At 45.9% G+C, this 71,500-nt stretch overlaps 2 protein-coding genes across 2 annotated transcripts in view; one reads left to right on the top strand and one right to left on the bottom strand.

Moving 5' to 3' along the window:
- Positions 1-11,966: 11,966 nt before the first annotated feature.
- On the top strand, positions 11,967-30,006 carry ATP6V1B2 (ATPase H+ transporting V1 subunit B2). The gene is made up of 14 exons (XM_065397649.1): positions 11,967-12,102; positions 18,440-18,495; positions 19,428-19,526; positions 20,269-20,362; positions 20,490-20,567; positions 21,556-21,695; positions 22,120-22,221; positions 23,227-23,324; positions 23,830-23,953; positions 24,711-24,861; positions 26,257-26,339; positions 27,102-27,206; positions 27,887-28,016; positions 28,139-30,006. The coding sequence occupies exons 1-14, from the start codon at positions 11,967-11,969 to the stop codon at positions 28,279-28,281; spliced, it is 1,539 nt and encodes a 512-aa protein (XP_065253721.1). The 3' UTR covers positions 28,282-30,006.
- A 39,693-nt stretch (positions 30,007-69,699) lies between these two features.
- The window catches only part of LZTS1 (leucine zipper tumor suppressor 1), a 6,626-nt gene continuing 4,825 nt past the window's right edge, over positions 69,700-71,500 (bottom strand). Inside the window, exon 3 of the mRNA XM_065399862.1 lies at positions 69,700-70,377. Coding sequence (XP_065255934.1) covers positions 69,700-70,377 — 678 coding nt within the window. The remainder of the gene's footprint in view (positions 70,378-71,500) is intronic.

Consider the following 71,500-nt stretch of genomic DNA (forward strand, 5'->3'; position numbering starts at 1 on the left):
TAATATACTAAATGGCTGATATGAAGAGCTGTCACCTCATAGACTAGAGTGGTAAGAAGAAAGGGTCTGGAGATTGGATCAGAACTACCGCATCCACCTGTTGATTTGTGAAATCATGGACAATGCCATCTACCTTTACACTTAATTCTTTATGAAAAACATTGTTTTTCTTTAACCTAATGCCTGAGTCCCACCCATCAGTTGTTGACTCAGAACCTTGGGTTATTTCGTTTGGTTATTTCCTCAAGGTAAATGAGAACAAGCAAACAAATGTAAAGTACGCAATCTAACAAATGCAAAAGCACAAATCTACATGGGAAAGAAAGAAAGAAAGAAAGAAAGAAAGAAAGAAAGAAAGAAAGAAAATAGTTTAGAGACTCAAAAGAAAGGAAGGAAGGAAGAATATAGAAAATTTAAAATAAACATAATTAAACTCATCCTTTAAATCTAGATCTTAAAATCTGCTCCCAGAACAACAGATTGCAAATCTGTTGCACTGAACAGAGAAGAAAGGACTCTTACCAGAGAACACATCTTGGTCTCTGCAGCTGGCTGCTAGACGTAGCAGTGGCGGCACTGTGGTCTGAAACTGCTGTTCCCAGTGAATTTATCCTTTTATCTGGGAAGGATATGAATGCCCCGCTTCCCTGAAGATTTAATTGGAACCTCAAACAGGTTCCATTCAACCCTGCAGCTCCCTCTGCGTCAGAGGCAGGAAAGAAGGATATAGGGGAGAGAGGATGGAGAGATTATCTGCAGCAATGAAGCACCAGCACTCCACAGCTTTTCATCAATGCTTATCTTTCATCACACACCTTAACTGTTGCCTGGGTCTCAGCACAGTGAGTGGAGGCTGTTCTGGGGCTTTACAGCTCTCCTCCTCCATGGTGTGAAAGGCACCTGTATGCCACAAATGGCCTTCTACACCCTACAGGCTGTAATAATAATAATAACAATAAATATAATAATAAAAAATTTGGAGGACTGGCTAGCTCAGGCAACTGGTCATGGGAAATGGACCTCTAGGTCCCAAGCACCAGTTACTGATTCCAGATACTGGTGGTCACTCACATCTGAGGATTGTTCCATGATCCTTGAATGAAATGAGTTTGAAGGTTTGTAGTCCAGTGTCCACATCAGAAAATTCCTACCTACACAACTGCCGTGAATTAGTTGGCAGTTTCAGCAGACAGGCCAAGGAAAGAATGGGCCATGGAATCTAAACTCCACTCTGACCCATATAGGTGGGACCTTTTAAGTTAGGAGTGATGTAAATTGGTGCTGGGACAGGATGTTCTGATGCAGCCTGCTTCGTATCTGTTCCGTGGATAAACAGAAGGCATTCATCTCCACGGCTGTCAATCTGGTATCTTTCGTCAGCCTTAAATTCACTTAAAATTAAATTTAAAAATAATAAAATCCTTCTGTTGTTTCTCCACAATTGTCCTGAGGCTCTAAGAACAAACCGGCCCCACTCTGCCTCTGATCCTTCCAGGGATCCCAAATGCCTGCACAGGTGGGTAGAATGCCCCTGCAGAATTGAGGTGAACCTGCTGGGAGCAGGAGTAGAGTCTGAGAAATTAATGATTATTTTCTGGTTTCCCAAATACCGACTGCAGGGACAAACAAGACTTCTCAGATAAATGAAATAGGTAACAAACAGCCAAGTTCAAAATCTCCTGTGCAACTTCCACCAGGTTAAAACGACAAAAACAAAATCTCCTGGACTCAAAGAAATCATTTGTACAGCCTGAAATGGGAGCCGTAGCTGTAGTTTTTGTCTCCTACTTCATTGTTCAAATATTGAATCAAAGTTACAGCGCTCCTATGTATAAACAGGCAGATTTCACTGGCAAGGCCTCTGGTGGAGCAGGAATTTGAGGGTTAAATCTTATCCATCATTCTGGGACCAAACTGAAAAAAAAAGAGGGATGTTGAGGACTCTGTGTGTGTGTGTGTGTGTGTGTGTATCAGGAATTGAGACACTATGTAGGGATGTGTGTCAGTGTATATATGATTGTATTGGAGCTTGTGCCAACATGTGGGCTAAGTCTGTTTGTGTGTAGATGCTACGTCATTGTGTATGTGGTGAGCCCTGTGTCAGTGTAGGGAGGGCAGCTGCATCAGTGCACATGTGGAGAGCTGTGTCACTGTGTGTACCTGCATATGGGGTTGCATCAGTGTGTCCTGTCTGGGAGGAGGCTATTCCAATGTGTGGGAGAGAGGTCTGCATCGAGGCATATATGCAGGGGGCAGCATCTATGTAGGTGTGTGAAGGGGGCAGAGTACATGTGTGTAAATGGGCGCATTGCATTAGCTTATGGGCTACAAATGGAGGAGGGGGAAAGTTTAAGTTAAATCCTCGCTGCAAGCAGAAAGTAAAGACATAACGATGCTCCTTCTCTCCTGGGATGGACTGCAAGGGGCTCCCTCAAAAGGATACTTCCCCAGCCAGGCCTTTCTCTTTCCATGTTTAACATGGAAAAAGTTCCTATTCTCTTCCCTGCGCAGACATACAATTGGGTCTGACTTGTAATCTCACAGCCCTCCAACCTGGTATAACATTTTTCCAGTGGACAGTTTGGTTTATCTCACTGCTTTGTTGGAGGGAGTCATTAAAAACAACAACAAACCTCCCCATGAAAAAGAAACTGAGCAGCCTATTGCCCCAATCCAAGGGAAAAGAAAGCAGCTCAGAATAAGACCCTCTTTGCCATGTGAAACTTAAGAATCGCACCATAGACCAGTAGCTTGCCTCCAGCAGTGACTGATACTGGGTGTTTCAGAGGAGGTGAAGGCCACACCACCAGACTATGCAATGCTGCACATGGATCTGGGTAAGGCTGCAATAAAACATTCCACCTCATGACCACTGTCTTGCTCCTTTCCCCCTTCCACACCTGGACATATTTGTGCCATTGCAGCATTCCCAGAGACTGGCAGCGGCATAGTTGCTACCTCTGTTTGAAAAGTGGGATTTTCCAAACAAACCCTTGCCTCTTGTTTTTCTGTTCTCTGCTGCTTTGTCCTTAGGGATGAGCAGCCATTTGCCATGTCATTAGGGAAGCGAGAAGTCCAGTGTTTCAACTGAGAAGCTCCTCGGGCTGCTGGCTGGAAAATAACAGCAGTGTGTGGGTGATACATTGTACACATCACTTGAAATATGATTTATTTTATACTTTATTCCATTATTTATTTTGCTCTTTCAACATAATGCTCTGCGGTCTCTAATTTTTAGATCCAAAATGTTACCTCCATCCTTTCATGATAGAAGTTACCACTGTGAAAGAAAACAAATCTTGATAATTTTCACCTTCCTTCTCTTGACAGTTATACTTGACATTGAGACCATTTACCTGGCTTTTGTATAGTCAACAACTATTGTCAATAACTCCGGATGAGTGCAACCTACCAAAGAATTTCCTAGTTGTGTAGGAGAGCAGAGGTGGAAGCCTTTACATGTGTTTGGGTTGTGAGTTTAGAGCAGAATAGATAGATCTGGAAACTGTCTTCCAAATATCTACAATACAGATACAGCATGAGCAGTGTACCACTACCATCTACTGGATAGAATCATGACTGCTCTGTTATGTCATGGTAACCACCTAATAGCGATTCTTCTTTAGCTTGAGTGTTAGGGATCTCCCGAAGCTGGAGGATTTTAGTTCTATTTATGCTGTCACCATGAAGTTCTGAGCAGCCATAGGCTAAGGTGGCCACACATTTGTTACTTTATTGTGTATCTTCTTTCACAGAGATGATGGCAAAACTTATTCAAATCTTCTCCTTGGAAACATTTCCATGTATGCATTAGACATTTTCCAGTCTCTTCCCCTGGACTTTAAAAAAAATTGTTATTACTACTAATGGTATTTGCAATGAAGACACGATCTTGGCTTCTCAGTACTCCCACTAACTCCTGTGGCTTGTATTCCACCTAAGTCATCATCCAGAAAGCAGCTGATTGTAATGAAGACCCAGTGAGTGTGATGGCTCCATTCCCACTTGCGTTCTTACGTCTCTATTTTATAGACAGACAGGGGCATGGGACAGGCAGAGGCTCTAGCCAGGCACTGGCAAGCAAGAAGTTAACCTCCTGTTAAAGATGTTTGTGTTGCATACTCAAACAGGTGTAAAGGGTGGGGTTATGTGGCTGAGGACCCAATCAGAGACACAGGGTTAGACCAGGGAGAGCTCTGAGATGGTGGGTTTTTATTTTTTATTTTTTGTCTGCTGTTTTCCCTGCTTCTAAATCCTGACAATAAAGACTTGTGAGAAAGGCTGGCTTGGAAAGGTTTTTTCTCGCATATTTTTCTCAGTGTGCCTGGTTGGCTGACTTTTCAGGCTTTCTAGCCAGTATTGTTGCATCCAGTATATGGGACCCTGGGTCCTAAATTCTATTTCTAGTTCTGGAAGTGGCTTGCTGTGTGGATTTTGGTAGGTAGCTTAACGGCTTTGTGCCTGTGTTTCTCTGTCTATAAAATGAATATAATATCTACTCTACTCAAATGGGTATCTGTAATTTAAAGTTTCCAGATGCTGTATAAATGCAATACACTTATGACAATGGAATACTTTCAAGGAGATTTCTTTATACATTACATGCAAAGAAGTGACTAAACTTTTACTCTTGACTGGACTCACCTCTGTCCCTGGAAAAATCATGGAGCAGGTCCTCAAGGAAACCATTTTGAAGCACTTGGAGGAGAGGAAGGTGATCAGGAATGGTCAACATGGATTCAACAAGGGCAGGTCATGCCTGACCAACCTGATTGCCTTCTATGGTGAGATAACTGGCTCTGTGGATATGGGGAAAGCAGTGGATGTGATATATCTTGACTTTAGCAAAGCTTTTGATACGGTCTCCCACAGTATTCTTGCCAGCAAGTTAAAAAAGTATGGGTTGGATTAATGGACTATAAGGTGGATAGAAAGTTGGCTAGATTGTCGGGCTCAACAGGTAGTGATCAATGGCTCCATGTCTAGTTGGCAGCCAGTATCAAGCGGAGTGCCCCCGGGGTCGGTCCTGGAGCCGGTTTTGTTCAACATCTTCATTAATAATCTGGATGATGGGATGGATTGCACTCTCAGCAAGTTCGCAAATGACAAATAAGCTTGGGGGAGAGGTAGATACGCTGGAGGGTAGGGATAGGGTCCAGAGTGATTTATACAAATTGGAGGATTGGGCCAAAAGAAAGCTGATGAGGTTCAACAAGGACAAGTGCAGAGTCCTGCACTTATGACGAAAGAATCCCATGCCCTACTACAGGCTGGGGACCGACTGGCTAAGCAGCAGTTCTGCAGAAAAGAATCTGGGGATTACACTGGATGAGAAGCTGGATATGAGTCAGCAGTGTGCCCTTGTTGCCAAGAAGGCTAACAGCATATTGGGCTGCATTAGTAGGAGCATTGCCAACAGATCGAGGGAAGTGATTATTCCCCTCTATTCGGCAGTGGTGAGACACATCTGGAATATTGTGTCCAGTTTTGGGCCCCCTCACTACAAAAAGGATGTGGACAAATTGGAGAGAGTCAAGCGGAGGGCAAAGAAAATTATTAGGGGACTGGGGCACATGACTTACGAGGAGAGGCTGAGGGAACTGGGTTTGTTTAGTCTGCAGAAGAGAAGAGTAAGGGGGGATTTGATAGCGACCTTCAACTACCTGAAGGGGGGTTCCAAAGAGGATGGAGCTCGACTGTTCTCAGTGATGGCAGATGACAGAACAAGGAACAATGGTCTCAAGTTGCAGTGGGGGAGGTTTAGGTTGGATATTAGGAAACACTATTTCACTAGGAGAGTTGTGAAGCACTGAAATGGGTTACCTAGGGAGGTGGTGGAATCTCCATCCTTAGAGGTTTTTAAGGCCCGGCTTGACAAGCCTTTGCTGGGATGATTTAGTTGGGGTTGATCCTGCTTTGAGCACATTTAATGCACATTCCTAATATGTTACTTAAATTATTATAGACTTGCTAGTGTGTCTCAAAGCCATGCCATATGGGACCGAGCAACTCATTGTAAGCAGCACCCGATGCATAACCTACAGGATAGTTGCAATCATTGTGAATTCACTTTGTCAACAGATTCTGACTGGGTTGCCCTCTGCTGTTGACTCCTCATTCTAAAACTGCAGTAAAATATATTAGCTACGGAGCATCCTCTAAGTGACCCATAAGAGGGCTGGAACACTCCAGTATACCAGTGTGTCAAAGAAGCATGTAATAAAATTATGTTTGACAAAAGGCTCACAGATATAATGTTGCCAGCTCTGTGTCAGATGAAAACTGCTGTCTAAACAGAGATCAGCACAGACAACTCCCAAAAGTGCTCCATTCACAGTGAAACTTGAAATTAATTTCTGATTGTATCTATTTTGTTGTGTAATAGAGGAAGCTTTATGTTACTTGACACATAAATTAATAGCTTTGTGTTTTTTTGCTGTAAGTTAATTGCTGCTCCATTATCAAAGTAGCTGAATTTCTGTGGTGCTGAATGTATACAGTCTGTAAAGCTTTTTGGGATGTCAAATGTTGTGTTATTGTAGGATGTTGAAACTCATATTCTCAGCCACTGTATCAACAATACATTAAATTATTTAGAATATGAAAGAATCCTTTTGTCTAGACTAATTGGACTATGTCTCCTGTGACGCTGCACTCCATAATGTTATATGGAAATATGTTTATAAGTGTAAATATGATGTAACTGGGATATGCTTCATGCAAAAGGCCTCTTGTAAGGTATCATTACAATGCTTATGATCTACTGAGTGTGTTCATCCTATTTGTTTGCATGTATTATTTCTATGTCTGGAATTAGGAGAATAACATATAAACTTGTATTACTAATGTAAACATGTTAAGTGGAAGCCATTAAGGGTGCTTCAGAATCAATGAACTGTGAATGGGTTTGTTTACCTGCAAGCCTTCCTATGTACGTGTCTTCCAGCTAGTTGGTAATGAAGAAGGAGGTCTTACAGTGACATGTAATCACATCATCTGAACTGGAATCCATCTTTAACCTGGTGCTTTTCCATTTAGAAGGAGGGGTGGGAACCCAGAGAGAGACAAAGGATTCCCGCCTTGTGCCAAAGCTATAAAAGGGGGTGGAACAGAACAAAGGGGGCTGCCTGTCATGAGAAATCCCCTAGTTACCATCTGAGCTGGAACTAACAAGAACTGTACTGGGGAAAGGATTGGGCTCAGACTAGGAAGAAGTCTAGTCTGTGAAAGAAGCTTATTGGAACATCTCTAAGGGTGAGATTTACCTTTATTCTGTTTCTTAATGTATTAAGCTTAGACTTGCATGTTTTGTTTTATTTTGCTTGGTAACTTACTTTGTTCTGTCTGTTATTACTTGGAACCACTTAAATCCTACTTTTTATACTTAATAAAATCACTTTTGTTTATTAATTAACCCAGAGTAAATGATTAATACCTGGGAGGAGCGAACAGCTGTGCATATCTCTCTATCAGTGTTATAGAGGCGGACAATTTATGTGTTTACCCTGTACAAGCTTTATACAGAGTAAAACGGATTTATTTGGGGTTTGGATCCCATTGGGAGCTGGATGTCTGGGTGCTGGAGACAGGAGTACTTGCTGAGCAGTTTTTGGTTAAAGGCTGCAGCTTTGGGGCCGTGGACCAGACCTGGGTCTGTGTTTGCAGCTGGCTAGCATGTCTGGCTCAACAAGGCAGGGTTCTGGAGTCCCAAACTGGCAGGGAAAATGGGCTCAGAGGCAAATTCAGTGCATCAGGTGACAGTCCCAAGGGGGTCTCTGTGACCGAACCCATCATATCTCCCTGAAACACTTTTTAGAAAGGCTTTGCAGATGACTGAAAACAGTTACTGGAAGAAAGAAAAGTAGAACCTCATCCTCAAAGTGATTGCTATGCATGATCTCCTGATTTCTTTCTATTTAATATCAATAGTCTGTCCAGTGTTTCACAGATACTAATGAACTAAACAGAGCAGGTAAGTGATTTGCTAAAGGTCACACAGTACATCAATAGTGGAGCTAGGACCAGAACCCATTTTACTGGGATTCTAAACCTATGTTTAATCTACTAGACTACACTGCTTCTCAGTCACTGCTTTACCTCTTGATGATTGTATCCTCACTTGTCATTACTTAGCTAGACTATGCATAGTTAGATTATTAAATCTTTCCCTCACATCAGTCCCTCCAGCCCCTGATAGTTTGTTAGTCTTCAAAACCTGCTAAAATTTGCCAATATCTTTCTGGAAATGTGGTGCCCAAAGGAAGAAGTAGTCAATAAATATTTCTCTTCTATATATGGAAAGAAGTGAGATGATGTATTCATATCTTAAAGTGGTAATGCCTTCTATCACATCAGTAATTGAGGAGGATGTTAAACAGCAAATATTAAAGTTAAACAGGTGGGAACTGATAACGTGCACTGAAGTATATTCAAAGAACTGGATGAAGAGCTCTCTAAATCATTGATGTTGATTTTTAGCAAGTCTTGGAATTCTGAGGAAGCTCTGAGGACTGAGCGGGGAGAGCTAATATTGTGTGACTATTAAAAAAGGCTAACAGCCTGCCTAAGTTACCTACAGGCTCATTAGCCTGACATTGATCCTGGATAAAATCAGTAAAAATTTAAAGGATGCTGGAATAATTAATGCCAATCAACATAGTTTAATGCGTGGGGGGGGAGGGGGGAGGAGAGTCTTGTCAAACAAACTTGATATCATTTTTTATTAGATGAAAAGTTTGGTTGAGAAAGGCAACTCTGACCCTGCCCTTAAAACTATGAATCTATGAAACTGCACTTGATGTTCCAGATATGGCTGAATTAGTGTATGGAGCATCTTTGCATATGAAGCCATGTTTCATTTCATGTTTGCTATCTACCCTAGGACACTCTTGTTGCACTCTTAGACCTGGCTGTTGTTTTCATAGATTCATAGATTCTAGGACTGGAAGGGACCTCGAGAGGTCATCGAGTCCAGTCCCCTGCCTGCATGGCAGGACCAAATACTGTCTAGACCATCCCTGATAGACATTTATCTAACCTACTCTTAAATATCTCCAGAGATGGAGATTCCACAACCTCCCTAGGCAATTTATTCCAGTGTTTAACCACCCTGACAGTTAGGAACGTTTTCTTAATGTCCAACCTAGACCTCCCTTGCTGCAGTTTAAGCCCATTGCTTCTTGTTCTATCCTTAGAGGCTAAGGTGAACAAATTTTCTCCCTCCTCCTTATGACACCCTTTTAGATACCTGAAAACTGCTATCATGTCCCCTCTCAGTCTTCTCTTTTCCAAACTAAACAAACCCAATTCTTTCAGCCTTCCTTCATAGGTCATGTTCTCAAGACCTTTAATCATTCTTGTTGCTCTTCTCTGGACCCTTTCCAATTTCTCTACATCTTTCTTGAAATGCGGTGCCCAGAACTGGACACAATACTCCAGCTGAGGCCTAACCAGAGCAGAGTAGAGCGGAAGAATGACTTCTCATGTCTTGCTCACAACACACCTGTTAATACATCCCAGAATCATGTTTGCTTTTTTTGCAACAGCATCACACTGTTGACTCATATTTAGCTTGTGGTCCACTATAACCCCTAGATCCCTTTCTGCCGTACTCCTTCCTAGACAGTCTCTTCCCATTCTGTATGTGTGAAACTGATTTTTTCTTCCTAAGTGGAGCACTTTGCATTTGTCTTTGTTAAACTTCATCCTGTTTAACTCAGACCATTTCTCCAATTTGTCCAGATCATTTTGAATTATGACCCTGTCCTCCAAAGCAGTTGCAATCCCTCCCAGTTTGGTATCATCCGCAAACTTAATAAGCGTACTTTCTATGCCAATATCTAAGTCGTTAATGAAGATATTGAACAGAGCCGGTCCCAAAACAGACCCCTGCGGAATCCCACTCGTTATGCCTTTCCAGCAGGATTGGGAACCATTAATAACAACTCTCTGAGTACGGTTATCCAGCCAGTTATGCACCCACCTTATAGTAGCCCCATCTAAATTGTATTTGCCTAGTTTATCGATAAGAATATCATGCAAGACCGTATCAAATGCCTGACTAAAGTCTAGGTATACCACATCCACAGCTTCTCCCTTATCCACAAGACTCGTTATCCTATCGAAGAAAGCTATCAGATTGGTTTGACATGATTTGTTCTTTACAAATCCATGCTGGCTGTTCCCTATCACCTTACCACCTTCCAAGTGTTTGCAGATGATTTCCTTAATTACTTGCTCCATTATCTTCCCTGGCACAGAAGTTAAACTAACTGGTCTGTAGTTTCCTGGGTTGTTTTTATTTCCCTTTTTATAGATGGGCACTATATTTGCCCTTTTCCAGTCTTCTGGAATCTCTCCCGTCTCCCATGATTTTCCAAAGATAATAGCTAGAGGCTCAGATACCTCCTCTATTAGCTCCTTGAGTATTCTAGAATGCATTTCATCAGGCCCTGGTGACTTGCAGGCATCTAACTTTTCTAAGTGATTTTTAACTTGTTCTTTTTTTATTTTATCTGCTAAACCTACCCCCTTCCCATTAGCATTCACTAGGTTAGGCAATCCTTCAGACTTCTCGGTGAAGACCGAAACAAAGAAGTCATTAAGCATCTCTGCCATTTCCAAGTTTCCTGTTACTGTTTCTCCCTCTTCACTAAGCAGTGGGCCTACCCTGTCTTTGGTCTTCCTCTTGCTTCTAATGTATTGATAAAAAGTCTTCTTGTTTCCCTTTATTCCTGTAGCTAGTTTGAGCTCATTTTGTGCCTTTGCCTTTCTAATCTTGCCCCTGCATTCCTGTGTTGTTTGCCTATATTCATCCTTTGTAATCTGTCCTAGTTTCCATTTTTTATATGACTCCTTTTTATTTTTTAGATCATGCAAGATCTCGTGGTTAAGCCAAGGTGGTCTTTTGCCACATTTTCTATCTTTCCTAACCAGCGGAATAGCTTGCTTTTGGGCCCTTAATAGTGTTTTAAGCTGGAGCATGTTATTAAAACTTTTGTCAGAATGCAAACACACACACATACACACACACACACACACACACACACACACACACAGAGCTTGTTGGAATATCTTCCAGGAACACCATATTCTGCTAAATCCGTCCCCTGATGACCAAAGCAGAGTCCCTGTGTCCTCTCCAGCAGAGTTCCAACAGGGACAGGATGCTGGAAAATATAACCCTGGCATTCTATTCAGCTCTGACATAAAAAAAAAGCTACATTCACACAAATGTACACATAACTTCTGAATGCTACACTCTCAGCTATGACTGTTCTCTTGGCATAGCTGTGCTGTGAAGTGCCACAATCAGAGTCATACAGCATTTTGAAAGGCTTGAAGAGGAGTCACGGCAATCTGCTGTACACCATAGTCTATTTTCTACAGGTGTTTCCAGAAAATACTGAGCGGACGCAAGAGTTGCTCAAGGCTGGGTCAAGGGGTGTGTGACTAGGAGCAATGGTGGAACTAAGCAAGGTGCAGTATAGCCTTCCCTCTCGGGGAACATTCCCTAAAGGTGCTGGGAGGCTACGGGGGAGCCTCTGCCAGGCAGTGGTGTCAGCCGCACCTCTGAGGATGCTTACAACAGGAGATGGGCAGAGTTCAAAACAGACACATTTTTGAAGTTTAGGAAAAAGAAGGGGGGAAAAAACATCATTCTGGAGATTTAAAAGAAAAAATGCAATACATTTGTTCCCTTTCTCCCCAACCAGCTCCACTGAAAACTAACTTTCTTTCTTTCTTTCTTCCTTCCTTCCTTCCTTCCTTTCTCCCCGTTTCCCGTCCTCTCCACTCTCCCCACGCTTCCAGCACCCTGGCTAGCTCCCCAGCCCCTGGCGGTCGCGCGCCTCCCTCCCCCCCTCCGTCCGCCAGTTCCGGGTCTCGGCGGCGCGCACGGCGGCGGGAGGGGGAGAGGGTATATCAGCGCCTGCGCAGTGGCGCAGCGGGGCTCAGACGGAGACAAGATGGCGGCGCTGCGGGCGATTCGGGGGATGGTGAACGGGGCCGTGTCCGAGCTGTCCGGGGGCAACAGCGGCGCGGCCGCCGCACGGGAACAGGCGGCGGCGGCCAACCGGGACTACATCTCCCAGCCCCGACTGAGTGAGTCCCAGGCCGCGGCAGAGACCCTACCCAGGCCCCGGCTCCCCGTACAGAGGCACCTGGGGGGCAGAGCCTGGGCCGGGGGGGGGGGGGGGGTGAGGCTGGGCCGGGCCGGGGTGGAGGGAGCCCTATCGTACTCCAGGGCCGGGGGGGAGGGGCCCCATCGTACCCCGGGTGGGGGGGAGAAGAGGCTGGATCGGGGTGTGTGTGGCGGGGGGGGGGGGAGAGGCTGGTCTGGGGGGGACCCTGCTGCACCCCAGGTGTGTGTGGGGGATTATAAGAGGCTGGGCCTGGTTCCTCGTGACCTCTGCATCCCTAAACCCAGGCTCTGATTGCTAACGCCCCTTCTATCCCAGGCAGGTGGGTTAGGCCCGAGCCCCTGTTCCTGCATTTCAGAGCAGAGAGCTCCCCCTTTTTCTTGTCCATTAGACACACACACACCCATGCCTGTTGGTGCTGTCCTGTTCCCCTTGTCTGGGGTGCCCTTATCTGCTCCTCTGTCCCTGTACCCAGACCATTCTCACTGCCGTAGCCCCTCTCTGTGCCCACTGGCCCCAGTGCTTCCAAGCCATCTCTTGTCCTGTCATCTGACCCATCTCTTCTCCCCAGACCAGTGTCTTGGGCTTGAGTGTCCACTGGGTGGAAATACTCCAGCTTGGCTCCAGTGTAGGTCTGTATCGCAGAGTACACTTGCTCTGTTAGTTCCAGGGTCTGGGTCTGCATGGTGTAGGAATAAGAGTCAGAAGTTGGGTGTGCCTTGTGGATGGGACTGGATTTGGGGAGCAGCCCCCTGAGATTACCACCTTTTGGGTGTTTATCAGCATAGTAGAGTTGACTTCCCCTGTCTGTGATAAAGCTGTACAGATTCTTATTGGGGACAGAGCACTTACTCCACATAAGCAATTAGGAAAGTCGGATGGCTTTATCTGGCTTCTTTGCACAGGTAATGGCTTTTCCTTGTAATATTACCACATGGGACTCTTGGCATGGATGAGCCACAAATGAAAATTATAAGATATAGAGGCTATTGGAAAAGATTGTGTTGTTGGCTACATTTACTGGGCACAACCCCTTGAAGTAGCATCAGTAGGGGTTATGCAGTGTTACCCACACCAGGAGCATTCTGTGTGCAGAATATGGCTGCTGACAAATTCCAGTTTCCATTTCAACAGGAATGGTTCTATAACAGGCAGATGGTGGATATTGCTGTTAGTTAGTATCCTTAAAGTGGTGTGATGGTAGGTATTCTTATGGAGTATTAATTGTCCTGATTTTTACTTGAGTAAAGGACAATAAGGGATTGTGAAACATTGCTCTTCCTATGGGTTGACTAATCTGTTCCTGATCTGTTTCAAGGTCATGTGATTACGCTGCAGCTTAATAGGAGTGTGAAACTGACTACATAGATATGCAAGATGTATCATACAATAAAGGACTTTTAACACATATGGACAAGTATTAAATGTGGTTTGGAGCAGGTGTTATATAACTTAATAGCTAATCATGACTGCAGTTTTCTTTATATTTTGAAGTGACTTATTTATCCAAGCTCTACAGTATATTTACGATGTAAATACCCTGATACACCGACATAACTCCACCTCTGTGAGAGGCGTAGGGCTTATCTTGGTGAAGTTAGGGGGACACAATGTCCCTGTACACACTGCATTACTTACATTGGCTGTTGGCTGTATTTCTTGTCAATTTCACAACTCCATGCTGGAGCCATGAAATTGACAAGAAAGCCTAGGCTGGTGGTGGGCTCCAGCTAGAGCCTGTCTGCTCCCATCTTGGCCCCTCTGCTCAAGGAGGTGAGAAGCCTGGACAGCTGCCACTGCCTCAGAGAAACAAGAAGCCTGGGAGGCAGCTGGGCTCCCAATGGGGAGCTGAACAGAGATGAGAACCCTGGCTCTCAGCCCCCAATGCTGCCCCTTTTCAGTTGGAGGAAGTGCTCCTAGTGAGGAGACACACCACTGACAGAAGGAGGGTAGTATGGACCTCAGCCATGTAGTAATTACTGCGTTGGCTGCAAGTCGATCTAACATAGGTTCACTTAAATTTGTAGTGCAGACATGCCCTAAGTTAGAGACTCATTCTTAATTCAAAATCAGTAAGAACACTTGAATATTTTTCTTTGGTTCTGACAAGCTCTTCATAAATAGAACTGACTCAACTGCTATGAGCTTATATGTTTTACTGGATACAGAAGCTGGAGTTTCTTCAATGTAATTGGTATGACTACTGACTTAATTTTGTGCTAATAGTAGTCAAATTTTGGATACATCTAGTTGCTAGTTATCCACTATTTTGTATTTCCCTGCATGACACAGATCAGTTTTCTGGCAGAAACTGGACATATTACTGTAAAAATAGTGTGAGGTGAAATTGGGGGGAGGGATGTGATTTTGTACATTAAAACTGTTGTAATTGTGAAAGTTGAGGAAAAGGGGAAATAGTGATTCTACTAGGCAGTTATTTCACAGTTCTAAATCCTTTACTGCAGTGTGGGTATGAGGAAGGCCAAAACTGATTGGAGCAGTGTTTTTGCTAGAACTCTTGATTTAGATCAGTTGAAGTTGTGTGATTAAGTAACTCTGTGAAAGAGCCTGTATACTTAAGTAACATGAATTTTCTGACTATGTAGACAAGTAACCTCTTTGCCTTTGCTTTTTTGAGTATTTCAATTGAGTCTGAAGTCCAGATCAGTAACTGTGGACCCAAAAAGTCATACAAAATCATCTTCATCCAAAAGTAGAAGGGAACAGGACACGGAAGCCCAAGATACAGCCAGATGGGGTGGCTTAGAGGTTTGAGCATGGAGGTTTGGAACACCTGTTCTATTTCCTGGGGGTTGAACTTAGTCAACTAGGGCTAGGTCTACACTACCCGCCTGAATCGGCGGGTAGAAATCGACCTCTCGGGGATCGATTTATCGCGTCCCATCGGGACGCGACAATCGATCCCCGAATCGACGCTCTTACTCCACCAGCGAAGGTGGGAGTAAGAGCCGTTGACAGGAAGCCGCGGAGGTCGATTTTGCCACCATCCTTACAGCGGGGTAAGTCGGCTGCGATACGTCGAATTCAGCTACGCTATTCGCGTAGCTGAATTTGCGTATCTTAAATCGACTCCCCCCTGTAGTGAAGCCGTAGCCTTAGCTCTGTCTTTCTAAGGTAGAGTTGCATGCAGTTTAATGTCTTTCTTGGACAAGACTTTTAAAAATTAAGTGTATGTCTGCTCTGCATGGACAATAAAGATCCCGTGGTCATGTATCAATCAGCATGGATTTTTCAGCATTTTCCCCCCCAGAGTGATCTTTCCTCTGTTGCTGGGCACTTGCTGTCTGCTTTCCACCACATAGGTGGCTGCTTTTTTGTGGGGTATGTATATAGCTTGTAACATTTTGGAATCCTTTGAGATAGAAGGGTCTTTATATATGTAAAATATTACATTGAGATTTGATTGTGACCCACCTACCTCATCATTGAAAACAGGGATTTGGAGTCAGCATGCCAAGCTGCTTGTGTGATACCAATAGATTTGATGCTGTTGAATGTAATGACTCTGGTGGTATCTCACTGATGGACAATGTTAGGAAGGGAGCTCTTCACCCTGGATCAGTGAGGAAGTGCTGACAAGACTGTCACAAGTTAAAATGTAATGTTGCTCAATATAGTTCTCTCCTGTTTTTGCAAATGTCTGGCTCCACCCTCACCCTGATTTTTTTTTAAAGTGCCATTCACATTGGGTACAAACACTGAATAGTTCTAATTGGCATAACAAGAGTGAGAAGTGTTCAGTTCAGAGAAACCCAAAGTGTCTAACTTGGGACAAATGAAACATTTCCTTGTAAGTAAAAAAGATACAGAGCTAGACTCCTCATCCTCTTTAGCTTTAACATTTATCTAAATTCAGTTATAACCAACCAAATGTAATAGAATGGCTCCTATAAGCTGCTTACATAGTATAGTATCTGATTTGTTTCATCTCCAGGTTAAAAGCTTTCAAGATTATACTATTATGCTTGTTCATCAGCAAACTCTTGTTACCTTTGTTAACACTGTAAATATCACACTGTTGACATAATACAGAAAACATGATTTAGGTACACATCTTTCAATGTGTACTAAACTCTCACATTGTCTGGCCTATGCTGTATTTCCAGGTCTTCGTAGCCTGTTTGTGTCCAGATGGGATTTGTGATCTTTCCCTAAGACTAATGGCTCCTGGTAACATTCTTTTCTTGGTCATATTAGTCTGTTTTCCCAATCTAGAAATAGCTCAACTTGCTCATCCTTTTCCCCCCGTGGTAACTGATTAATGATTACTCTCTTGCTTAGTCTTCCCTTGTGACCCTGGTAGAGGAGCCTTGTGGCTCTCAAACACTTCCTGTATTCACAGATCAAGATTCACCAGTCATTTCCTATTGTCAGCGTGTGCAAAGTTATGTTCTACACATTAATAGTAATGTCTTACTACCAAAAAGATGTGCCAGTTACAAGGTTAATAATAAAACCCATCCTGTAAAGTGTTGGGCTCATCTTATGCCACAGTCCCATGAGTCAATGTTTAGTGCCCACCGGAATGTTCAGAAGTAGCTGTGAAATATCCACACCCCTGAGCAACTTAGTTACACCGACCTTAAACCCTTGTCGGCTGTGCTATGTCAACAGGAGAGCGTCTCTTGATGACATAGCTACTGCCTCTTGGGGGAGTGGATTACCTACCCCATCTGCGTTTCGTCACTTAAGCGCTACAGCTGCATTTGTGCAGCTGCTCTGATGCAGTGTTTTTAGTGTAGACCTACTCTGTTTGTCTAAAACATTGACTTCAGACATCTGTGCATGGTTCTACTCAGACTTGAGACAGTGCACCTTAAATGAGCTGTGGTAAATACTATGTAATTTCTGGATTACTGACTAAAGTGAAACACCATCTTTCATGGTGCAGTCCCTTAGCTTCTCATGAGATGGTGCTGAAAGGTTCCCTTCCAGCAGCAGTTGGCATGGTATGCTGGAAAATGTTTCCCAAATGCATTGTAGGTGCTCTGAGGATCAGCAGCTTTTGAGCAAGTGAGATTCCTCATCTGGTCACATCTGAGTGTAAATTAAACTAAATGTAATGCAGAATTTTTTGGGTGTATTTTGACCTCACTAAGCAGGATACTTTACTGCTCTTGTTAAAGATGACTATTAGATTGAGTCTTGAGATAATGGCACATAGTGTTTGCTTGTTGCTTTGATCTCTGTTAAAAGACGAACACTCAGTGAATTACTACTGCCCCTATAGACTCCTAGACTTTAAGGTCAGAAGGGACCATTATGATCATCTAGTCTGATCTCCTGCACAACGCAGGGCACAGAATCTCATCCACACACTCCTGTAACAAACCCCTAACCTATGTCTGAGTTATTGAAGTCCTCAAATCGTGGTTTAAAGACCTCAAGGTGCAGAGAATCCTCCAGCAAGTGACCCGGGCCCCACGCTGCAGAGGAAGGCGAAAAACCTCCAGGGCCTCTGCCAATGTGCCCTGGAGGAAAATTCCTTCCCGACCCCAAATATGGTGATCAGCTAAACCCTGAGCATGTGGGCAAGACTCACCAGCCAGCACCCAGGAAAGAATTATCTGTAGTAACTCAGATCCCACCCCATCTAACATCCCATCACAGGCCATTGGGCATATTTACCGCTAATAATCAAAGATCAATTAATTGCCAAAATTTAGGCTATCCCATCATACCATCCCCTTTCCTTATCCTATACTTCAAAGGTTGCTATCAGTAACTTTTTAAGATTTTGCAATTAATTGTATAGTATTTATCTGTTACAGACTTTTCCCAATTGATAAAAAGTTTGTATGCATCACATTGATTACCTTTCTGATGAATTAAAATGACAGTTATTTCACTGCATGCAGTGCCATTACACAATAGTTTAGGATAGATAGGGAATTGAACTGTATCTGATGGAAAGAACAGGGCATCTAGATAGTTTTCTGTTTAAAATTGACCATATTATGTAGGTTTACATCACTGAACTCATGGCTTTTCTCTGGTCATAAGTGGCCTCTCCAATGCTACAGCGTCCTGCAACACCACTTGAGGTTATTGGCCAAGTAGGGACTCAAATAAAAGAATGCTGGTTACAGAATCACCAGCACCACGTAATGGCACTTGCTGTTCTGTTCACATAGCTTCAACTAAATATGGAAGGTCGCACAGATTCAGAGGAGATTAGATCCCCAGACATTGCAAAGGGGGTGTTCTACTACTTATTCAGCATAGAATGCTTATGCTGATTTTAATATATTGACTGACTTGCACCTTTTATATTTCAGCATATAAAACTGTATCAGGAGTTAATGGTCCACTGGTAATCTTGGATCAAGTTAAGGTAAAAATTATTCTAATGAAATCTTCTTTTGAGGGAGATGGTGCAGGAAAGCTGGCTTCAAATGTGTGTCTAAATCACAAGAGTCTTTAGCTCTGCATTCCTTGGGTCCTGTGATCTAGTTTAAACACAAGATCTTGTTTATATTCTCAACACTCAGAACTAAATGCCAAATCTTGCCGCAGAGACTGCTTCAGGACATTGGGACAGGCTGTCAGGCACCCTAGTTGGAAAGAATGTCCTGTGGGTGAAATGGAAAGGACTATAAGTCTGCAACAATGCTTTTCATACTTCTGCGTTTGAAGAGAAGTGGGGAAACGGATGCTACAGTTGAACAGTCTAAACTCTAATGAATATTCTTTTTTATCAAACTCAAATTTAATGTTAATGATTCAAATCTTGTAAAGTACTTGGTGCATGGTATTGGATACATGAACAAAAGGAAACAATTTTAACATATGCTTATCAAATATTTGGGGGGAGTTAAAAGGGAAGGGGTATTTCTGTTTCATAGGAGGATTGCAGGGGTTATTGGTGTTGCTTGTGATAGACAATTTTCCCTTGCTAGAGTTCTTGGCTTCTCTTTAATATGGATCTCTGTTGTGCTTGACTAATGGCATATGGCTTCAAATAAGTTCGAGACTACTATGACTCTTCTCAAGAGAAGAGTTTCAGGCTGTCTTTAGACAAGTTTTATTTTTTCCTCGCCAGCTTCCTAAATCTACCACTCAGATTAAGGAGCTCATCATAAAAATAGCTACATTTTTGTCAGTAAACCTTAATTGCCTTGGTGTTTCCCTTTGACTGTGAATTCCGTAAAAGATATGGTAGCTTTTTGTCTCGAGCTCTGTTAAGTCTGTTATGGATAATGTAGTAACTCTAGTTTGTGGATTTTAACTTTTTCCCACTGTCTTACAGATTTTTTTCTGCATTAGTTTCCTAGGTATGCAGAGATTGTCCACTTGACACTTCCTGATGGCACAAAGAGAAGTGGGCAGGTTTTAGAAGTCAGCGGCTCTAAAGCTGTAGTTCAGGTAAACTAGTGCACTGAACTTTACTAGTTCACTGTAAAGACTTTTCCTTAGTGGGCATCAGTCTGGGCTATGGCAAATCTAAAGTCTTTGTAACTTTCTTGAGTCAAAACTTACTATAAATGCAAAAAACACGTGGAAATAATTAGTGGGTGGACCTGAGTAACATTCAGTTTTTGCTTTTGTTTAAAAATTAAGTAAACGTCTAATCACAATAGGGTCTTGTAGACATAAGGCAAGAGTCATACTCCATCTTCTCCATGCAACATGTACCACCACAATGTAGATGCATTGTAAAGCTTCAGTGTATTTGAGACACAGCTCTGTGTAGTTCTCAAAACAGCTGTTAATAGTTACCACTGTAATCCTACTTAGCTGAAGAGCTTTACTGTGTAGGCAGAAGAAAATGATCTTAAATTTTAAAGAAGTGATCCCTGATAGCCACTGGCATTCTTGGCAACTTCTTTTTACAGGTCATGTGTAAAATATATTTTTATACAATGCTGCTTTCTGTACATATCTGTACAAATGAACAGTTTCTAAATGGTCTTGGAAATTCCTTTATTACACAGGTCTACCTTGCTTTTGCTGCTTGTTGGTTAATCCATTGCTTGTTGTGTTAGAGAATCACTGACCCTGTATATTTCCATCCCATCTGTTATAACTCTTTGCACAATGTCTTTATCTACCTATACTAAAGGAACATTTATCCATTTCACCTGGTGTCTCTTCTGATATATTGCAGGTATTTGAGGGAACTTCGGGTATTGACGCTAAGAAAACATCTTGTGAATTTACTGGGGATATTCTCCGAACCCCAGTATCTGAGGATATGCTTGGTATGCACTAGATCGTGCTCTTTGGATTGAACAAATTTATTTTCATGTAATACTACTGCAGATGGGAAAACAACTAGGTAACTACTGTCCTGTTCATATAATCATAATCTTGTTACTGTTTTTGCAGGTCGTGTATTTAATGGATCAGGAAAACCTATTGACAGAGGTCCCATTGTCTTGGCTGAAGATTACCTGGACATTATGGGTATGTTTTTTTAACCTGTTTTGGTTTCTGGTAGCATGAATCTTGCTTTCTGCTTTTGAGTAATCTTAGTGACAGGCTTGTAACTGAACATATGAATGCTAATTGGCAGCATAAATGAAAACAGTGGCTTGCTGAAGAGTATTTAGAACTTTACTGAGTAAATCACTAGTGACGCCAGAGAAACAGAGGAAAGTGGGATGACAGAGATGGCCTCTATGCATCCTCTCCCAAACCAGAAGGTTTGAGACAATTCAGTTAATCTGTCGATTGGCTGAAGCAGAGAGAAGATCAGGGGTGCTCTGAAGCTGCACAGATATAAAATGAGTAAGCTTCCTTTCAGTTTGAACCTCTGGTTCAAAAACTATTCATGGTACCCATTTCTGGCAGGAAGCAAGAGGCTGACTTTTGACTTGAATTCCGTTATGTACTCTACACAAAATGCAGTGACAAGCCACTTTTCAGAGGCCTCTGCAAATGAAACAATAGCCCTAAAATCATGCAGAAGGCGTACAAAGTACTGAGTGCCCAGTAACTCATCAGGAAGTTGTTCATAAACTGTTAAGATGGGCCCACAGGGCAAGTGGTCTGTTTTTTTCCTACAGTAATGCATGGCAGTTCTTAATTAGGGAGAGTGCTTTGGTTAAAGTGGCTTAATAGTGCTAACTATAATAGGCTTGTGGTAACGTTCCCCCAAAGATAAGAGGGTGTTAATTTCCCTCCAAGGAGTAGGATGACAGTATCCTATCCTTTTTGTCTGCATGCATATAAAATGCCAAACTGATAAATGATCTCATGACCAATAAAAAAAAGTCAATGGACTAATGTCAAACTAGAACCAAAAGTGTCTGGTGAGCTAAAATGTTTGTGGTTCTAAATGCGGTGCATTTTTGTAGCCTTATTTTGAAACCTTGCCTTGAAACCTTTATTAATCTATGCATTGTTAAAGTTAGATAAATAATGTGGCGGCTTCTCTGTGAAAATACAATAGGTCAACCAATCAATCCTCAGTGTCGAATCTACCCAGAAGAGATGATTCAGACTGGCATTTCTGCAATAGATGGCATGAACAGCATTGCCAGAGGACAGAAAATTCCCATATTCTCTGCTGCTGGTTTGCCCCATAATGAGGTGGGTGCTTTAATGGAGCTCTGAAAGCCTTGGGAAAAACTAGCTGCTGGAAACATTCAGTTCTGCAGTGCAAAGAACTTAAAATAAATGAGATATGTGATGTTACAAGTGGGGAGATGCTAAGAATATTTGTGTGTAAAATATGCACAAATTAACACAAAGCTTTAAAACAGAGTAAGTCCTGATCTCTCAAGATGCTGCTTCTCAAATGATTGGCCAGATACTACATAATCTTCCTATTCTAGCACCAGTTTTCTGCTGTCCGTTTTCTCTTGCTTTTGGCCTCAGAGCAAAGTTCTGGGAGACCATTTGTATTTATCCATGTCAAAAAGTGATTTATTCCCTGAGTTAGTCTGTACAGTAGATAAACAAATGTGCAATTTACTACAGTAGACTTATGCAGCTCCTTCTGCATTCCTCTAAGATTGCGGCTCAGATATGTCGCCAGGCTGGCTTAGTGAAGAAATCCAAAGATGTGATGGACTACAGTGAAGAGAACTTCGCCATTGTGTTTGCTGCTATGGGTGTAAGTACCATTATGCTTGGGTACATCATAAAAGTGGTTTCTTTCCAATACTTTCAGAACTGAATAAGATTGATCAATCAATCCAGTTTGCTATTTCACTGGAATTATGAGAACATAATAATTTTTTAGAGGTACTCGTCACATTTTAGGTCAGTCTGTACTATGCTGTTGTAAAAGCAATACTATTATCCAGGCTGATAAAAGTCTACCTGTCAAAGTCTGATGGGAGAATGCTTCATGGGGTAGAATGGTATCTGTAAGAATAGGTGATTCCATTGTAATTGGAACACAAGAGAACATTTTAAATGATCCTAAGCACTGCCTTTTTAAAAACTTAGTTAACTGTGTAAATTGCTCAGATTGTAACCCCTACCACAATTGAAGGGGAAACTTTAATGTATCAGGATATTCTGTTGCTGTCAGTAGCAAGCCATCCCACTGAGAAATCTAAACACTCTGTTTCTTAACATATTATGCATCTGTTTTGTAGTGTCATTGCATTGTCACATTCTCAGATTAGGTGTTGGCAGAATTGTCGTCATCATTTTGGTCTCACTCCAAATTCTTCTTGGGACAGTGCTTACTAAAGAGCAATATCACAGTTACTTGAATGGTAGGATGACAATGCACATGCATCCAAGCTAGATCTCTCTGGAGTTGTGCAGGACATCTGACTGTCAGAGGATTGTTGCATGTTCTTCCCTCTCGGTTGACAATTGTCTTCACCTGACTGGGTTGGTCATGAGAGTAAGGCAAGAGATTTCATCTCTACCCCTCCTGCCACATTTGGTCCTGAGCGCTGATTCATTTATGACAATATATTGCACTATGGATAGACTGTCCAACATTATTCTTAGTCACAGGTTGACTGAAAGGATGGGCTGGTAGTATAGATACTAAAGGCTTGCACCAGCTCTGAACCAATCTTTAAATTCCGATTATATAAAGTAAGTTATTTAAAACAGTCTCCCTGTTTGCAAATGACTACTTGATATTGTGGTTTAGGTGAACATGGAAACGGCTCGGTTCTTCAAATCTGACTTTGAGGAAAATGGCTCCATGGACAACGTGTGTCTGTTCTTGAACTTGGCCAATGATCCAACGTAAGTAGGTAAAATGGCTGGTTTTCCCAACCAGAAATGTGGAGAACTGGTGCACTGGAAAACATGTCACTATGGTGTCCAAAAGCTGCTGGAAATTGGTTTTGAGAACCTTAGAATCATAGGGTTAGAAGGGAACATAATGGTCATCTAGTCTAACCTCCTGCCAAGATGCAGGATTGTTGTCTAAACTATCCAAGACAGATGCCTATCCAGCCTTCTTTTGAAAGCCTCCAGTGAAGGAGCTTCCACAACCCTCCGAGATACCTGTTCCATTGTCCTTAAAAGAAGCCACATTACTGGCTTGTCAAATATCTTGTGTTAGTGACAGTAGGCTCTGAGATACTATAGACCTGGACACTAATTATGTGCATTCCAATTAGTATATTGAGGTTTCACAGGGCTCCTAACCTGTTTCCTCTCTTACTTTTGAGTTGTGCTGTTCAGTGTATGCAGTTGTAACCCCAAAGTATTGGGTAGTGTTGAACATGCCATTCTGTCCTTTCAGCATTGAGCGTATTATCACCCCTCGACTCGCTCTAACCACTGCTGAGTTCTTGGCCTATCAGTGTGAGAAGCACGTACTGGTCATTCTGACGGATATGAGCTCCTATGCTGAAGCTCTACGAGAGGTACTTGTTCCTGTTTAGCAGATAAATGTGTCTGCCTGTTAGGCATCCTCCAAATAGGGCTGAGATCTACTGGGAGCATAAAATGAGTAATTTATTCAGCAAACATCTAGCTGTTCTTCAGTCCTTTTTGAGAAGGATACATAATTCATTTTAAAAAAGCTAGTCTGTCAGGTTTTAAGTTTTTCCTAACAAGTTAGTCTAGATCCGGGGATGGACAGTACATACCGCTGACTTTCCACATTCCATGTTAAACCAGACACCTGTAACGTGGGCTCGGTCAGAAATAACAGTGCACAGGAATCTCCCGTTTCAAAACGAATTTATCCAGTTGCTTATAGCTCTAGTGGGAAAACGTATAAAAATTACTGATGTTTGCATGCAAGGTTAAGCTACTTCTGCATTTCTCAGGCTTCTGAAACTAGCCAGAACTGTGTCATAAAGCATTGCAAAATTGGCTTGTCTGCCTGGATATATAATTCATTTGTAGTGGAGACTGATTCAGTAGTTCCTTGTTAACCTTGCAGTCAATTTCTGATCAGCATTACAGGATCTCTGTTTTACACAGGGAATGATCTTCATGCCTGGCTTGTGGGTGCTCTCTTGTAGAGGATTTGAATAGCTGTATTTTGGCACCACCATGTGGCAGGTCCTGTTAATTATTAATAAAACTTTATTGGATGCAGTGGCGGACTTTGTGGTGGTTGTGCCTGAACTCTCAGTGATGAGCTTTGAGTAACTTTGCCTGAATTGCCTGCAGGTTTCAGCAGCTAGAGAGGAAGTGCCTGGCCGACGTGGCTTCCCTGGTTACATGTACACTGACTTGGCCACTATATATGAGCGAGCTGGACGCGTGGAAGGCAGGAATGGCTCCATTACTCAGATTCCTATTCTTACTATGCCCAATGATGGTGAGTCCTGGCCATTGCTTTTCTCTGGGAATAGATCTGCTTTTCACATATGGGCATGTAACATCACTTACTTGTGTCATGTAGTTCTTGGATGTTTTAGCGCTATTGCTGTGTGCATTCCATGGGAGGGTATTGATTGAGGATAATCACATGATGCCTGATTCATACCAGTCAGGAGGCTGGAGTTGCTAGTTTTAATCATAGAATCATAGGACTGGAAGGGACCTCAAGAGGTCTTCTAGTCCAGTCCCCTGCACTCAAGGCAGGACCAAGCATTATCTAGACCATCCATGACAAGTCTGTCCAACCTGCTCTTAATCTCCAATGCCTGAGATTCCACAATCATTAAGTTCCTTCCCCTTATTGGGTACTGGAGCTCCTTTAGACTTTGGATAAAGATCTGCAACCTCAGTGTTGGCCAAGAAGAGAAGCTGTACCTTAACAGTAAAAACGTGTCTATCCTATTGTGCAACATATAACATCTCAAAGGAATCAGATCTGTCATACAGCTGAGGTGCTCATCTGTGTGTGCAGTATTGTAGCTGTGTTGGTCTCAGGATATTAGACAAGGTGTGAGGCAATATCCCGAAGAGCTCTGTGTAAGCTCAAAAGCTTGTCTTTCACCAACAGAAGTTGGTCCAGTACAAGGTATTACTTCATCCACTTTGTTTCTAGTGCTCTTATATGGTCAGTCCAAATCCCATCTGGCTCAAGAGATGTATTTCAAAGAGTTAGAAGTACTCTAATTTCAGCATTCTCGAGAACCAGTTGGAGAGATAATGTATTAAGAGCATTGGGTCACCTCAGAGTTTTGGGGGGAAAAATATGCACAATAGCATCTCGCATACAAAATACTTTAGTTCTCCTCACTCTTGAGGTGTATGAAGTATCATACCACCTATCAAATGGGCAGTGAGGCACAAAGGTGAGATGACTTTCCCTTTCAATCTTTTGCATGGTAAAGCAACTGCATGTGTCCGGCAATTGGGTAACTAGCAATTTCAAGATGACGTGCAGAACAGACTGTCTCTGTAATAATGCATTGCATTGTTTCTAGTAATGGCAGTGCTGCCTAGGATTTTAGAATGCCCCTTACATTGGTTTAACAAGCCTATTGGTGGCTTTTATCAAGTCCTTTGGTCCCTTTTTCTTAGTGGATGTATTTCTACCTAGTTGAGACTGTTTTGTCATCCTCTGCTTTCTTATGTGCAGTATTTGAATTAGCTTCAAGGCATTTTAAATGGCATACTAATTACATTAGATTATTATGGTATTTAAAGTAAAATATGCTGTTCAGACAGCTTTTATAAAGCTGACACATCAGAGTGGCTTTGGCTGGAATTAATATAAAAAGCGGGGTCTGAAAACTTAACATAAAACCACTTCCTCTTGCAGATATTACTCATCCCATCCCTGACTTGACTGGATACATTACTGAGGGGCAGATCTACGTGGATAGGCAGCTGCACAACAGACAGGTAGGTACCACACCTCTGAGCAATCTTACATGCAAAGTTCTTAGTTAGTTTTAGTCTGCGTTCTTCTATTGGCTGTTTCTTCTGACAAAAGATATTAGAGGAAGGACTTTTATAATACTGGTCTGGTTGAGGTTGCAGGTCCTCCTCTTTAGAAGTAGGCAGCCCTGGGGGAGAAGATGCCATAGATTGAAGACTGTAGGTCTAAAAGCAATTGCCTGTTTAATAGAACTGGGTGTCTGAATTACTTGCCATGTGTAAGCTGTCCACTCTGACTTCATTGCAAAGTAAACTTAGCAAGATAACAGATTACAAAGATCCTCTTTGTAGGTTTACAAATCCCTTCCTTACAAATCCCCTCCTGAACTTGAGGGCCAGTCCAAAATGACCACTTCTCAGACTTTCCAGGTTGTGCTATTTCTTTCCATTCTCAGGAGAACTTTTATCTTCATGAGCTAGCTCTTAGGAAGCTGTTTGTATCTAAATTAATACAAAGTTGCAGAAACCATATTTATGAATTTTTGGTGCTGGTACATGCAGACTAACAACACTGAATACATTGAAGTGCTAGAAGCAGCAGATACCAAGCTACTGGCTTTTTGAACAGTAGTGTGAATGCCACTAACTTTCTCTCAAGTCTCTATACTATGAACAGATTGTAGGGTACATGTAGGAAGAAAACTTTCATGTAACTAACCAATAATGTTGAGCTTCCACATGTTTTTTTTCAGTGCTATCCATTAACTTTCTTTTCTCCTCCCAAAGATTTACCCACCTATTAACGTGTTACCCTCCTTGTCTCGACTGATGAAGTCTGCTATTGGAGAGGGTATGACCAGGAAGGACCATTCAGATGTGTCCAACCAGCTGGTATGCATTACCTTTCTTATGTGGAATCTGTATTGAGCTGTACATACACCTTTGCTGCGTCCGTCAAGCACCCTGAAAAGGATCAGACTGGCTAGCACTTTCAAATCTGAAGCCGCTTCACTCTGATACCTTAAAGCTGAGATTCTGCTGTAGTCCACCGATAAGAGCCTTTGTACAAATCTGTTCTATAAGTGACCCACTCCTCCCATTTGGTCTGCTGCTACAAGCCCTTTTCAGTTACTGGGCTTTGTGCACAAACAATATGTAGGCTCTTAATGTACCAATAAATAGTCTGTGGAGTTCTTTCCAGGCTCATTGTGCCAAATGCTGCTTTATCTTTCCACACCAACCACCCTGTTGATGTATTTTGTGCAGTGTCATATTATCCAGCAGATGCTGCATATACAGTTAGTCAACTTAAGTTTTTGTTCCTTAAGTAACTTACTCTAATACCAGGTTCTGACACTGCACCCAACACTGTCCTGTCTGAGCCATGTCATGCTGTTTCTTGCTCCCCCATCCCTCAGCTCTCTTTAAAATCATAAAGACTCTGGAATAAAAGCCGCAAATTCTGTCGTCCTATCCACCCAGTACACTGTTGGTTCTGTACGTCACTCCTTGTAACATAGGTCAAACGCCTCATGATCTTGCTTTCTCCCCTGTTTTCCCCTCCCTTCTAGTATGCCTGCTATGCTATTGGAAAGGATGTGCAAGCTATGAAGGCTGTAGTTGGTGAGGAAGCTCTTAGCTCAGATGATCTTCTTTATCTGGAGTTTCTGCAGAAGTTTGAAAGGAACTTCATAGCTCAGGGTAAGTATGTCTAAAGTATATGGGACATACTCTGCAAGGCACTCAAACCATGGAGTGACCAGGTCTTGTCTTTGACACTGACCTCTGAGCTGTTCCCATAATTTAGTCTCTTACCTCTTCAGGTCCTTATGAAAATCGCACTGTTTACGAGACCCTGGACATTGGCTGGCAGCTTCTGCGAATCTTCCCCAAAGAGATGCTAAAGAGAATTCCTCAGAGCACCCTGGCAGAGTTCTACCCTCGAGACTCCACTGCAAAGCACTAGCCACGGCTTCATCTCTAGCTCTGTACTCTGTGAAAGGCTGTTTATTTTCCTTTTTCATGTGTTGGTGTTTACTTGTCACTCCTGTAATTAAAACCAAGAATAAGTGACATGTTGTGCCAGTGTTCCTGATGTGTTAAGCTGATAAGAATTTAAAATATCTCTTTCCAAATCCTGGATCTTCAGTGGTTTTGGTAAAATTTCCTGAGGGGAAGAAGCTTCAAAGTCACCTATCTTTGTAGATGTATGTAACTGCAGTTACTATAATTATGTCTTCTAGACTGACTTCCTTTAAATCATCTCAGGAGAGGGATTACCAGAAGCTGCACTTGGTCTCTAAACCAGGAACAAATATAACTAGTTATTTAGGGGGAGCCAAGGAGCAAGTGGTAGCCCCCCTCTTGCCCAGAGCATCTGCATTCAGCCTGATCATGTGCTGCTGCTGTGCTGTTGCCTAGAACAGATGGCACTCTGTGCTGACCTGCTATTGTGATGGATGAACAGACTAGCAAGAGGAAAGTTGGCTACATGGCAGTGTACATCTGATACCAGAACACAATTCACTGTTGGCTTTAATTAGAGCTGCGGGATCCTTGATCATTTTGCTGCTGTCCCCAGAGTTACGCATATATGAAGTTGCAACATTTGCACAAATAATGCTTTCCAAGTAGCACAGCAAGATTCCTACCTCTTCAGAGATCCAAAGCAGTAGGTCTCTATATGAGGATCATAGGTTTTGTCCTTATCTTGGGCTAGGGAGTCAATCAACCTGTTGAACTGCCCCCTTGGAAAAGGTGGAGAAGCAGGAAACTTACTCCAACCATTCCACTCCCTGAAATATAGAAGTCACAAATGTGAAAAGGGGCTAAAGCCCAGCGCTGTCCCAAATCATGCAAACGCCTGATAGTATAACACTGTAGACTGTCCAAAGCTTCAAACTCTCAGTACAAAACTGAACTGTTATCCCATTATAGGAGACAACCTTATACCAGGTCCTCCAGATACAATTGTATTGGTAGTGTTGTGGTGGGCTCCAGTTAATTTTGTAATTTAGAAGTCTTGTACTAAATGATGCAGAGGGGCAGAAGGCAACTCTTGTTGGCACGTGTGAAAGGATATTTTGAATTCTGTGTTAAATCATTCTCTGGATGACATTGGGCCTTAAACCATGTTTTAACTTTGGTTTAATCACCCTTCCAAACATGGATTTGGCTAGCCAGTTTAGATCCGGCCAAACAGTTAAGTGTTTCCAAAACACTCCTAACCCAGCCAGTATCTCCATGCTTGGAATTAGTTTAAATCAGGTTCAAAGCCCACTGCAGAGAGGGTTTTAGAGTTCCTTATTTGCTTTCCATTTCCAGCCTAATCTGGTCAGTTCAAGTTATTTTGTCTATCCATGCATGAGTTGCAAACCATGTTAGTACCTGCCTAGACAAGTGTTAAACTCAGAGGTGTAACATGGTTTAAACTGTGCCGAATACCCTGACTTCAGCTTGTCCCTGATGTTGCCCTGCAGCTCTGTCCTGTGCAGGTCTAACTTTCTGTTGTTTGGTCTCTGTAACTCGGGTGCAATAGCAGTTTCTTTAGTGCATTCCATCTTAAAGCTGTATCAATTCTATTTTTCTTGGGGAGGGGGGAATGGGAAGGTGTTAGCATGAGAATATTTTAATGTAGAAAATGTGATACCTGAATAAGTTAAATATGAAAAATAAATGTTGAAGAAATCAAGTCTGTGGCTCTATAGTGAAAAGATGCTTTCCTTAGGCTTTCCTGAGGCATGTGAAGTCATTTGGAATAGACAGCAGGAATATCTCCCAATTCCAGTGAAACCATTTTACACACACATCCGCTACGCTAAACTACAAAACTTGAGACCTACTGGTTAAAATTGTAGCAAATCTTCCTCACACTTGCAGGCAGATTTTACATGCGACATGATCCTGCACACATCTGCTTCGTTTCCCAGCTACCGTTATGGGGGTGGTACTGGTGCATAAATAGGCATTGGCAAAAAATAGCTCTGCACCTAGAGGACACTTATCCCTGGATTAAATCTTTAATTCTACAAACATGTAACAGTGGACATGGAAACTTAAACAATTACCATGTCTAAGGTGTAGACTTAAGACTAACTGTCCCCAGTATTAGCTGTAGTGGCTCAGTGCTCTCATATATAGCCATGAGCCCATCTTCCAGTTTCTGAAATACACTGGAAGCTTAGAATGTGAGGTTGGTTTTATGGTAAGGGGGAGAGTAATGGGACTAGGCAGACCCTGGTTCTATTCCTGGATCTTCCTATGCAGCCAAGGCCAAATCTCTTCTGCTGCCATTTCTTCAAAGGGGAATAATATACGGTCAATGAATTAGCTTCAGTTACCATCATTCATAGTGGCTTTTGAATTGATGATTGTTTTATGAAAATGGAAAATATTACAGAAGTACAGACCTCCTGAGAAGCATATATTATGGTGCTGGGTTCCTGACAACATCTAACGGGAGAGGAGATGGCAAGGAGTAGGAGGTAGCAACCACCTAGCTTTCTTCCAATGGCAGGATCACAACCAAACCTGCTCTGAAAATTGCCTGGATCATCTTTGGTCTGTGCACAGAGCCAAGCACTGGTCAATGACTATGGTTTCTTCAGGGCTCTCCACTAATGCAAATAATTTGATGTCTCATGACAGTTTCTTCTCAGAATAAAGGTAGGACGGATACCAAAGTTCAGGATAAGCCTTTCCTTCAGATTTCATTGTGAGCATTTTCTGAGGTCTCTACTCAAATTTGTATGGCAGGTGTCCTCTGTTACATGTCTACAGGGCTCTGCTGCTGTATTAACAAAAGGTGGAGGGTTGTGCTAGCAAATAAGCTAGTCTCTAGCCTTCTCCCCCCAACACTTCCACTGCTGGGAGTGCTGCTCTAGCTCGGAGCGGGTCTAGATGGCAGGGTGGGTGAAACAGCAGGAGCTGCTTGTGCTTTGCCATAGTATCCCCATTGTCGCTGCTGCCGGTGGGGAAAATATAGAGAAGGCCATAGAGTGGAATTGAGCTAGTGTTACGTGCCCCATAATTGATACAAACCTGCCTCTGGAGGAGGAAAAAAACCCCACACTTTGGCACTTCACCAAAACTGTCTTGGCACTACAATGCCTCACCCACCTTGTCTCATTGAAATCTCCAGCTCTGTGTAGCTCAAAAGCTTGTCTCTGACTAACAGAAGTTGGGCCAATAAAATACCTCACCCACCTTGTCTCTCTAATAGTGTGACCAACATGACTACAACCCCAAATACCCAATTCACTGACTTTACCCCATTATGGGAGTACACTATCCCAAAGTTAAATGAACGTAGTACAAGTCCTTACCATACTCCTCTGTGGAGTGAGTTCACAATGTGTCAGGGTCACTAGCATTAACAGTTTCTGCTGAAAGTCAGGTGGGTGATTGACTCATCCTCCCTTTAGGCCAGTTATCTCATCCTGCCTCCTGGCTAGGGTGATGTAGTCTGCAAAACATGAGCATTTGAATGGCCATAAACTCTGGGGCTTAATCCTTCAGCTAGGCAAAATGGGTGGGAAGAGTGAGTTGCTGTCTGGGCTGAAGTCAGTTTTCAGGAAGGGTGGGATAGCATGGCACCAGCAACTCTGTGCATCACAATTGTTAGTTTGCACCAGAAAAGGCTTAGGAAAGCATGTATTAGAAATACACTAAAGGAAAGGGGCACAAACTGAGGGGAAAGCTTCAGAATAAGGGATTTTCCATGGGCCCTACTCCAGATCCCCAGGCTACTGCAACTGAAACTGGATCTACACAATTTTTGTGCCATAACTGTTGGGGCAGGGGGGGGGTAATACAGACATTGTTATACTGGTACAACCTCTAAGGTGGATCCAGTTATACAGGTTTAGCTTTTCCCTCCCTAGTTAGGAATATGTTATCCTGCCATTAGTTTGTAGTGTTATAGCCATATTGTCCCAGGATAGGAGAGACAAGGTGGGTGAGGTAATAAATTGCTCTGTGTATGTGGGGAGAGGGTTATGTCACTTTATAGTTAAAATGGTACCACTGTAAACATGCGTAAACATCCTCCCCATAAAAAGAAAAAAGTAGGGGAATGTAGTAGGAAAAAAGCCTGAAACATAAGCCCTTGTTCACTTTTTAAGGGCCATGCCCCCTTGCACTTCAGTACACTTTTTAAGGGCCATGCCTGGAGTTTCCCCAACTTCTGTAGTGCTGCTGTGACAGCCATCTCCTGTAAATAAAGTTTCCTTTTGCTTGCGGGATAAAACCCAGGATTCCCTGAGGTCTCCTCCTCTACATCAAACAGCCATTCCATTTTGAAATTCACTGAGGTACAGGAGTCCAACAAGGCCTTGTAGCAGATGAAGGAGTTAGTTGATATTTTTAAAGTCACTTAAATGTTCTAACTAATTATTGGAAAATATGTGTTTTTCCCTGGGCAAGACACTTCAGAAGCCATTATCTCTAGGAAAATGGCATTTATAATTGCATTGCCAGTCTTGGATGTATATCTTGACTTTTCCAGGCACACCTTTATGAGAGTAACATTCATTCATTCCCTGCTGTTCTCAAAAAGGGGGGAGGAGGAGTAGAAAAATGGAAGACAATATGCATAGCAGAGAAGGATGCCAAGAGCCAGCAGAAAGGCGTTTCTGACTCAGTGGGTGACTTTGGTTAATGTCATGCCTATATGCCTCAGTTTCCCCATCTGTAAAATGAAAATGATACTCCCTTTTGTAAAAGCAACAAGGAGTCCGGTGGCACCTTAGAGACAAACAGATTTATTTGGGCATAAGCTTTCGTGGGTAAAAAACCTCACTTCTTCAGGTGCATCTGAAGAAGTGAGTTTTTTTACCCATGAAAGCTTATGCCCAAATAAATGTTAGTCTTTAAGGTGCCCCTGGACTCCTTGTTGTTTTTGTGGATACAGACTAACACAGCTACCCCCTGATACTTGACTCCCTTTTGTAAAGCATCTTGTGGGCCTTTGATGGAAAGGGGGAAGAATGGTCTTGTAGTTGAGGCACTGGCTTGCATCTGAAGTCTGGAGTCAGTTCCAGCTTTGCCACATATTTCCTGTACCCTCATATTGAGCCCCATAGAGCCAGGTGCTGTATATACACCTAGTAAGAGACAATCACTGTGTGTGCGCCAAAGAGTCTAACTAGACAGGGCAGACAAAGGGTGGGCAGAGAGGAAGTATTATTTTACAGAGGGGGAGTTGAAGCACAGAGAGATTAGGGCCTAGACCCTCAACGGTATTTACGCTCCTAACTTCCATGGAGTTCAGCGAAAGGAGTCTAAATACCTTTGGAATCAGGGCCTTGCCCAAGGGCACACAGGCAGCAGTACTGCCATCATCGATCGTTCAGCAAGTGTAAGGCAGGGTCCAAAAAATCATGAGATGGAGATTGTTCCAAAGCAGAACCAGGAACTGAACAGGAGCCTCCTGAATTCTAGCACAGGGTCACAATCCCCCCTAAAGGAAAGTCTTGTGATTAAAGCACTTTAATAACAGCTTTAAATTATGGCAGCAGAGCGAACCCTCTGTCCAGCTAAGGGAGACTGGACCTGCCTGCACCCTGGGGCTTGTTCTTGGTTTGGAAACATCCATTACAGGAGAGGGTCCAAAGTTCAGAAGTGACCTCAGGCAAATGGGATTTAAAACACCACTCAGGCTGGGAGAAGGGATTCCTAAAGCCCTGCAGCAGGCGGGACAAAGGCTATGCAAACATCCACGGAGCAGGAGTGTTTTGGAGCCAGGCACGGGCACCTGCCCTTAAATCTCTGCAGAATTGTGAGGTTCATTAAAAAACAAATAAAAGAATCCCTGTGAACATGAATGGGCTGGAATTAAGTGTGACTGAGAAGCCAATGTATTAGCTATAACTGAGGTCCCTGTCAATCAGTCACTCTCACTTGCCTGGCGAAGGTTGCAAGGGATCTATTTGTCAATGTGCTGCAATAGTTTCTCATTTGACAAGCCTGCTGCCGCCTGATGAAAGGCGTTTCCTTTCCTCACTTAGCACCTTCCTCATAGGGGGTGAGTAAAGAGCAGCAGTATCAATACCTTTAAAGCTAAATTGCTGGCTGCTGATAGTCTTGAGAGGTGCTAACTAATTGGTGTGGCTTCACCAATGAGAGAGCCCGGCTGATTTGGCCAAAGGGCACAGACTTAATATAAGTGATCCAGAAGTAGGGTTGGATGTCTTGTGTGTTTAGTTAAGCAATGGCTTCCTCTAGGCACCTATGGACTAGTGTAAAGAGTGTACTTTGCTGCCAGTCTACAAAAGGTTAGTTTTTTAATGTGTAACATAAATTTTTAGTGGTAGGTTCTCTTTGGTTAAATGATCTGCTCAGTCGTAGTTCTCTAGGACTTTAACATGATAATGGGCTCCAAGTCTGGTAACCCTAGAGCTGGATGAAAACTTCCTAAAACTTGAATTCTTTTTTTTTTTTTTTAATTGCTGTTAGAATTCTGAACTTTAGCAAAAACACCCAACTTGAAGCTTCTTTTCTCTTTTCTTTCCTCCAGCCCTCTCCTGCATTGCTATAACTTTCTTCTTGCTGAAAAAAGCTGTAGGCTAACATTTTTGAAAGTAGGTAGTGACTCTAGTTACCTGACTGAAGACACCTTTAAAGTGTGTGGATTTATTTCTTTGGTGGGTGCTCTGCAATTTCTCAAAGTCAAGTGTTTTAAGGTGTCTGGGTACCTAAAATAGCTAGTAGCTTCTGAAAAACTGGACTGTAACTTAAATGAGATTAATGATCACGCTACCTTCTGGTATAAGGCATAAAGATAACTTCTTATATCCCCTGCTACAGTGGTCTTGCCTTTCCTGCATATTGTCTTTCATTAGGCATGTGAAATCTGATTTCCCATTATCTTTAGTACTGGGCTCTTCTTAACAAGAGATCTGGCTGTATCCATATCTGTGGAAGTGTGTGTAGGGAAACTTACTATCTCTCCTCTTTAGATGGTGTGTTAGAGCCTCAGAAGAAGGAGCCGCCTCCACCGTGTGTGTCTGATGGCCCTGTGTGTCCAGAGGATGGGGTGGTAAGACTCCAAATAACCCCTTCTAGCCATGTGTAATGACTGCTCTTGGGGCAGTGGTGAACTATTCTAGTCTGAGTGTGCATTTGCTTAGAATAGCCACTTAACACTGAAGCAGCCTGTGTAATGACTGGAAGCGCTCTTGTGAAGTCATAATTTAGCATATAAATCTGAGGCGCTCAAGCCTGCCTTAGACGCATGGATTCCCCAGTGCCTGTTAGCTACTGTACTAGGTAGCCAAATTCCTAAGGCAGCTTTGAAAGCCTGTTGGCTGGAATGCCTCTTCTTGAGTTAGTGAGTGTAGAAGCATCTAGAGTACTGCGGGGACTCCCAAAACTTAACTTTTCTGCAGCAGATACTAAAGTTTTTACCTGATCTGAAAACAAACTGTAGCTAGCCCCAGGCTTAGGTAGTGAATTATGGCAATTCACATTCAGTTCCTAACTCTATTAAAGATTGCTCACTCTAAACAATGAGGTTCATATTTATTGTATGCTTGGTCCTCTAGGTCTCAAAGTGGACAGTTTTCTTTTGTACTTGAGAAAGGAAGGCTCTTGTCTCCAATTTGTTGCCAAATTGTTTTGTTCTGGCTGAAATGTTCTGGGGTGAAATGCGGGGGAGGGGGGGGAAACAAGGAGAACTTAAGTGCCCATGTTGGGAGAAGATATTGATTGATCTCTGTGGTTAAGACTGACTGGAACCTCTGAGACTTGGACCCTGTTTCTAGCTATGCCACAGATCCCCTGTTTGACCTTGGACAAATCACTTAATCTCTCTTCTGTAAAACAGAAGAGGGGAAACTTTATTTCCGCATCAGATGAGTGTTCTGAGGATGGCATTAATTCAATGAGCCCACTGGCATGACAAGCTCTTTTGCCAAAAGATAATAGAACTAACTAGGTAGTAAGCCAGCTACCTCAGAAACATCAGCAGATGGATTGATGCCCAAAGGAGTCTTAAGATCTGTTGCAATCCCAAAAGGTGGGAGGTGGTGGTGAGAAACCCTCATATTAGAGATCTTACTTGACAATACTAAGTGCTGTAGCTATTAATAAAATGTGAAATAGCCATTCAGTCTGGAGCCTAGGCAATCCCCTTCAGTATAATCAGCCAACACAATCCTCACCTGGAGAGGCTGGGTCAGGTCTGAACCACACAATCTACACAAACTGCAAAGAGAATCCTAAACAGTGACAAACCAATACAGCTGCTAAGTGGCAGTATTAGTCCATGGTTTGGCCTGATTCACCCATGTACCTTGAGTAGTTACTTAAGGCTTGTCTAACTGAGAAAAAAGAACAGGAGTACTTGTGGCACCTTAGAGACTAACAAATTTATTAGAGCATAAGCTTTCATGGGCTACAGCCCACTTCTTCGGATGCATATAGAGTGAAACATATATTGAGGAGATATATATACACACATACAGAGAGCATGAACAGGTGGGAGTTGTCTTACCAACTCTGAGAGGCCAATTAAGTAAGAGAAAAAAACTTTTGAAGTGATAATCAAGATAGCTCAGTACAGACAGTTTGATAAGAAGTGTGAGAATACTTACAAGGGGAGATAGATTCAATGTTTGTAATGGCTCAGCCATTCCCAGTCCTTATTCAATCCTGAGTTGATTGTGTCTAGTTTGCATATCAATTCCAGCTCAGCAGTCTCTCGTTGGAGTCTGTTTTTGAAGTTTTTCTGTTGTAAGTTAGCCACCCGCAGGTCTGTCATTGAATGGCCAGACAGGTTAAAGTGTTCTCCCACTAGTTTTTGAGTATTATGATTCCTGATGTCAGATTTGTGTCCATTAATTCTTTTGCGTAGACTGTCCGGTTTGGCCAATGTACATGGCAGAGGGGCATTGCTGGCACATGATGGCATATATCACATTGGTAGATGTGCAGGTGAACGAGCCCCTGATGGTATGGCTGATGTGATTAGGCCCTATGATGATGTCACTTGAATAGATATGGGGACAGAGTTGGCATCGGGCTTTGTTGCAAGGATAGGTTCCTGGGTCAGTGTTTTTGTTCAAATAACAGGAGTACTTGTGGCACCTTAGAGACTAACAAATTTATTAGAGCATAAGCTTTCGTGGGCTACAACCCACTTCTTCGGATGCATATGCAGATCTTGGGAGACAGACCTGTCCTCGCTTACAGACAACCCCCCAACCTGAAGCAAATACTCACCAGCAACCACACATCACTGAACAAAAACAGGTTTCAGAGTAGCAGCCGTGTTAGTCTGTATCCGCAAAAATAACAGGAGTACTTGTGGCACCTTAGAGACTAACAAATTTATTAGAGCATAAGCTTTCGTGGGCTACAACCCACTTCTTCGGATGCATATGCAGATCTTGGGAGACAGACCTGTCCTCGCTTACAGACAACCCCCCAACCTGAAGCAAATACTCACCAGCAACCACACATCACTGAACAAAAACAGGTTTCAGAGTAGCAGCCGTGTTAGTCTGTATCCGCAAAAATAACAGGAGTACTTGTGGCATGCATATGCATCCGAAGAAGTGGGTTGTAGCCCACGAAAGCTTATGCTCTAATAAATTTGTTAGTCTCTAAGGTGCCACAAGTACTCCTGTTATTTTTGCGGATACAGACTAACACGGCTGCTACTCTGAAACCTGTTTTTGTTCAGTGATGTGTGGTTGCTGGTGAGTATTTGCTTCAGGTTGGGGGGTTGTCTGTAAGCGAGGACAGGTCTGTCTCCCAAGATCTGTGAGAGTAAAGGATCATCTTTCAGGATAGGTTGTAGATCTCTGATGCGCTGGAGAGGTTTTAGTTGGGGGCTGAAGGTGACAGCTAGTGGTGTTCTGTTATTTTCTTTGTTGGCCCTGTCTTGTAGGAGGTGACTTCTGGGTACTCGTCTGGCTCTGTCAATCTGTTTTTTCACTTCAGCAGGTTGGGTATTGTAGTTTTAAGAATGCTTGATAGAGATCTTGTAGGTGCTTGTCTCTATCTGAGGGATTAACTGAGAAAGTTGTACTGGCTTAGTGTCAGTATGTGTGTTGGTTTTTAAGTAGACTTAAACAGGTGCGAAAGGCTGCGTGGATGTTATTTTGGGTTTAAACTAGACTTTTATTTCACTTTAGCTGAGGCCAATTAAAAATAGACTTACGCTAAAACCAAAATGAGGTGCTCTTAAACTGAAATAAGAGTGGCTACCCAGAAGCTGACACTGGCTGAATTTAAATTGGTTTTTAAAATAGATTAAGATAAACCAATGCAACCTTCCTGTGTACACAAGGCCTTGATCCTAGTTTGATTTGGTAACAGGTGTCTTGCACTCATGTCACAGCAACTGAGGTTTTTAGATTCATCCCCTTCTTTAAATCTTCTCTGACGACTGACTGCTTCTCCCTTAACAGGCAGTCCTGTTTTCAGCAGTGGGACTGGGTGGCAGATTTTGGTCTCCCACTTCTATATTGATTTAACTATTTTGGGGGTGTGTATGACTTTTTACTGAAATAGCTATATGAGCACAGCCCCTAGTGTGGATGCAGTTGCAGTGGTATAAATGTACTGTTACCAGTGTAGCATATTCCCTTTCCCTAATAGGAATAAGTGATGCTAATATAAGCACCTTTATACCAAAATTGTCAACACTAGAGGGTGGTATCATTGAAGTGGTAAAACAATATTGGGTTAACTCTGTGTCCTGGGAAACAAGTGCCCGGGACTGGGGAATTAAAACCGGTTCCAATGTTCTTTCAGAGAACTTTCGGTTGCCCTACAGAAAATTGTCACTAGCAAGCAGGGTGGGGAAACGACAACTGCTAGCTTTAGGGAGGTGTTAACGTCAGAGCCTTACCAGCATCCTTTTAAATGCAAAACTCATCAGGTTGATGTTGCTTAAAACAAACACTCTGCAGTCCCTGAGCTCCCCTCCTGCTTTTGTTCCAGGCTAGGCTCTTTGGTTAATCATCCTCCAGACTGATACTGCAGTGATTGGGTCTCTGTATTTTTGGATTTTCTAGAGATGCAAAATGACCTTGGCTGAGAGAAAGAGCAGGGTGTCTTCTCTGTCCTCTGCATTCTTGAATTTTTTCCAGTTAGGCCCCTTTTCATACTCTGATCTGATGGGTACTGGCTGTATTTAGCCATGACTATGCAAGGATTCTCTTTCCTCAGCCTGCTATTCACTTGTGTAGATGTTATCTGATCCAGGTTATGCTACAAAGTATCCTGCCTTCTGGGACATATGCTATTATAGCAGTGGTACCTTCCCAATATGGTTAAGTCCACTTTGCAGGGTAGCTGGGACTGAATCTAGTGCATGGGAGACAATAGTACAGCCTGGAGGACTGAGCGCTGGACTCGGAGTCAAGAGACTTGGTCCTGGCTCTGCCATTGACCAGCTTGTGACTTTGAGCACGTCACTTCCCACCCCTCTGTTTCCTCATCTGTAAAATGGGGGATTATGATAAATGCCTCACTTTGAGATGTGGTGGTGGGCAATCAGATGGGTATTGCATTATTCCTGTTGTGCAAATACAACCAGCTCTCACTACCAAGCCCTACTTTATGCACCAGGGAAAATGTCCAGGGAAGCTTTAGGCTGGATGATAAGGTGCTGGGCTGGGGGTCAGGAGACCTAGATCTTGCTCCCATCTCTGGCACTGGCCTGCTTTGTGACCTTGGGTAAGTCTCTTCCCCTCTAGGGTGACCAGACAGCAAGTGTGAAAAATCAGGATGGGATTGGGGGTAATAGGCACCTATATAAGACAAAGCCCCAAATATCAGGACTGGCCCTATGAAATAAAGACATTTGGTCACTCTATTCCCTTCCCACCCTGTGTCTAGCTTGTCTACTTAGATTGTAGGCTCTTCAGGGCTGGTACTTCTCTTGCTATGTAGCTGGTCTTGTCTAAACACAGTTACCTGGGTTTAACTCAGATTTTCATTAGACTGGTGCCTGATCTCACTTGTTTCAAACTCATTCTGTTGGTTTAGCTTGTATCAGCAAATGTACTGATCCAAGCTAACGCAATAGAACAAGACAAAGGCATCGGTCTAACTAAATCTGTATACAGTAACACTAGTTACAATGGAAAAACTCTGTCGGTCAGGCCTCTGTAAAGCAGTTTGCACAATGGGACTTGGGCTGGGGGGGGGGGGGGGGGGGTTGTTTTCAGGAGCTACTGTAATACAAAAAAACTCTTTGCCAGGCTCCACTCCAGACTAGTGTGAGTCCCCAGCATGACCGTCCCCTTCCTCCTGCCCATGCAGAGCCTCAGACCAGAGAAACACCAAATCAAAATGCTGAACTACTTTATCTACAGCGCATTCATGGTAAGCTCAGTTCCGCGGGGGGGGGGAGGGGGTGAAGCACGGGCATGGAGCATGTGCTGCAGGAAACCATTCCTGTGTGCAAGCGTTCCAGTCTGCTGCAGTGACTTCAGTGCTAGAACTGGCCTGAATGCCCCATGGCTCCACAATGGGGCACTATCCAAGGTAGCATCTTTCCATAAGGTGAAGACCAGGCTATGACCTCTTGGCCCAACTAGATAACTCTGCCTAAATTCCCTCCCTTGCAGTGTGAGAGATAGTAATCTTCACTTCCTGACTAACACTGCTGCTGTGATCTAAACAGCTGCCATGTTCTGCTCTAGAGGTGGCCACATTTCATTGTATCCTGGAGTGTACAATCAAAAGCAAGTAAGCACATTAATGGAGAGTGCTGGGGAAATGTGGATAGTGTCTTCAGTGACTTGGATCTTTCAATTCAGAGCTCGAGGAGGAACTGAAATGTTCTCAGTTGTGGACCAGACAGCTGTCCTGCCGTGTGAATGAGCTGGAGCGCCTCATGTGCCCAGAGGTAGGCAGACACTTAAGCTCTCATGGGAGCATTGAGAAGGTCTGGATTCTGGTGACTGATCGTTCTCCCTGACCCCCTCGCACTGTGCAGGTGGAGTGGCGTAACTCTGTCCAGCCCAGCCTGGGTGAGAAGCTGCAGTTGCACCTGGAGCGCTCGCTGCTAGAGAAGCAGGAGCTGGAGTGCAGAGCTCTGAGGGCTGAGGAGAGCATCCAGGGCCTCAAGCGTGAGAGTAAGGACCCTACGTGTGATGCATTAGAGGTGTGGGGAAGTGTGAAATTCTTTGCACCACGTATATGGCTGATTCCAGGCTCAGAGCAATACTCCCTTGTGGGAAAGGAGGCTGGAGTGTGGCCAGGAACAAAAGCTGCTCCAAACTTGCTGTCCATCTGGGGGTGGAAGTAGGGAGACCGCACTGACCATGCCAAACACCTATATATGGAAGCTCAAAGCATTTCAGAGATGGGTGAATCTCCCCCTTTTCTTACACATCTGGGAGGTAAATAGTGACTTGTATCCAGGGTACTTAACTGTCATGCCCTTGGTGTAACCACTATCCAGAGCTGTCATTTGCTGATGCCAACATTGACACTAAATGGAATGTCTTTCCCTCTCCCCCTCTGTAGTTGCTGTTCTGCAGAAGCGCCTGCAGGCTGAGGGTCCCTCTCCAACCACCCTAGCTCTATTGGCTACTGCTCCTCAGTCTCTTCCACCATCACCTTCCCCTCCCCTGCAACTTTCTTCCATCAGGTAAGACCTATCACTATGAAGGGATGGGTATAGATGGGCGACTCTACAACAAACTCAAACCCTAGAGATAAACCAGGCTGTGGGGCTGGGATGACTAAATGGATGTCAGGAGTAGTGGGGGGGAAGACTCCAAATTGCACCTTCCACCCAGGTTTCAGACCTACAACTCTGCAAAGAACTGAGTCTTTGGATTTGCCAGTGAACTGAAGAGTTGGTTTTGAGTTGAACCGGAACTTTGAGCTAATTTAAAACCCGGAACTTTGTTCTGCAATATTTGAGTTTTGACTTCTCTCATCTTTAAACTCCTGATAAGAGTTCCGAAACAGTCACTCAAAACTGAAAAATAAACACTTAGTTTTTTTTTCCCCCCAGAAATTTGTGGTGGTTTTGCAAAAAAAATAAAAATTCTAAATTCTCAGTGTTGCAAAATCTGAATTTTTCCACTTGACAAACTTTGACATATTTTGCCAAACTCTATTCAGGTCCCTCGTGTAGCTGGCAATGTTGGGACTTGAAGTCCCCATCCTGGCTGGATCACTGCCTTGGGGATGCTGATGTAGTCACAACCCACAGTCCAGGGTTCCTAAGCTCTCTTGGGGAAGGGTATTGTGCCACCTGGGCTCTATCAGCATTGGGAGATGTTCCCTAACTAATGCTCATGACTTTAGAAGCAAAACAAGCTTTTTCATGATGTACCACCCTCAGACCTTGCTATGGTGAGGGGAAAATAGCTTCCTTCAATGCCTTCAAGAACTCCTAGGTCTACTGTGGGAGTACAGCCAGGAGGAATTCTGGTTGTGACTATAATGGCCACATTGGCAATACCACTTGCTCATGGCCTTAAGACTTCTAGGGAAACATCCCATGGTTCTAGTTCTGCAGTAGGCTGAGCTGCTCCATGAATTCCCGAACAGTTGTGGGGGAGAAAAAAATCTGTCCTCCTGGGTGCCCAGGGGTGGGGGAATTGTCCTGCAGTGCCTTGCCACTGGTGGCACTTGAGTGGTGCTAGTCCATGACCACACACATGGTTCCATTCGCAACTGGTAAGTGCTGCGCACCCAACTGGACCAGCCAACTCCAGTTAGAAACACCATTGCTCTTGTCTAGAGTGTGCCTGTCAACTTAGGAGTGTAACTCGAGTTAACTCTGCAGTGAAGATTAACCTTTCTGGATTTAGGACACTTGGCTGTAGGAGACACCTGGACATTCCTGTGAGCACTTGGCTGTGATCATAGAATATAGGGTTGGAAGGGACCTCAGGAGGTCTAGTCCAACCCCCCTGCTCAAAGCAGGACCAATCCCCAACTAAATCATCCCAGCCAGGGCTTCATCAAGCCTGCCCTTAAAAACTATTAAGGAAGGAGATTCCACCACCTCCCCAGGTAACCCATTCCAGTGCTTCACCACCCTCCTAGTGAAAAAGTTTTTCCTAATATCCAACCTAGACCTCCCCCACTGCAACTTGAGACCATTACTCCTTGTTCTGTCATCTGGTACCACGGAGAACAGTCTAGATCCATCCTCTTTTGATGCAGTGGCACTAGCTAGATGTGTAGTGGTAGTGCTCTGATGGTTGTGGTACCAGAGTTGTTTGTGGGGTGGGTGGCTTTAAAAGCAACAGGGCTGTGAAGTTGAGAGATCAGATCCTGCTGTATAATTGCATACCTGCTGGACAGGTTCCATCTCCCCTTCTTCCAGATCTCCTGGGTCTGGCCTTTACCTTTCATTCACCAAAGATTCCCCCCCCCCCCCCCCGGTAGCAGTAGCTACTCAGTGGTTGGCCCTGGCCAAAGGTGGTGCTAAGGACTCGGCATCACTAGAATACCTCTACCCTAGCAGAGACCTGCGCTCTGAGCCAGCACACAGGGATCTAGAAATAGCTTTTTCCCCTTGCCTCCTCCACCATCTGCCATGACTGGGCTGTAGCACTGCTCCCATGCTGCATTGCTGCTGGATGATAGTGGGAGGGGAACTGTGCAAAGGATGAGGGGCTCAGGCATGAGATGCTTTTTTCCCTTTTTTCTCTCTCTCCAGACTCCTCCTCTCTAAAATGAACAAGAAGTCAGCAGTGAAGCCAGCAGCACAGACTCCACCGAAGCAGGGAAGTGCCCCCTGTGGTATGTGTAGCACCAGCCTGTGCTAGCTCTCACCAGCTAGGGCACTGGGGCTGCGGGGAGGAGATGCTGTCAGTGCTACATGTAACTATCCTGAATCTGAATTGGGCACATGTGGCCTGGCCTAGCTGAATGAGCCCACCCTGTCTCCCTCCTGGGAGGGTGGGATGAAAGGGCTTCACCAAAGCAGAGTTGGAGGTGCTGTGGGAAGCAGCTCTGTCCCCTGTATTGGTCCTTACTTCCCTGAACTGGAGGCTACACTTTCCCTGAGCTACCTTCTAAGAGAGCTCGCCAAGGCTCATGTCTAACCGCACCTTTTCATCCTGCAGATGAACATGTCTTGTCCAAGCAGAACAGCATGAAGGAAGTGCTGGATACAATCCGCCGTGGGGTCTCCCTGAGACCAGTGTGCATGTCCAGAGAAGTAAGGGCTGGGGCTACCTTAGTTGTAGCACCCTAGGGTGTTAAACTGCTGCGTTCTAGACAGAACTTATGGAAATGGTGCCATTTAACAGGTCTGTTAAGGGATTTCCTGAAGAGGCTGACTTGATTGGCTAAATGAGGACAAAGCAGTAAGAATGGAGGGTGTTAAGGGAAGGAGATCAAGTACTGTGTTCCTCCTTGGCTTGTCACTGGGTGAAGAGAAGTAACTAAATCTCCCTGCTAGCTACAGTAACTGGCAGTGATCATTTGTGCCTGGCACTGAACTCTCCCCGATCTGTTTTCTCCTCTTCCAAAGGGCAGGATGTCCCGAGTGGAAGAGGCTGCATCTTTGGAATATGAGCAGGAGCCCGTGACCAAGAAAAGGAGCAAAAGCTGCTCTGAAACTGGTATGAACACCAGGATGTGAATGGCCAAAAGCAAGTCTGAGGCACAGATCCCAGTGGAGAACACATGAACAATGGCTAAGTCTTCACACTGTCCATGTCTGAAGCAGGTATTAAGAACCTTTCTGTTTCTGCTTGCAGATGGCACTCTGGATTCCTCAGGCAACATGCCCACTTCAAGCCAGACTCTTCAACCCCTTGGGAGCCTCATCGTAGTCCCTAGCAGTGGGACTTCTAGTGGTGTCTGTGCTTCCCACGCTTACAGAGAGGAGGATAACTGCCCAAAGAGGTAAACCAAAAGCTTGCATGGCAACGAAGTGCTATTTACCTGTAGCTGCTAATGTGGATGGAATTTAACTTGCTGGAAGCTTTCTTTGCAACCACATCCAGCTTCTACAATGCTGAGCTAGGTGTATCTGGCAGGAGGGGAGTTGCTTGCAGGAAGATTGAAGTGGCCTCCTGTAATGCACAGAACTAGAACAGCAGGTGTACATGTCAGTCCTGCACCCACTGTCCTTTTCCAGTTCCTCCAAAGGGTGAGCTTGGACCCTCTCCTGGCTAGCTCTAGCTGCTGAATAACTCTACCAGCTTGGCTATCTGTAGGTGAGCACTCTTCTAAAAGACTAGAACTAGCCTACAATTGTACAGTGTAGCATGTTCCTGCTGTAGGTTTCTCCTTGAACAAAATTAAAAGCAACCATGGCATCGGCAAGCAAAGGGCTACAGGATGGATGAGGGCTAGAAGATTGGAGCTGACTAAAAAGCTGACAACCCTATTTTGTAGGAAAACTTTCCATAATGTTTAAGCTCTAGCACTTTCTTCCAGTCTTCACCCATTCCAAAATTCTTTTGGCCAGCTCGGAGAACCTTCTCTGGGGTACAACATTTCTTTTGACGGTGTTAAGATTGGAAGGGCTGGTGGCCTCTAAATATGTCTAGAGCGCCTGACCTCAGACCAGGGTCCTGGGTTACTGGGCACTGTACAGACATACAGGAAGAGATGGTCCCTGCCTCAAAAAGCTGGCAACTTAAATAGTACTTCCCTTCTCTCGCCTTTCTTTCAATTGATCTCCATTGAACAGATGGAGGTTGGGAGACAACAAGGAGTCTGTGGCAGAATTGGGAATCAATCCAAATCTCTAGTCTGGGTGCCTTAACTATAGCCTACCCTTCTGCTCCAAAAACCAATTGGTGAACTGGCTGGCTTCTTGTGTCTCCAACTGCTTACAGGGAGACTTTCCAAGGCCCATGTGGGAGCTGGGCACCTGAACTGCCCTTTGTGCCTCTAAATCTCTCTCCCTAGTGACCCGCTTCTGTCTTGCATGCTTAGTGAAGTTCCCTATCAATCCCCAAAGCTGTCTGGGAGCAGCAGACTAAAATGCCACACCTAGCAGGGCCCAACAGGGGTTGGAGTGCCTGCAGGGTTGTCGGCTAAAATCTCCACGTTGGGAGCGCTCATCTGGCTCAATGCTCCCACTTGACACAATAGAACCGCTTCCTCCCCTTTCAAACTGGCATATTGCAGAACTGATATGAGCCCTGTGTTTTACTCTAGGGAACAGGAAGATCCCGGCAGAAGCTCTGAAGAGGACACAAGGAGCACTACTAGTCCCCTTCTAGCAATCACCCTATTAGAGGAAGGGGACAACCTTGAGGAGATCCCTTGTGGCTCTCCAACTAGCCTGGACTTGGGTGCTACTGCTCAAATCCCACAGGACTCTGAAGCAACTGACTGCAGCGGGTCTCCAAGTAGCAAGAACCCACTATCTGTGGGGAAAGAGAACACTGAGGATGAAGAGGAGGCAGAAACTGTAGCAGCAGGTGAGATGTGTGAGGGGGAGCTGAGTGCAGGCCCAGCAAGTGAGGTGTCCCAGCCTCTTGGCCTTGGTGACCAGGGTTCTGGGGAGACAAACCATTACTCAGAGTGTGGTGCTTTGAAGACTGACCTTGCCAGCTGCAAACATCTGTCTTTAGCACCCCTTGATGCCTCTTGCCCATCAGAAACCAGCCTTTCTGTGGAAGATCTGCTTGTCAGGGGCAAAGGTCAGAACATAAACGCTATAGTTGCCTCCTGCATGGATGATGCCATGGTTTTAAAATCAAATGCCAGCCAAGCTGTGTCTGCTGAGCCAACTAGTAGAGACCTGGGTCTTCCAGGCACCACAGAGAAGCAGCCACCTCTGCGCCCTGTTGCCATTGAGGTAGAACCAGAGATGGTTCTAGAGGGTGGAGACCTTAGTGAGGGAGAGAAGATGCCTCCAGCTAGTTCCATTGAGCCTCTGGTGAGGAGCTTGCTTGAGGGGGCAGAGATGAAGCTGGAGGGAGGAGTTGGGGCCAATTTGGCCAGGGACCAAAGCAGCCCCCTAAAGGATAGCCCAGCTATTGCTACAGCTGCCCTCCCACTGCCAGGAGCAATAGAGGCTCCAGTGCCTGCTGGGTTTGAGGAGGTGCCCTCAACAGCTCTGCCAGACCTGTTCATGGAGGGTGGCCCCACAGACTCCAAGGAGACCAACCCTGTGCTCTTGGACCCTCTTTGTATGACTGCAATAAAAGTGCACCAAGAGCAGCTCCAACAAGCAGCAGCTCAGGCTGGTTCTGAGACCTACTAGGTTGTGTGAGGGCAGGGTGTTAGCTGTCTAGTACAAACACCAAGCAAGAAGTGGTACACAACTCGATAAGGACATGACTAACGGATGTTCAATCTTGTTCTCTGTAGTATTTACTTGGCTTTTTCTACTAAATATTTAGACTTGGATTTTAACAAACTTAAAAAAAACCAAACTAATAAGGATATGATCAGAAATGCATGCAATAGTGGGGGAGCCCTTTGCCTGCTTGCTGGACACTTACGGGTGGATATAAATGAATGGGCACAGTGTGTACTCTGGGGGAAGAAGGGGTTCACTGACACTGGTCTCAACACTCTTAGCCTGTATGGCATCAGCTGAGGCACTAATTGGTCAAAGGCTGCTTACTGCAGCTTTCTGAGGTTCCTCAGGCCTTGCCTGGGGTGAATGAAGTTGGGGGGCCAGTGGACTCAGTCCTTCTTGCCTGTTTTAATTCTGTAACTTTTCTAGTTTTTATGAAATACCAAGTGTTTGTGCCCTATGCACACTCTGTGCAGTGACTGGGCAAACCTTTCTCGCACTCCAGAATAAAATCTGTTTTACTTAAACTTTGTATGTCTGTCCCCTGCTGCTTGCAGGTACTGGGTTGGTTCTGGTGCTATCCCAGTAATGACCACAGGATGGTGCGCTCATCTCTGAAATTCTGGATAGCTCTAATTCTGTGGTGCTATGTAATAGCCCCTGGAATTTCTAGGCAAGGCTGAGCTTGTGGACTGCAAGTGAATCTGCTCCAAAAAGCTGCAGCAAGCAGAATGTAAATACTAACTAACTTTAATTAATAAAGGCTCCTGGGGCTCAAGGAAAGAGGGTGCTTCCCCTAACAGACTCAAATCTTCCCTACCGCACTGCTTTTGTTCTGGAGGAAGCCCAGATAGACCTGGAAGTAACTTCTTCTCTCTGGGCCATTCAGGTCTTGGCATCTGAAGGCTGGTTTAGCAGTCAAGTGCTGATGGAGGCTGGGGTGGATAGGTAAAATGCACTTACTTGTATACACAGAAAAACTTAACATGTAGTAGCTAGACACCCTGGATTTCTGGAGGGAGTCTGGTTGTGCTAGGTGATGGTATATAGACCTCTTGTAAAGGCCATAAGGGGAGGGGAACCAGGCTATTACTTCAGCGTAACCGGGCTGGGAGTTTGCTTGAGTAAATCAAGCTCTACTCTTGCAGGCTGACAGCTGATCATCCTGCCTGCTGTAGAGACTAGTTAGGGGTGCTGAAGTGAGACTAATCCTTGTCTACTATGGACAGGAAGGTTAGTCCTGTGTCTTCAAACCAGCCCTGTGCACCTCTGTTCCCCCATTTCCCAGACCTGATGCACTAACCCTCTGCCCTAGCAGATTCCTGCTTACATAAGAACAGACATACTAGGTCAGACCAAAGGTCCATCTAGCTCTGTATCCTGTCTTCTGATGGTGGCCAATGCCAGGTGCCCCAGAGGGAATGAACAGAAGAGGTAATCAAGTGATCCATCCCCTGTTGCCCATTTCCCAGCTTCTATGCTCTCCCCTTCTCTCCCCCCCTACTTTCATTACCTCTCTCAGGAGCCTTCAGCTTGACTCAGATGTTTCTTTGGTGAGGGGATTCCTGTAGAGTTTGCTGAGCGAGGGCCTGTGCTCAACAGCAAATGCTGGATAAATTGACTGACTCTACACTTACCTCCCCTACCTTGCCTAGCTATTTTATTGAACCAACTTTTGAGCTTACTGGACACACCCACATGAGCAGCTATTGCTCAAGAGGGTTAGAAACCTGAGCAGGAAATAAGGCTTAACGGGGCATCCAAAAAGCGCAAACAGTGTGTGTAAAAATATTTGTGGGAGGGTGATGCTTCAAAGGAAGCAGCCCTTGAGCTGCTAATGGATGGTAAGTAGCCCAGCCACTTAGCTTTGATAGGGCTCCTGCTCAAAGTACACCAGCACAGTCAACATTGCATGGGAGTAGTTTGACCTTGTTTTAAACAAAAGTAAAAAGTACTGCTGCAACCTGCCTCTTGTCTGGCATCCTTGGCCAGAGGTGTGGGCTGTTCACACCCCCAACAGATGTAGCTATGCCAATTTAACTTTTAATTGTAGACCAAGTCTTGCCTCATTAGGGTCCTAGTGTCCTGTGTTCAGTTGCAGCCATGGGCACAGAGATGATGATTCCATTCAATTTGTCTATCTGGGCACACCCCTGTGTGCACAAGGTGCTGGGTACCAATAAAATACCAAAGTTCAGTGGGTTAAAATGAAACTCAGTCAATCTTCTCTTGCAACAGGGCATTAGCAATGTTACAAACTGCACAGAAACAGTGGAAGGAATATAAACATGAAGGAGGAGTAATGGACTGAAATGCAACAAAGGAGGCCGAGAGCCTGGAACACTGGGACAGAGTGCAGTCTGTGCTAATTGGAGCCTGAATGTTTGATATTGAAAACTGGCACTGCAACAGATGCTGTTGTGAATGGTCCTGCCTTGCTACTGAGATAAGAGGTCTCTTCTCAGAGCCTAGTACACTATCCTTGTCATATAGTGGGGAGTAGCCCTATGATAGCAATAGGCATAGCTGCATGGTTGCAGGCAAGGGCAAATTGGGGATAGCACTAACCGAGCTCATTAAAATTTTACCCCATTGCAAACCCTGCGTGGCCTTTACAACACTGTACTGATCCCTAGGTGCAGGCAGTGATTCTGATGGGAGGGCGATTCTAGAATGTAGATGAGTCCTAACACTTGTGCCAATGTAGTGCACATGGGACAGGGGGCACAAAGTACAGCCCCAGAGGTGGTTTGAGGTGGAGCTGGCCCAGCCAGCCAGGGCTTGTCTACACTAAAAAATTAATCATGTTAGAAACCACGCTAACTAACCTGATCGTGCTAAACTGTGTTTATGTAGAGAGGGATGGTTGGGTTTAACTTTGCCAGCGGCCCATGGCTGACCTGACCTGAGGGTTATTCCCAGACAACTAACCCCTGGTTAAAAACAGTCTACTTAGAGCATTAGTTAATGTAACTTTCCAGTGCAAATGAGCCCAAAGGGGGTAGAATTCTCCTTCCCTTGTAGTTTTTGCTGAGCTGATTAATGCTAGCTCTGCATTTAGGGTCATGTGGACTAATTGGATCTCTGACTGCTTACACTTCAACTGTGTTATCAGTGGATGGGATGAGAAAACTCTGCCCCTGGTGACTCCTGTAGGAGACAGTAAGAGCTGGGCTGTATATGGAAAATCCACCCTAGCAGCTAGACAAACACTGCACTTTGCCTTTGGTAGAAAGAAGGGGAAGTGGAAGTCAGATCAATATGTAGGTGTCTTAGAAATCCCGTTGAGGAAACATTCAATGTGAGGCTGTTTCTCTAGGTGAGAGACAGCTCCGTGCTATGCTGTGAAAAAACAGTATTTCAGCCTGTGCGTGCTGGAGCTGGGGGAATGCTGTTCCTCCTCTTTGCCCAGCTCAGCACAGAAGCCTGAACCTCTTTAATATTATTTCTATTGCCTCAGAGAACAAGTGCATTACAGGGAGGGTACTTAGCTAAACAAACAGCCCCATATTTCATTGCGAGGAGACAGCAGGTACTGTGCTAAATGGGACGTGCTGATCCCACAGCTGCTGCCCTAGTACATTTACACACTTTTCTTAATTTTTTTTTTTTAAAGTAATGATTAATGAAGGCTGCCTGTGGGTCTTATCCCCTCAACCACCTGATTTCAGCCAGGCAGTCCCATGGAACAGCTGTCACCTCATTTAGGCAAGGGGCAAGAACAAACATTCCCCCTCGGGCTCTTGGTTTGTGCTGGCAGATGTATGGCAGGGGGTTGATGTACTTAGGAAAGTGACTGCAGGTGATTTGCAAATCAAAAGAGGCTTTACCTCCTACCCTCTCTTGCCCTGTGTGATCAAGGTGGCTCTGCTTAATTAGTCATACTTTCAAAAGTGATTCTGGCCTTCTCTGTGTTTGGGATTAGCCAGGATTCAGCCCTCAGTAGGCAGCAATGGGTGTAGCTGCACCAATGCAAAAACCTCTCTAGTTAGACAACAAGAAAAAAGCAACAGCTTGCTCTGATCAAATTTACCACAGCTTGAAACCTGGGTTAGCTCAAGTGGTGCAAATTGTAGCTTTTCTTCTGTACGTTCAGGGTTAGTACTACTGCTTGCTGCCACACTGGCTGATTCAGGGCTAATCCCAAGCATGGATAAGGCAAGAAACAGGCCCTTCCTGCTGCTTAAGGTCTGTGGCTACTGCTGCTCCTGTGATATATAGTTCCACCATCCTGTGCTTGTGGGGCTGGACCATATTGGCTGTATACCACTGAGCCCTGCAGTGGTGAAGAAACCATGGGCCCAGCTGGTAAATTGGCACACCTGTACCATCTCTTCCTGCTAAGTGTGCTGCCTGGGGAGTCTCTAGCACCAAATCATCAATTCCATATGGAAAGCCATCCTCCCAATACCAGCTCTCCAGCTAGTGATGAATCCAAATGGAGGACCAGCCCCCGGGGTGGCTCACTCATACAAGTTAGCTGGCAGTGAGACTCGCTAGCAACTAAGCCACATAGTGCTGTTAAAGGAGGGGACCTCTGTTAGCCTTTGCCCTCTCCCCCCATCCTCACAAAGGGTCTATTGCAGTCATCATAGCCCACAGTTTGAAGTGGCACTGGGAACTCTGGGATGCATGCCCAGAAAGCATTGCGGTTAACATGACTGAGGACAGGGCTTATGTGGGGTGTAACAGCAAGTCAAATTCAAATAACGTGAGAAACAGACAATTGTTTTTGTTATCACTGAGCCACAGTCCAGCTATTTCTGTCACAAGACATGGCCTCAGGTTTCCTAACTCTGGCTACAGCAGAGTTGACATTATTTGTATAACTGTAGCCTCTAGCAGCCCTAGTCAGGGACCAGGGCCCCATGGTACTAGGCACTGTACAAACATAGACCAAAAAGACAGCTGCTGCCCCAAAGAGTTTACAGTCTAAGTAATGCCAGTAATCTCAGTTCTCTGCAGGTTCAGTAGCTGTTTTACCTGTAACTGGCAATGATCCTACCAGCTGCCTCTATAATACAGAGTGTTTCAATTCCTCCCACTGCCCAGGACAGAATGATGCAAACTCCAGGTGTGTGGAAAGAGGCATCTAACTTTGTTTTTTAAATCCCTTTTTTGAACGGGGGGAAACAGGTCAACTCACCCTTATTATCATGAATCTGTCCCACCTCTCTTTCTCTACCCCACCCTTCCAACATGGCCCTGCCTCTTGCTGCTTATGCTGTTATTACACACCTTCACTAATGACCTAGTTAGCTCATTAAAGTGAAGTTCCCAAGGGCTCTTGAGTTCTCCTTGATGGGCTCCTCTCCAGCCTAGCTCTGTTGTCTTGTCCCTCTGGGCACCTACGTGTGGCTAATCTGCTGGGCAAATGGAATGTTTGCCCGGGTGAAAAGAAAACAGGATGTGAAAAGGCTATTTATTTATTTATTTATTTTTAAGTAGCCCGTATTTTTGGTGCAAAGGTGGCCGCAGGGAGTTTTACATACGTATGTGTGAGAGAAACAGCCCAGAGTTCACTGAGGATCCTGGATACCTCCCAGGATGGAACCAGTTCTGACTGCTGAATTCCATCCTGGGCCGTGATGCTCCCCAGCTGCCCCCACTTCACTGGAGCTGGGAAAGGGCCAGTTCCTTAAGCAGCTAGAGATGGGTTGGCCCTAAGCAAACCTGAAGTTTCAAGGGAGCAATTTACAGTGTGGCCTTGAGCTCTCTGGAGAGGCAGTGCCTTAGCAGATCAGGTGCTAGACTGGGACATGGACCTGGGTTCTATTCCCAGCTGTGACCTTGGGTAAGTTACTTTGCCTCTGTTTCCCTAAACACCCTCTATCTAATTAGACTGTAGCCTCTTTGGGGCAAGGATTGCCTCTTACTACATGTCTGTACCGCACCCAGCAGGATCTGGTCTTGGTCTCGGTGAGCTGCCATAGTACAAATGCAATTAAATATGTAATGGCCCCTCTGACCCAAATACCCCCAACTTGGATCCAGGGTTGGCAGCTGCAGGGAGAGGTCATTTGAAGACACAGTAACAGCAGATCCAGCAGAGAAAGAATGTGGGGGGGGGGCATCTCCTCGCACCCTGGTTATTATCAAAGATTCTAAAAACTCCCCACGCGCTGTGAGTAAAGCCAAGGTTTCCCCGGAAGGCATCAGCAACAGAAGGCAAGTGTCCAACATAAATACCTGCCTCCTATTCCTTCTGTCACCTTCCCCCTGGAGGATGCCTGTAAATGATGCCTCTTGGGATGGAGACTGGCACTGCCACACTGAATTAATCTAGTGCATAGCTCTCAGAGGGAAGCAGTGATGAGACCCCTCAGATCCTGCATGCCCCTCCCAGGAAAGGAATCAGTGGAGTGAGTGACCAAGTTGCTCATGATATGCAATTTACCTCATTTGCATGTTCCCTTCATCCTCTCCCCAGCTGCCAGCTCCTGCCTTTAATAGGGCATGGCCCAGGAGCCGTCGCTCTGAGCGCTACGTGATAACTGGGGGATGGAGCATAGCAGGAAAATTGTCCTGTTATTTTTAGTGCTGGGACTATGACTTGCCTCACCTGTCACATATTATGAAAGCTGCTTAAGGCTCAATTACCCTTGAGGCAGTGACGGGGGTAGGATGTGTGGGGCTGGGGCCGGGCTGGGCTATACTACGTGGGGCTGCTGGGGCTGGACAATTAGGATGCTTTGCGGATCCTGTCGGCCCTTGTAACCCCACTCGGGAGCTGTTTTTTTCATTATTAGTGTCACTGAGATGCAGCTGACACACAAACTGTGAAGATGTCAGATCCACACAGCAAAGAGAGAAAATTGGTTTAAGGGAGAATAGCCTGTTAGAACAGTTGAAATACGTCCTCAGCTTTGGTTAAGGCATTTTAGTGTGTGTTTGTGTTTGTGTTTCTTTTATTCTATTGTAGAGGAAAATCTGCCTGTCCTGGAGAGCTCTAGCATTGGAATAGGAAGACAAGCTGCAGTTCAAGACTTAGGCTTGGGCCTTGGCTACACTTGCAGATGTACAGCGCTGTGAGTTAAACCTGACTTCATGCAGCTGAGTAGGGAAAGCGCTGCAGTCTGTCCACACTGACAGCTGCCTAGCGCACTGTCGTGGCCACATTTGCGGCAATTGCAGCGCTATTGGGAGTGGTGCATTATGGGCAGCTATCCCACAGAGCACCTTTTCCCATTCTGGCGTTGTGGGAAGGGGGCGTGGGTGCGGGGGATTCTGGGTCCTGTCCCAATGCCCCGTGATGCATCGCTTCGCATCCAGAAATCCCTTTGTTTCCGTCCACCTTTGGCGCCATCTTTCAACGGTTTCTGTGCAGCGCGATCTGTCTGCGGGAAATGGAGCCCGAACTGCTGAGGCGTATGCTGATGAGTCTCGCCAGCACGTCACGTTTGGCTGTCGAACTATTCCGTAAGATCCAAAGTGACAGTGAGAGTGAGGAGTCCTACGATGCTATCGAGCCACGTAACGCGTACGACACAAAATTGCTTGTGGCATTCACGGACATGCTCAGCACCGTGGAACACCGCTTTTGGGCTCGGGAAACAAGCACCGAGTGGTGGGATCACATCGTCATGGGAGTCTGGGATGACGAGAAGTGGCTGCAGAACTTTCGGATGAGAAAAGCCACTTTCATGGGACTGTGTGAGGAGCTTGTCCCCTCCCTGCGGCGCAAGGACACGAGATTGAGAGCTGCCCTGCCAGTGGAGAAGTGGGTGGCTATTGCAATCTGGAAGCTGGCAACTCCAGACAGCTACCGGTCGCTCGCAAACCAGTTTGGAGTGGGAAAGTCGACCGTTGGAATCGTGTTGATGCAAGTTTGCAAGGCCATTAATCGCATCCTACTCAGAAGAACCGTGACTCTGGGTAACGTGCAGGAAATAGTGGATGGCTTTGCACAAATGGGGTTCCCTAACTGTGGAGGGGCGATAGATGGGACGCACATTCCTATTCTGCCACCACCCCACCTAGGATCCGAGTACGTTAATCGGAAGGGGTATTTCTCTATGGTTCTCCAGGCGCTTGTCAATGAAACTGTGGGCGTTTCATTGACATGAACACAGGCTGGCCCGGAAAGGTGCATGACGCACGCATCTTTCGGAACACTTGGCTGTTCAGGAAGATGCAGGCCGGGACTTTTTTCCCAGAGTGGAAGATCACGGTAGGGGAAGTTGAAATGCCCATTGTGATCCTTGGAGATCCCGCTTACCCGTTAATGCCGTGGCTCATGAAACCCTACACAGGGAGCCTTGACAGCAGCAAGGAACGGTTCAACTACAGGCTGAGCCGGTGCCGAATGACTGTGGAGTGTGCCTTTGGCCGTTTAAAGGCCCGCTGGCGATCTCTGTATGGGAAGCTGGACTTGGCCGAAAACAGCATCCCCGCAGTTATATCCGCGTGCTGTACCCTCCATAATATTTGTGAAGGGAAGGGTGAAAGCTTCACTCAGGCATGGACCTCCGAGGTTGAATACCTGGAGGCTGAATTTGCACAGCCAGAGAGCAGGGCTATTACAGGAGCCCAGCGCAGGGCTGCAAGGATTAGGGATGCCTTGAGGGAGCAATTTGAGGCTGAAAACCAGAAGTGATATCTGGTGCCTTGCACGGGAGTGAAGTGCAGTAGTTCCAATCTTTAGGAATCAGTGTCTGCTTAGCAGACAAGCAGACTTCTTCCTGGGCTAAGGAGTCTTTTACTTTATGCAATAATAAAGAATGTTTTCAAAGCCAAAGAATCCATTTATTGAAAAGAAAAAAAAATATTTATTGAAAAGAAACAAGGGGGTGGAGTGGGGAACGGTACAATCACAGATTCGCGTATGTCCTGTCTGGTGTGCTGTGCAGTGAATGCTGCACTTCAGGACAGCTATACTGCATGGTGATGGGGGTTGAGTGCAGAGGGTAAGGGTCGTGGTTTTCAGGGCTGGGTGGTGAAGATACTGGTGTCGGAGGCAGCGGGTGGCGTGAAGAACACGGAAGTTGGGGAAAGTGGGTTGGAGGTAACAGTGGGGCACAACGGAAAGAGTTTTGGGACAAGGGCTGTAGGGGGGGGTGGCGTTTGCGTTTGCGGTACTGCTCCTCTTTCTGCATGGCTACCAGCTCCTGGATAGCATCTGCTTGGCGCTCCAGGATGCTTATGAGCCTATCAGTGCTTTGCTGCCGGTGCGCTGCGTTTTCCTGGCGGATCCTGCTTTCTCTCTCCCTCCAGTCCTGTGCTTTCTCATTCTCTTTAATAGATTGCCGCATCACTTCTTGCAGCATGTCTTTGGTTTTTCGCGGTCTCTTCCTGAGTCTTTGCAGTCTCTGAGCAGGCGATAAGAGGGACGGCTGAGGTCTCAAGGTTGATGCAGCTGTATAGGCAAAATGCAACATTTAACAGAGGCAGCATTGTTTATAGCAGACAGAGTAATGATTTCCCCCGCACTTAAGGAGGGCACACACAGGGTCTACACAATAACATAATTTTCCCGTCCCAAACAGAGCGCACATAACCCACGGGAGCCTCAAAATGGTGAGTAAGGGGGACTGATTGTTTCAGGGCTGCACTGTCCTCTGGGTTTCTGTGCCTTGGGGAGAGCCAACAGCTTCAGGGGGCACCTACACTGAACACTGTCCCAACATTTTCCACAGGAGTTCGTCCTGGACGATATGTCGCTGCTGAGGGTGACCTGGGAAGCAAGGGAGGGTCTTCTACTGCAATGCGGCTTCTGCCCTGGCCCATATGCAGCTTGCCTGTGTGCAGCAATGGTCCCCTCGCGGCACAGTGGCGCGGACACGTTAGCCTGGCTGGGACAAGGACCACGGTGGCTCCCCCGATAAACCTGCGCAAGCGCATTGCACATGTTCTGGATGAGACATTCGAGGAGATTACCGAGGCCGATTACTGCGATGTGATAAACCACATCAATGCACTATTCCGCATCTAGGCATGCATGCCTAACCCTCCTCTCCCAAAGAGCCCGCACCGAAAAAATTCCTTCCCGAAAAAAAAACCCGCTTACCGGGAACCTGCTCTTCTGTTTGTCCTCCACCAAGTACCGGCCGTTGCGACTGGCTACCTTCCTCCTAGCTTGAGAAGAGCTCCTGGCTGCATGGCTCCAGGGATTCCGGGGTGTCTCCATCCGGCCCACTACCATCACTCCCGTTTTCCTCCTCCTCCTCCTCCCCCCCCCCCCACACCAGCTCTGAAGTGTCCATGGTGGTGCTCGGAGTGGAGGTGGGGTTAACCCCAAATATCGCATCCAGCTCTTTGTAGAATCGGCAGGTCGTGGGGGGAGCACCCGAGCGGCCGTTTGCATCGCGGGCTTTGCGGTAGGCACTCCGCAGCTCCTTCACTTTAATCCTGCACTGCAGGGCGTCCCGGTCATGGCCCCTTTCCATCATGTCCTTTGATACCTTCCCGAAGGTATCGTAATTCCTACGGCTGGTGCGCAGCTGGAACTGTACAGCTTCCTCCCCCCAAACACTGATGGGGTCCAGCAACTCGCCATTGCTCCATGCTGGGGCTCACTTGGCGCGTGGAGGCATGGTCACCTGGAAAGATTCGCTGATAGCACTCCACGCCATGCCGGGCTGAGCAAACAGGAAGGGGATTTTCAAAATTCCCGGGGAATGTCAAGGGTGGGTCACATGGTTGGTTACCTGAGGCCAGGGCAGTAGAGTTTGAACTGATGACCAGAGTGGCTAGAACAGGCATTGTGGGATACTGCCGAATAATTCTGGAGGCCAGTCACAGCGCATTGGGCGGCCACACTGGCGCTGCAGTGGCAGCGCAATACTCGGTATTCCTCTCGGAGCGGTGGAGTACATGCAGCGCTGCAACCATGGAGATACAGCGCTGCAAATGCCTTGCCAGTGTGGACGGGGAGTGAGTTACAGCGCTGGGGGATCCTTTACAGCGCTGTAACTCGCAAGTGTAGCCAAGGCCTTGGTCTACACTAAAAAGTTAGGTCAAACCAGCTACATTGCACGGGGGTTTGAAAAATCCACCCTCCTGAGCACCATAGTTAAGCTGATCTAGCCCCTGATGTTGACAGGACTTGGTTGATGGAAGAATTCTTCCGTCGCCCTTAGGGTTACCATATCCAGCAAATAAAAAAAGAGGACCCTCCACGGGCCCTGGCCCCGCCCATTTCCCCACCCCCAGCCCCGCCCCAACTCCGCCCCCTCCTCCCTCCCACTCCCAGCCACGAGGAAAGGGCTGCCCCAGCGCTACTGGCTTCACGGTTTGCCGGGCAGCCCCCAGACCCTGCGCCCCCCGGCCGGCGCTTCCCCAGCGCAGCTGGAGCCCGGGAGGGGAAGCGCCCAGCCGGGGGCGCAGGGTCTGGAGGCTGCCCGGCAAACCGTGAAGCCGGTAGCGCTTGGGCTTCGGGCAGCCCCCTTGCCTCCGGACCCTGCGCCCCCAGCCGGGCACTTCCCCTCCCGGGCTCCGGCGGCGCAGGGTCCGGAGGCATGGGGGCTGCCCGAAGCCGGTAGCGCTCGGGCAGCTCGGCTCTTAAACAGAGCCTAAGAGTCAGGGGAGGAGCAGAGCCTCCGGCCGCGGCGGCTCTGCTCCTCCCCTACTCTTCGGCTCTGTTTAAGAGCCGGGCTGCCCGAGCGCTACCGGCTTCGGGCAGCCCCCTTGCCTCCGGACCCTGCGCCCCCAGCCGGGCACTTCCCCTCCCGGGCTCCGGCGGCGCAGGGTCCGGAGGCATGGGGGCTGCCCGAAGCCGGTAGCGCTCGGGCAGCTCGGCTCTTAAACAGAGCCGAAGAGTCAGGGGAGGAGCAGAGCCGCCATTTTCCCGGACATGTTTGGCTTTTTGGCAATTCCCCCCGGACGGGGGTTTGAGTGCCGAAAAGCCGGACATGTCCGGGAAAAAGAGGACGTATGGTAACCCTAGTCGCCCTAGCTACTGCCCCTTGGGGAGGTGGATTGCCTACGCTGACAACAGGAGAGGCCCTCCTGTCAGCGTTGGTAGCGTCTACCCTGAAGCGCTGCAGCTGCAGTGTTGTGGTTGTGCCGCTGTAGCTTTTCAAGTGTAGACAAGCCCTGAGCTGCATCAGAAGAACTGGGTGGGGGAGCCTAGGACTGGAGCAGCAGGGAGTGGGCGCTGCAGGGGGGGAGTTTATGCAGCTCCCATCTAGACTATGCCTGGCTCTAACCAGAGCTATCAGCCTCTCACATACGTGCAAGCAAGTGCTCCGCTATTTATACTAAAGGAGCATCCCTTGTGGCTATAGGGTGCACAAGAGAGGCTGTGTAGGCTAGTGGAGCAAGCACTGCATTAGGACTCAGGAAAGCTGGGTTCTCTTCTGGGCTGACTCTGACCTATGTGTGTCCTTGGGCAAGTCGCCTCTCCTCTCTGTGCCTCACTTTCCCAATCTGTAAAACAGAGATGATGATACTCCCCTCCCTTGTAAAGAGCGTTGAGGGCTCTGGATGAAAACGCCAGGGGACATACATTGTCCTGAGCGAACCTGCAGCTCACCAGGGTTTCCCAAAGCAGCGTTCCCAGAAGATGGCTGTCTGCCTGCCTATATGTAGGGCCGTGCACTGACCGTGAGAATGCCACTGAAGAGACTTCCTAGCAATTAACTTTGTGTAGCTCCTTTAGACAAGATCTTAAAAGATTGAGGCCCTCCTTGAAATGTTCCACCCCCAGTTGTATGCCTATTATCTGGCTGGGTGGTGCTTTCTGCCCCCGAGTTGGCTGCCTTTCAGTTGTGGTTGAAGTGACAGCCGTGATGCCTAGAGCCTGCAAACACTGACTTATCGCAGGCGTAACTTGATGTGTGATTAGTACCCTGGAACTCAGTGCAATGACGAATGTGTGCGTTTGCAAGATCGGAGGCATACGCTGAAATGCACTTTGGGGTCTTCCAGTGTGAGCTGTTGTGACTGCAAGGAGAATAGAATAGACTGGGCCTGATTCTCCACTGCCCTGCGCTGCGTGTGGTCATATATCCCAATCAGCTCTATCCTGATCCCATAGCATTCGCACTCTATGTGCGCTGGGGTATATAACTGCATGAGGGCAATAGGAAGTCAGCCCCCCTGTGTTTATCTCACTCGGATTTGTAGGTAGCAGATGGGGAAGTGGATTGTGCCTAATAACTGAGTCACGGCCCTCACTGGTAGCTTCCGCAAAAGCAGAAGGGATGTGAATAAGGAGGGATGTGCGTGTGTGTTAGGAGCAGCATCTGCCAATAACACTGATTCCAGTTTGGTTTCCGATGCCAAGAATCTAAAAGAAAATCGATAGATTGGCTCTCCCTTGGGCTTGGCATTTCCCGTCTCATTATAAGCTGGAATCACAGCCTCGGAGTTTCATGAGTCAAAGCCGGGGGAGGTCCTGTAGTGTCAACTTGCACGCGCTGCCCTCTTAGGGAAGTCATGCTGGTGTGTTAGTGCCTCTCCTCTGGAGCTGCTGCTGGCTCCTGCTAGCAGAACAGGAAAGGGAAAAATGAAGGCAGCTGGTTGAACAGCATCTTGCTTCATTAACCCCAGCAGCCTGCCATGCAAATGAAAGGGGAGTGTGTATACCCTGACACTGAGGGAAGAGGGGGGTGAGTTTATCTGGCTTAATGTGATGCTGGAATGGGGGAGCATCCCAAATGTCTGGGATGAAATTTAATGGTGCAAAGTTCAAGGCCGTGCCCTTAGGGACTAATGACAAGAATGTTTGCTACCAGTTGGAAGCGACAGAGGAGGAGAAAGACCTGAGTGCATTGCAGAGGTGAAAGTAAGCTGGTATGGTCCGGTACTGCGTATCGGCAAGAGCCGGTACGCCGTGCCGGACAGACCCGCTTCCCCAGGCTGGTGATTTAAAGGGCCCGGGGCTCCCTGCGCCCTTTAAATCGCCACCCAAGCCCCGCTGCCGGAGCCCCGGGCCCTTTAAAGCACCGCCCGAGCCCTGCTGCTGGAGCCCTGGGGTAGCGGCGGCAGGGATCCATCGGCGATTTAAAGGGCCCGGAGCTCTGCTGCAATAGTGGCGACCGGAGCCCCAGGCCCTTTAAATCGCCCCTGAGCCCCGGGGCTCCCAGCCACCTTTGCAGCTGGTAGCTCCGGAGGTGATTTAAAGGCCCCGGGGCTCCCAGCCGCAGCCAGAGTCCCGCTTCTTCTGGTTCAGGCCACACCTCTTCCGATTGAGGCCATACCCCTGCTCAGTACTCTGGCGTACCGGTAAGTCCTTTAAGTTACTTTCACCCCTGGTGTATTGGTCAATTACAGGATGACTGGCGATGTGATGAGGCTGTGAAAAAAGTCTAATGCAATCCTAGGATGCATCAGGTGAGGTATTTCCAGTAGAGATATGGCAGTGTTATTACCATGATACAAAGCACTGGTGAGACCTCCTCTAGAATTCTGTGCAATTCTGGTCTTCCATGTTTAATAAGAATGAATTCAAACAGGAACTGGTGCAGAGAAGGGCTACTAGGATGATCAGAGGAGGAGAAAACCTACCTTATGAGAGGAAACTTAAGGAGCTAGGCTTGTTTAGCCTAACAAAAACGAAGGCTGAGGGGAGATATGATTGCTCTCTATAAATACATCAGAGGGATAAATACCAGAATGGGAGAGGAGTTATTTAAGTTAAGGGCCAATGCTGGTACAAGAACAAATGGATGTAAACTGGCCATCAATAAGTTTAAGCTTCAAATTAGACAAAGGTTTCTAACCATCAGAGTGAAGTTCTGGAAAAGCATCCCAAGGGGAGTAGTGGGGCCAAAAATCTAACTTGTGAGCTATGGAGAGCATGGTATAATGAGATATCCTACAGTGGCACATGGCCCATCCATGACGTCTATTAGCAAATATCTCCAATGGCAGGAAATGGGACACTAGATGGGAAGGGCTCTGAGTTACTACAGAGAATTCTTTCCCAGGTGTTTGGCTGGTGGGTCTCGCCCTCAAGCTCAGGGTCTAACTGATCGCCATATTAGGGTCGGGAAGGAATTACCCCCTACAATAGATTGGCAGAGACCCTGGGCTTTTTTCACCTTCCTTTGCAGCGTGGGGCAGGGGTCACTTGCTGGTTTGAACTAGAGTAAATGGTGGATTCTCTGTAACTTGAAGTCTTTAAATCAAAATTTGAGGACTTCAGTAATGCAGCCAGAGGTTATGGGCCTACTGCAGGGGTGGGTGAGGTTCTGTGGCCTGTGATGTGCAGGAGGCCAGACTGGATGATCATGATGGTTCCTTTTGTCCTTAAAATCTATTAATCTGTGAGTGGGGTATTGGATTGTTGGGGGACAACATTTGACCTGTCAACTCCCTCCCCTCCCACATCTGTCTGCAAAGTCAATGAAATTTGTGTTTATTTTTGTGGGGGAAATGGTAGAAGGGGTGCTAATCTCTGCTCTTTCCTCCCATCCCCCAAAACCAATCCATGATCGCAGCAGCCCGCAGACTCATGAGAATTTGCATGCAGCTCCAGCACTCGGGAGCAACTTTACAAACACAGCAGAGGGGAAAATAAAAAGTGGCCCAAAAACTGAATGGAGACTGAACTCTCCGCTGTTGCCTAGAGGTGGCATCTCTCCAGGCACTTTGTCCCAGATCCTGAAAGTTCGGAGTCTAAATACTTTTGAGGATCTTGGCTCTTGTCCATCACAACCAGAGCCTGGATTCCAGCGGGACCTTGTGGCATTTCAAAACAAGCCACTGTGTGCTAGAGAGGACGCAATGCTGGCTAGGGGCAAGGGACTCTGGGGATTAGGTTTAATATTTAGGAGGATGTTTGGTTCATGGATTGATTCTGCCAATGTGCATGCCACTTAAAATGTCACTGCACATATTGTTTTAAATCTCTCTCTGCATCCATGCATCACTGCATGATCTTTTCCTAGCTTTTTCTTCTAGCAACCTCGACTGCTGTGATGTAAGCCAGACTGGACAATTTAAGGCTGCTGAAGTAGCACTCATTTAAAGTTGAGGAAGAACTGTTACGGTACTGGCCAGGGACTCAGGAGATCTGGTTTCAATTCCCACCTCTGCCACAGAATCCCTGTCTGATCTTGGGCAAGTCACTTATGGCCAGACTTGAAAAGGTATTTAGGTGCCTAAAGAGGCAAATAGGTACCTAGCTGGATTTTTAAAAGCACTTTGGTGCCTTGGGATATTCCAAAGCATCTATCTGCATCCTTAGGCACTTAAATACCTTTGCAAATCTGTCCCTTAATCTCTCTGGGCCTCGGGTCCCCATCTGTAAAATGGGGATAATAATGTTTCCTTTGTCTGCCTTGTCTATTTAGATTATAATGTCATGACTGGTTATTCAACCACAGGTTGTTGGGCTAGATGCAGGAGGTCAGACTAGATGATCATAGTGGTCCCTTCTGGGTGTAACATCTATAAAAAGATACCACTTAGAGAGAATGAGGATAGGTTTTAAAAAATTTATTTATAATATAAATAAAAACATAAAATTACCATAGTTTACATCAGTCACCAGAAATAACATCTAAAAACCTGCAGAAAAAAGGTAATATCTAATCTATACAGACTAAAACCTGGCCTCTCCCCTTGGGTGGGTGGGACAGCGTAAGAGTGACACATTGGCAATGCATACGGTCAAAGTCAAACACGGCATTGTGCAAAGGCAGCGTCTCCAGTCAATCACATTGTACAGCGCTTGTGGAAGATACGGGGCTGGTGATACAAGGAATTCCCATGGGGTGCCATTGAAGTCAATGGGACTGTGCCCCTTGACTTAAATGGGGAAGGAGCAGGGCCTTAACGAGACATGAGCTGGTGCCTGGTGGAAAATTAGTCAAGGGATCCTGGTCAGGAACAATTCTGCTCTTGCATGATGTATCGTTTGCATCTCTTGGTCCATTTGCATCTGGCGCTTACCCATTGGCCTCCAGTAGGTGTGCTGTAGCTCTGCCACGAGAGGCAGGAACTGCTGGGTGGAAAATTCTCTGGCCTGTGTTCTGCAGGAGGTCAGACTGAAATCTGGATTATTCTAGATTGTAATACCAGAAGGGACCAGGATAAGTCACAAGACTTGGCCTTTAGGTTCGGAATAGTCTTGCTCCCTTATAGTTTTTCTTTTGTTCAAATTATATCCCAACCTATCTTTTCAGAAGATATGGGTAACATCTAGAGCCTAGGGTTTGAAATCTGAAACTGGATCCAAATTTTATAAATAGCTGTTATCTTTCTAATGGGTCTATCAAAAACCACCCTGAACTTCTAGGTGTTCAGAATCCAGATGCAGATGTTGTAGTTTGAGGCTCTCTCTGAAGAGCTGTATCATTTACTTCCCAATCCTGTATCTGCACCTGTGTGATACCCTGGAGACTTCAACAGGGCTCTGTGTGGGTTACAGGATACAAAGCATATGCGTGTAGTTGCAGGCTCAGAGCCTTAATGTGCCTGAATTTAGCTGTGCACCAATGGGAGGTAAGCTTTCATAGAATCATAGAATATCAGGGTTGGAAGGGACCTCAGGAGGTCATCTAGTCCAACCCCCTGCTCAAAGCAGGACCAATTCCCAACTAAATCATCCCAGCCAGGGCTTTGTCAAGCCGGGCCTTAAAAACCTCCAAGGAAGGAGACTCCACCACCTCCCTAGGTAACGCATTCCAGTGCTTCACCACCCTCCTAGTGAAATAGTGTTTCCTAATATCCAACCTAGACCTCCCCCACTGCAACTTGAGACCATTGCTCCTTGTTCTGTCATCTGCCACCACTGAGAACAGCGGAGCTCCATCCTCTTTGGAACCCCCCTTCAGGTAGTTGAAGGCTGCTATGCCTTTCTGTAATGCTATGCCTTATCTGTGGATTGCACTACCTACCTATCATCATGAGGATCTCTCACATCCCAATCATGACCCAATCTTTCAGAGGTGCTGAGCACCTGCTGCTTCCATTAACTTGGGTGCAATTCATGGGTGCTCAACACCTCTGAAATTCCAGCCCAGGGTTTGGTATTGAAGAGCAAGCTGAAAACAGACACTTGGTGCCACTTTCTTACTGCTTGTTTCCTTTGATGAAAAAAAAGAAGAAGAAGGAATCAGCACAACATTAAAATGTGGAATTCTTCCTAATCAGTGCTGCCCCTTACTCGGGCTGGCTTGCAGGATACAAATCCAGCCCAGTGGCTTTGCATTGGTGGAAATGATGACACAAAATGCAGGGGCCACGGAGAATCAGCGCATGGTGGATGGACTGGGCCTTTTCCTACCCTTGAGTGTTGGGTTCTGATTTTGGGGACTGCACAGTAGATGGGATGGTGGTGGTGGCCAAAGCCTTTTCTCTAACTCATCAGAGGAAAAGACTAGCTTGTGCTGCCCACCTGTCACGTTTGATCCAAATGTAAATAGTTTCCAGAATGACGCCTGGTTTTGCTTTGTTTGGGGAAACACACAAGGCACAGATTGGTTTCAGAGTTTAGAAGCTGGTAGGCTGGGGCGCTGGCAATAGAATGTAAAGTCCATTCACCTCCAGACCACTGGCTGAACTCCAGCTTTGGCTTAGGAATTGGATGGCTCAGGGGTGACTGCCTCTACCTCATCAGTTTGAATTCATGCCCAGAGGGTCATGGCTGAATGCTGGAGGCTGTGCACCAGCCCACGTGAAGGGAGTTTGATGGATCTCGGCCTAGTTCTTTTGGGGACTAGTGTCCCCACTGCACTACAAACCCCACTGCAATTGGCACAGACTGGTCTCCTGATTGGCAGGCTTGGCTAGGAGAGAAACCAGTGAGCCACGGAGACTGAACTCTCCTCTCATTCTTAGAGGAGCGGGGGGTACGGTGGGAAGGCAGCGTGTCAGGGACTCCTGACCTGCTGCTGTCAATCCCGTACCTGTTCCGTGGATAGAGGCTTCTGGCTTCTGCCGAGCCAGCTTTCCTGGGCACTAAAAATCCCCATGCACTGAAAAGGCGTTCAGAGGCTTGTGGCTGAGAATTTGGTTTTGTGCCTTCTGGCCATTGCAGGACCTGCCCTCACAACGGGATCAAACCGGCACCAATGTAAGGACAATGAAGCCCAGTTTGCTCACAGCAGCTTTTGGCAGGTGCTGAGTTCGGCAGAGCTGGTTTACATGCTGGAGTTTTGTAATCCTCCCATGAAAGGCTGCAGGAAGATTTAAGCCCTGGGCTAGAAAACAAAATGAAATCCTTTTCTCTTGCAAGCTCCTGTCACCAGCTGTGCCTAGAACCCACCGACTTAATGGCACGGGGAATAATAAGGCAGTCAGCATTCGATAGGCGGCAACATGCGGGGGAATCAGAGAGCGAGCAGGGAAGCTGCCTCCTAGCTCGACATATGATACCTATTGAGGCAGGTTTCTCCCTAGGGTAGCAACACTGGCTTCAGAGGAGATTCTCCAGAGATGAGTGTGGTTTGGAAATGGTAATTTATGCATGTTTTTACTCTGGAGGGTAGATCCTTAAACCCAGCTTCCTGGCTGGCATGTGGAGAAGATGGGAGGATGATAATGCAGTAGCCTTTTCCCCTTGGAAACCTGGGGCCTGATCTCCCCCTGCCCCATTGCCTTGCATCTTTTGCAGTTATTTATGCCGGTGCAAAGTGGGTGTAGAGAACTACCATTCTGGTATGGCAGCATTTCACACCCACTTGTACTGGTGAACGTGACAGCGCACAGTACAGGACAATGGAGCATCAATCTCCAAATCTTCATCAGGTCACATGTGAGAGGAGTGCCCCAGGGCTCAGTTTAGTCATTCACTAGCGTTGGTTCACATAGCCACCCCCCTCCCTAGCTATGTGAGACTTGGTGCAATTCATCCTCTGCTGAGGCCCAGGCCTGGAATAACAGAGTGATGCGGGTCAGGATGGAGGTGCACCTGCAGGGCAAAGAGGGGACCACAGTACCAAAGGCTCTTCTGGGTCAGGGATAGGACACAATGGCAATGAAGGGTGGGACTGTTCAGCACTGCAATATCAGCGGTTATTCCGGGTCAAGACCTGCAGTCCCACCTTGGGGTGGTTTCCTTATGGCTAGAACAGCATGGAGAGACGGCGGTCAGGATCGAGGTGCATTGGCTCAGCTATGTGTGGGGATTTTCTCTCTTTTCCACATGACCACTAAAATCCAAGAAACCAAAGAAAGCTGTAAATATTTGGTAGTGATTTAGAAGGTGTTTTTTAGGAACAATGGACCCTTGGCCAGTGAATCTAAAACAGGTGATGGCCAAACTCCAGCAGCTGCCACCTGGTGGATCTTGACAGTAGCCAAGTTGGCCTTGACCCCACCTGTGCTTGGCTGGCATACAAAATATGGGGATCTGAACTGTAATGAGAGTATATTTAGCAGCTGTTGAGGGCCAAGCTTCTTTCTTTCTTTCTAGCCTGAACTTTGATCATGGAATGGGAGTGGGGAACAAAATAAACAAATAAAAATGACCAACATGATGGGAAAAAATGAGATGGACCGATATTTTGGTAGCTCCCAGCTCCACGATGAGAGAGAGGACGGGAAGAACACAAGGCAGGCTTTTCAAAGAGTGCTTTTAGCTACATGGCTTTGAATTTTATGCACCCAGTAAAACGTGGGAAGTCTGTAATTCCCAAAAGCACAGACTACCCCCATCCTCCTCAGGCAAGCAGACACAAAAAGCAGCAAGAAGCTGAGCTGGACTGGTCAAAATTTGTCAAACAAAAAATATTTTAGTTGGAAAATGGCTATTTTTCCTAAAATGGAAATCTTTGCCAAAAAAAAAATCATTTTGTAAAAAAATATTGTGTGTGGGTTTTTTTTTTTTATGTTTTTTTTTATGAAACCTGTAAACTAAACATTTGTGGATTTGGTGTTTTCAGTTTTTGTTATTTTTCCTTTTTCTCCCCTTCCCCTTTTAATGACAAAAGGAGGGAGGGGGCAGGGGCTGGGTTCTAAAACTGAAATGCTGAAAATGTTCTAAACTCAGAATTTTCAAAACTGAACATTTGCAATAAAAACGTTTTGCAAAAGCTTTAGAATAGGTGAAAAAAGGTTCCTTTTGGAAACCTGCTGGATGAAAATTATTATGAAATGTTCAACATTTTTTTGTGAAGACTCTTTCAGCATTTTCTGACCAGCTCTGGAGGCGAGACAGTCAGGCTTGTTGAAGTCACGGGCGTCGTTGGCATGAAGCAGTTTGGGGTGGCACAAAGCTGAACTGATAAGCACTGTCAGCTAATGCTCCCTGGAGATTGGTCCCCTTCTACTGGCAGTTCTAAGAACTTGTTTCTTTTTTGCCTGAGGGCACTGGATCAATCCTCATCCTAGTCCCTGTCAGAGACGGTGAGGCATCTTCTAATTTCCAGCCCTTCCTCCAACATACCCACCGTCATCCTGCTAGCCAAGGAGAAATGGACGGGGCTCCCTTTGGTCCCTGGTCCTGAACTAGCTAGTTGGGGTGGTCATTCTTGAGGTCATGTTAACCTAAGGAGAGAAGAAGCTGATCTGGGATGCTAATCCAAGTCTCTGGCATGGTGAAAATACCACCTTGGCCTGTAGGGACTGGAGTCTGGATGGGTTCCACTGGACTCGAGATGCAGAGGAATAAAAGCCTGCAAATCCTAGACACCAGAATCCCCTGGAGGAAGATAAATAGATTTTTTTTATTGGCTCAGTGTGTTCCTTAGCCCTTGGGCCCAGGCTCAGTGGTTGAAATGAGGCATTATTTCCCGTGGCGCTCAGGAGGAGGAGTGTGTCCCTGACCGCCACCTTCCAGGGGCTGGACCATTGTGTTTGTTACACACTGGAGGGGGCTGGTTTCCTTAGTCACTGTGACCCAGTGGCCCCTACTGTACCCCTGGGAGATTTTGGCCAGTGTGTCACTTTATTCCCTGATTGCAGAATCATTTGCTAAACTCCTGTTCCAATCCCCAACCCTCCCCACCATCCCACCCCACCTCCGTTTCTCAGTCCTACAAGTGGGTGACCAGCATCCTGCTGAGGATGCATCAGACACGAAGGGCGGATGCCGGCACGTCACCATTAGCAGGAGTCGCTTTTTTTCACCTCCACAACATGACAGGCAGCTTGGGGCACCATCACGGTGCCACACCAGGGGCTCTTGAGCTGGCTGGGCAACCAGTTTGGCTAACACATACACGGCTCATCCAAACTGTACATGGGCTGTCCGGCATGAACAGACCCATGGGGCTGTGCCGCTCAGTCCTTGCCTGAAAGAGACACTCCTCCCCACTGCTGTGAGGTGGGGGGAGAGAGAGAGAGCAGGTCTCGTTAGATCTCTGTGGCTATGATGTCCTCGTAGGGGACATCGGTGCCATGGATATCCAGGTCGATGGGCTCTCTGCCGTCTCCCCCTGCAGCCAGTTGCTGGAGCATCTTCTCCATGTTCTGGTTCCTTTTGTACATGTGCAGGTAGCTCTGCTGCAGCTGCTTTTGGTAGTGGATCACCTTCTCCTTCTCCTCCTTCCAGATCTGTCGCTCATGCTGGAAGCTGGAAGTCATCTGCTCGTTCTTGTCTCTCTCCTCCTTCAGCTCCGCCTTCAGCTTATCCACTTCCCCCTGCAGGGCTTGGACATCCTCCATCATCCCCACAGCCGGGCTGGCGGAGGTCATCCCATCCCTCCCATCGCTCCGCTGCTCCTTGAGGATGGTCAGCTCCGTCCGGAGCTCCATAATCTCCTGCTCCAGCAGGTTCACTTTCTCCCTCAGCAGCTCCGACTCATTTCTCTTGCGCTGGAGCTCGTTCTCGCACACCTCCAGCTCCATGGCCTTGGTGCGAAGGGAGTCTTCCAGGTCCTGGGTTTTCATCTCCAGTCCCTCCATCTTCCCCCTCACGTCCTTCAGCTGGGCTTTCAGGCTGAGGATCTCGCTTGTCTTGGCATTGAGCTCCATCTGGGAGTCTTTCAACTGCTGCTTCAGGAGGGAGATTTCGCCAGACTTCTGACACACCTATGGGGGGGACACCAACCAGCCAGCGTTAGGGCCCCCGCTTAAAAACCACACGCCAAAGCAGTACAAAAACCACCATGTCACTCACCCGTGCTCCATTCGATTCCAGTCCATGGCAGAGGTGGGACTAGAACCTGGAGTCCTGGCTGAGAAACCTTCTCTTAGCACGGTTCTACACTACCTGTTGGACTTTTACACCCAGGCACCATCCCTGAATATTGCAAATAGATCAGTGACACCCAAAAATAGCTTCACTGAGGTGAAATTCAGTCCCCAGAGTGGGGCTTATGTAGTGCCTAAACTTTGCGCTGGGTCTCTGACAATCCCAGCCTTGATCCTGACATACACTGCAAAGGAGCCTATGAGGGGGCTAGGCACTCAAATACTACTGAAATTCAGTAGGCACTGAGCTCCTATCTCCTTCAGGGCCAGATTTCCAAGGGCTCAGCATCCACCGTTCACCCAAAAGCACAGGGCTAATTTGAAAACCTGGCCCTTAACGGTATGTCTACACAAGCTTGTGTCGATGGGACTTGCGCCAGCACACTCCAAACAGCGATGTGGATGTTGCAACACTGGCAGAGGCTCCGGGGAATGCTCTGAGCTTGGAGCCAGAGCCTTGCTCCCAGCTCGGTGTGGGCACCCGCTGAGAGTTTCATTTTTGGGGTTTTCAGTTTAGGAGCAAATCAATAGAAATATGAAAACAAATCAGCACATGGGGGTGGGAGGGGGGAAGGGCTAAAATCAATTTTGAATTGCTGCCATCCTCTAATGTACACAATAGTCCATCAATAGCAATGGCTCTGTACATCCATTTGTAATGGACACGTTAACATATTTCATTCATGCTGCAGGGAGGGGAATGCTGCTTGAGTTTTCAGCAGCTTACCTGTCTTTTTTTTTTTTTTTTTAAACGATATCAAATCAATAAGGAGATTATATAAAACACAGGCATGCAGTGGGAAGGTTTTAATACTCTGATAAATTGACCAAGTCAAGCCCAGGTAGTTACTTAGCATGTAAGTAAAGCAGCTTTATAGTTCCTTGGGGGATGAGGGGGGAACAGGCTGTAGCTGGAAGTATTGTGTGATTGGCTGTTTCATTAACTGAGTTATTTTAATAA

This window comes from Emys orbicularis, chromosome 2 (assembly GCF_028017835.1).
Source record: "Emys orbicularis isolate rEmyOrb1 chromosome 2, rEmyOrb1.hap1, whole genome shotgun sequence".
Taxonomy (NCBI): domain Eukaryota; kingdom Metazoa; phylum Chordata; order Testudines; family Emydidae; genus Emys; species Emys orbicularis.

What these genes read in the sequence shown, in the direction of transcription:
- ATP6V1B2 (XM_065397649.1), top strand. Translation starts at nt 11,967, where the DNA reads ATGGCGGCGCTGCGGGCGATTCGGGGGATGGTGAACGGGGCCGTGTCC. An exon ending in GCTCTAAAGCTGTAGTTCAG is followed by an intron (nt 19,527 to 20,268) that starts GTAAACTAGTGC and finishes GATATATTGCAG; the next exon opens with GTATTTGAGGGAACTTCGGG. An exon ending in AACTTGGCCAATGATCCAAC is followed by an intron (nt 23,325 to 23,829) that starts GTAAGTAGGTAA and finishes CTGTCCTTTCAG; the next exon opens with CATTGAGCGTATTATCACCC.